Source organism: Coptis chinensis, chromosome 1 (assembly GCF_015680905.1).
Source record: "Coptis chinensis isolate HL-2020 chromosome 1, ASM1568090v1, whole genome shotgun sequence".
NCBI lineage: Eukaryota > Viridiplantae > Streptophyta > Magnoliopsida > Ranunculales > Ranunculaceae > Coptis > Coptis chinensis.
Window position 1 is genome coordinate 31,741,706 of NC_141456.1, and position 72,089 is coordinate 31,813,794.

The 72,089-nt window shown below is 36.4% G+C and overlaps 1 protein-coding gene, 1 long non-coding RNA gene and 1 pseudogene across 5 annotated transcripts; 1 reads left to right on the plus strand and 2 right to left on the minus strand.

Annotated features, from left to right (window-relative positions):
- Positions 1 to 12,624: 12,624 nt before the first annotated feature.
- On the minus strand, positions 12,625 to 14,387 carry LOC147523487 (putative E3 ubiquitin-protein ligase ARI8 pseudogene; annotated as a pseudogene).
- A 330-nt stretch (positions 14,388 to 14,717) lies between these two features.
- Positions 14,718 to 22,102, minus strand: LOC147523488 (uncharacterized). 2 transcript variants are annotated; one of them, XM_086598830.1, is made up of 5 exons: positions 20,584 to 22,102; positions 18,201 to 19,184; positions 16,883 to 17,108; positions 16,036 to 16,143; positions 14,718 to 15,234 (listed from the first exon to the last, which is right to left on the minus strand). In XM_086598830.1, coding segments are annotated over exons 1-5 (2,700 nt in total). In that variant the 5' UTR covers positions 21,964 to 22,102; the 3' UTR covers positions 14,718 to 15,232. The 2 variants fall into 2 exon arrangements, with proteins under 2 accessions (XP_086454956.1, XP_086454951.1); XM_086598825.1 differs by having other exon boundaries at positions 16,001 to 16,143; positions 20,584 to 22,101.
- An 11,075-nt stretch (positions 22,103 to 33,177) lies between these two features.
- On the plus strand, positions 33,178 to 36,759 carry LOC147523489 (uncharacterized). 3 transcript variants are annotated; one of them, XR_015196494.1, is made up of 8 exons: positions 33,178 to 33,595; positions 33,750 to 33,826; positions 33,917 to 34,004; positions 34,981 to 35,023; positions 35,787 to 35,858; positions 36,094 to 36,150; positions 36,232 to 36,383; positions 36,473 to 36,759. It is a non-coding gene; the product is annotated as an uncharacterized LOC147523489 (long non-coding RNA). The 3 variants fall into 3 exon arrangements; XR_015196492.1 differs by lacking the exon at positions 34,981 to 35,023; XR_015196495.1 differs by lacking the exon at positions 34,981 to 35,023 and having other exon boundaries at positions 36,273 to 36,383.
- Positions 36,760 to 72,089: the final 35,330 nt, after the last annotated feature.

Genomic DNA, 72,089 nt, shown 5'->3' on the forward strand with positions numbered 1-72,089 from the left:
AGAAGCTTCCCTCGCTTTGCTTTGAAACAAACGTTTCAATTCGTCGACGCGATTAATCCCAAAGGATTATCGATATTTTCAGGTACAATGCCAGATATTTAGGCCTAGAAATGGATCAATGTAGATCAGGAGATGCTGGTGGTTGAACAGGAGCAACAACTGAAGAAATTCACCCGCAGACGCGGGTCCCACTCGCGCACGCGACTCTACACCCGCGCACGCTTGTCCAATAATTCAGAATACTTTCAAATTTTCTCAGAAGTCTTATAATCGCCTGTATTTATCTTTCCCAGTCCTAACTTTTGGTACCTGGAAGTGGAACGAATTTTTTAGATTACAGGTCTATTTCAAGGCAAAAATACGAAAAAAAAATAAAAAAAACGTAAACGAACGAAAAGGAAAGGAAGGAAGAGAATGGGGGTTCCCCCTTGATGCAACTTCCGATCTTTAGCACAAGTTCTATGGCTTTAGAACAGCAGCGGCGCCATTTTGATATATGCTTGGAGAACACTACTTAGAGTTTTGAACTCTCTAAATTAATGTAAAAGCAATCAAGATTTCTTACTCACGATCTTCGTTTCGTAGAGTTTGAATAAGGATTCGAACTAACCTAAAGCTTAGAACAACTAAAAATTAGATGTTACAATAAAGGGAAATTAAGGAGTAAGGATATAACATAAATGTTAGATTTTTCCTTCCTATACAAACATTAATAAAAACATTAACAATGAAAACATGCACTTAATACCCAAAAATGGAAATTTGAAAGAGAAATTGGAGAGTTAATCCTCCTCATGTGAAACTATCATTAGTGTTGATTTGAAATAGGTTTTGATTCTTCCTAGACTCATAGACAAGTCCCTAACGGAAAAATAGATTTGATCCCTAGCATGCATGGCTCACTAAAGAGCTCATACATGCTAGCAAGTGAAACCAAACAATGACTTATCTCTAAGCTCATTGCTTGATTTCTAACTAAACTCTACACCAACTACCATTTTGGGGTAGGATGTAGAGTTAGTTGTTCTTCCTAAACCTACCAAACCAACAATTGGTTTACCCTCACATGAGTTAGACTAACTCCCTAAAAGGGAAGTTAGCTCATGATCCTTGGGACAAAGACTTATGAACTAATAAAAACACCAAAGAGAAAGAGAGAGAGAGAGAAGAAATATCCACAACCAAACTCACTTCTATATTTTCTAGAAGAACAAGTGTTCCTCCATTAAAACTATTACAAGCTTTTTAATAAAAACCAAAACTAACTTCTCATTTTCACTAAGGAACTAAAATAATGTCATATGAGGAAAATAAGTCAAGGGAGTAAATGGAGTGTCCCCACATTTGTCTAATTTCTTCTCCATTTGAGAGAAATCTCATTTCCTCCCACGTGAATTATCAAACCACATTGATTCATTTTTATCTACCACATTAAAACAAAGTGACACCTTGCCTTTTTTTCACTATTAACACCTAATCTAATTTATTACATGCAAGGTGTCAACTTTGCACCAATAATTTATTATCTTTGTCTTGACATGCTCCATGATTGATGACTCATCCAATCTTGTGGCCCCGCATAGTGGGTCCATGTGCAGTCCAGTGGCGGTCCGGTATTTTGGGCAGTGTTACAATTTCCCGCCTATGGGTAGAGTTCATCACCCTGATTGTCTGAGCATCTCTCGTGTCGCATTCGGAGTCTTGGTTCGAGAGGTAGGAGCTTTGGAAGTTTGATGCTTCTATGTGGATTTGGGAGAATTCGTATATATGCCGCTCCTCGTGCTTTATTTCGTGTTTAACCAATATTTCCATGTTTATCGCAAATACCGCAAAAGTATGAAAACATATTTATTTCATGATTATTAAACACATAATTAACCAAATTTATATGTCTCAATGGGGTTTCATAATACACTTTTGGGTGCTTATCAGCTTGCTATTACATGTTGATGCAGGGCAATATTTTTGGACACTCCTAGGTTTGTAGAAGTGATGCTTTTGTTTCTTAAAGTGTTTCAAAGCCTTCTTGAATAGCTAGATAGATAATTTTTATCAGTGGTTCAATGTATGTAGGGTATAAGTTTGATGGAGGGAAAAACAAGAAAACCAAAAGAACAACTCCCTAATCAGATGATCATGCTCACGTCAAGCTCCTCATCAAGGTAAAAACTTAAAATTCTACCATCCATTTTCTCATTTGTTCAACTTGTTACTTTCTGTAGGTGGATTTTCAAAATTTTAATTAATTACATGAGTTTAATTAGTATTATTGTATTTCTGAGTTCATTATTTGTTTTGTGAATTTTTAGGAATTAGATGAACTTTTTGGAGCCCCACTAGTTAAGATTTATAGTGAGTGAAGCCATCCCTAATGCTTGGTATTGCAAAGATTCAGGATTGCTTGGAAAATCGTATCGAAATTTGGAACTCTTTGTTATTTGTAAATATGAATTTGTAACTCTCATAAAATATTTTGAAGTTATACTATATATATAGTTCAACGAATATCCTACATGTTTCAGCCTTTTACTTGGGCTTGCTATTATTTACTTGTAAGGTAATGGGGATATGGATAAATTCATATATGGAATTGAGATGTTTATTTTAATATAGAACTAGTAGTGTCATTTTTGCAGGTTAAGAGCGTTCCAATATAATGAGAAATATGAGAAATTATTTTTTTTTGTAGGGTTTAGCAAGAGGGGCATTTTGGGTATTTTTGCAGGTTTAGCTGGTTGTTACAAAATATGAGAAATTATTTTTTTTTAATTTGCAACCCATCAGTAACGGTTCATAACCGTTACAAATTAAAAGCGTTGCTAAAATTTTATACAAAAACAGCATAACCAAAAGTTACAAATAATATTTGCAACGGTTTAATAACCGTTGGAAATTTCTGTTTGCAACGCTTATTAATCGTTGCAAATATTTCCAACACTTTATCCACGCCATATTTGCAACGCTTAAAAAGCGTTGCGAAAATTATTAGCAACGCTTTTTTGCCGTTGCAAATAGCTTGTTATGGTGTAGTGTAGAATAGCAACCAACTACACTAAATAATTTTGGATGCTTATTAGGCATTTAAAATAGTTTTGTAGCATAAACAATAGGTTATTTAGTCCCTTTTTAAGAATTCTCCTTGGGCCTCCACAATCTCAGAGCCGGCCCTGGTCTTGACAGGATTAGTGTTGAAGAAGGTTGGTTGCTGCTTGTGGTTTGCGTTAGCGTCTCATTATAGGATATGCTTTGTTTTCCCTTGAGGTGTAATAGATTTTCAGTTGATACAATGTTTTTGTATTTTCAGTTGTAATTATAATTAAAGAGTTGTTGAAAGGAAATTTGTAACTTAATCATATTTGTGAATTTTTGTAACAAAGAGGACTTTTGTTTATTTAAAAATTTTATTGGTTTCAAATCATTAGAATAATTAAATAGATGATGGGTTTTTGGAAGTGGAGGGTGCATTACACCTCAAAAATCGAAGAGTCGGGAACAAATATTGTTTTTCCGATTTTGTCGAAATTTGGGGTGTTACAAAAACCAAATATCAATTTATACAACCAACCAATGCCCACTTCAAAAAACAATACTTCATACTCCAATACACAAAAAAATTCTAACAGAACATGCATCAAACAATATTCACTATAAAGGGTGGAGGGTGGGTCGCGCCTTTTTATGACTGTGAACTTCTGAAACAGTGGAAGATGGAAAAAAATAATTCCTCGTGACATAGAGGTCGTGCGCCCTTATAATACTTCAAACAAACAACTTGATCATGTTCTAGAAACTGAGACAGAAGACGACATCAATACCAACTGCGCAAAAGTTAGAAACCCAAACATCCATAATGGCATACAAACAATACTACCCCTCCAATCCTGTATGAGAGTGCAAACTACCTTCCAAAGGTTTGATACTTCAAAAATCTCGAAAACTGATGTGTGGAGGCATGGGCGCGGGCGCGCCCTCAGTTCTGTTGTTTCATGAAAGTTTTTTTTCCCTTTCACGGCATGGGCGCGTGCGCCCTTTGGGCCTGGCTATACTTGAGCACGTGCACGCCCTCTTCACTGGAAAAACGAATCAGTACATAGAAAACTTATCTTTTTCACCGCGATGGCGCCAGAAAAGATGCTTAGACTTCGCGCAGCACGCCCCTCGGCCCAATACTAACTTCAGAGACTCCGGGATACAGAGAGGTTGTGCTCCTCTTACAATACTAAGACAGAGAGATTCTGGAAGAAGGAGACTGCAGAAGCGAAACAATACTAAGAAACCAATACTGAGAAACTTCAGATCTCTCTCCTAGCTTTATTCAAACAAACTTTAAACACCAGCGGAATCTTGAAAACTTACTTCAAACTATAGAGAATAATGAGATGAGAGATTTCGGAACTTAGAATACTTAAACATGTCGATAAACAGTACTGTGAACAGTGCCGGTGAACAGTGCTTGTGAATAGTGTCGGTGAACAGTAAATCCTTCCAGAGAAAGATTGAAACTTGAATTGAAATATAAGAACTTCTTCTTATGTGAAATCCTTCTTCTTCTTGAAACTTGACTTGAAAACTATACTGAAAAACTTAAATAAACTTGATTTTTTTTTTCTTGGTGAGGGATTCCTCTCCTACCATACCACTGAACCTCGCACTGATACCATGTAGAATTCTATGTTAGTGGTGATGCTAGAAGAGTTGTGACATTGATATATTAAAGAAACCAAAAATAAGAATTGAGAAGACTAGAGATTGATTAGGGTTGGAATATAGAGTCTGAGAGAGATTGTTTTCTACCCAGAGTTACATACTTATACTAACCTAAAACATGATAATAGAAACTACTAGAGAAAATAACCATTTAGTACCACGAACTTTTCGTTTTTTTTTACTAAATGGTACTGGTCTTTGTTTCTTTCGCCTATTTGTACCATTTTAAGTTTCAATTTAGTACATCAGCTAATTTTCCATCCAATTTCACTAACGGCGTTAGCACTATTCACACAACACTATTCACGTGAACAATGTTTTTTCAAAAATTCAAATTTTGAAAAAACAAAAAACACTATTCACATTAATAGTGTTTTACTATTCACGTGAACAATTTTTTTTATAATAATCTAATTTTTAAGATTGATTAAAGATTATTACAACAACAAAAAAAACACTATTCATGTGAACAGTGTTTTTACTATTTTACTATTCATCTGAACAGTGTTTTTTAAAATTATTTTTCATTAAAAATTTAATTTTTAAGATTGATTAAAAATTCTAAAAAAAAAAAAGCACATGAACAGTGAAAACATTGTTCACGTGAATAGTGTTTTTTGTTTTTTTTTTCAAAATTTGAATTTTTGAAAAAAAACACGATTCACGTGAATTTCACTGTTCACGGTGAATAGTGCTATGTGAATAGTACTAACGTGAATAGTGCTAACGCCGTTGGTAAAATTGGACGGAATTGGATGGAAAATTAACTAATGTACTCAATTGAAATAAATTGAAACTTCGTGGTACGAATAAGCGAGAAACAAAATTCGGGTACCATTTAGTAAAAAAAGTGAAAGTTCGTGGTACTAAATAGTTATAAACTCAAACTACTAGATATGGATGTCCATACTTATATAGATGTGTGACTTTCTATATATGACATACACTAATACTGGCATATTCTAACACAAATTAAAGTGGAACGCTTGGCTACAAGGGAAGGAAAATACACAGTTTATTGAGTTATGTGTGCAACAGAGAGAGAAGGTTACACATAATTCTATTGCACAATTCCTAACCTTATGGGAAGGAAACACAGCTTAGTAGTGTTTCCAGAGACCATCTATAGAAATAATTAGATATCAAAGAAGAAGCTAGATGTAGCCGGCCTTCTTGATGCTCGGCCCCGTCCTCCTCAAAAAATTTCTCAAGGAGAGGATTTGGTAAAGGTTATAACAAGAGAGTCGCGGTCCACAAGACCATAATTAGCAATGCATTTTATAAAAAAATTCAGTGGACGCCTCAGCCTTAATATATCCCAATCTTGAAGCATGATACTTCTCTTGACCGGTTTGTGTTCAACTCAAGCACCTTCCAGCCATTGTTGTCTTTCCATCGATTGAGAAAAACACTTGTAGACTTGCAAGAGCCTTTGGCCGAAGTTGACAAAGAAGTGGAGAAGAAATGTAATGTTTGGCTAGAGTCCGACTCTTGTTGGAGTTATCCCTCACATGAGGAGAAAAAAAAGTTCAGTTTATGGAGAAGCCCGAGCACGCGACGCTTCGCTTTGGTCTTACCTTACCTACCATGCCGCGAACAACTTATAGTATTTTGAGGGCGCCATGGCGCCGACATTGGCTTTGCTTTGCGCGCCCATGTCTATTTTCATAGTTTCGGTCGGTTGCTACAAGAACCGCTGATTTGCGGGTTACTATATAAACAGAAACAAGGTTTTGGAAAACCTAAGCAACACGAAAAAGACAACATAAGAGAGAGAAAACCCAATCTTGAAAGCAATCAAGATTGAGAGATAATCTTTATAGAAAGACAAGCATGTAAAGAGAGAGGAGTGATCTAGTAAGGGAAGAGATTGAAATGAGTGATTGTAATATTCCTTCCCACTTTATAAAAGGATTAGCTCTTGTGGAAGTAGGCACCATTGGCCGAACCACGATATATCTTTGTGTTGTGGTATGTTTGCTATTCTCTTTACATTATTATTTGTTGTTGATAGTTGTTTAGAGAGTTGGGCATGCTAGCTAGGTTATAGTGGATATTTATATCTTTGTTTGGAGTTGTTATTGATCCTAGTATGAGTTATCTATGTAGTGGGGATCGATTGGTATTGGTATTAACCCCAACAAGTGGTATCAGAGCCTTGATTAGATTAACCTAGGGTGTTATCCAAATCTTGGTCGGAAGGCGTTTGACAAAATTCCTGAGAGAAGATTTGAGTTTAAAATAATTTGTAGAGATGGACCATTCCGTGAACACTCCCATGACAAATCTGAATAGAGGTAACTACATTGTGAGGACCTCGACACAATCTATCGAGAATGGAGGAGTAAAACCGATAAGATCCGATACCGATTGGAAGACGCTTTGATGAAAAAGCGATAGGGTGCATTAGATAACGGATTGACAACAATGTAATCCGCCTTGTATCCCAAGAGGCTATAACTTACAGCCTGTGGAAGACTTTAGAAGACCTCTACGAGAAGACAAGAAAGGATGCACAAAATATCTTCTATCAATCAGAGATTCTTGTTACAGAAAAGCAAGAGAGAGGCAAAAGTAGAAAACCATCTCATTTTAGAGGTGAGGACAAAAGAAAATCTAGGAACGCGAGCAAACCTCCTAAGAAAGACTTGTCGTGTTCTCATTATGGGGATCCATGGCCACTTCAAGTATGAATGCATAAAATTGAAGAGGGATGAGAAGATTAGTACCGCATAAGAAGACAAGTTAGAGTTGAAAGAAAGCACCGCCAAGAGAGACTCCACAATCATAGCTTTAGAAGGTGAAGTAGGAATTGTGTCAGATGGTGACAAGTTATGCTTGAGCACTTCAGGGCCGTGGTATAGAGTGGGTGGTAGATACAGGTGCTTCTTACCACATCACACCCCATAAGAGTTTCTTCACAACCTATAAAACGAGTGATTTTGGTGAGGTGAAGATGGGCAACAATAAAGTCTCGAAGATTGCAGGCATTGGGGATGTTCATGTAGAAACCAATGTCGGATACACCTTGACACTCAAGGATGTAAGACATGTCCCCGACATTTGGCTAGGTTTCCAATTTCCACTTGAAAGTTAGATGATGATGGCTTTGTAAACTCGCTTGGTAGCGGGTATGGAAACCGAAAGCGAGATTCCATTGTAGAAAGTGTGAGAGAAAAACTTGCTCTCTTTACAAAACACAGGCTAGTTTGTGTAAAAACAGTAAAATGCGCGTATTAGAAGAAGCTTCCTCCTAACTCAGGCATAAAAGACTATGTCATATGGGCTTAAAAAAGGCATGGAAGTTCTTGCCAAGCAAAGGCCTTGCTAGACATCAAAGGTACTTATTTAAATAGATGTACTCACTGTTTGGTAGGAAAGCAACACAGGGTGTCTTTCCAAAGATTCCCGTCTCACAGAAAGAACAATGTCCTTGAACTAGTGCACACAGATTTATGTGGTCCTATAAAAGTAAAATCCCATGGGGGAGCTTTATACTTCGTGACCTTCATTGATGATACGTCGAGAAAGGTATGGGCATATAGTCTGAAGACCAAGGATGAAGTATTTGGCGTGTTTGAGAAATTCCATAGCATGGTGGAAAGAGAGACAGGGAAGCTTTTGAAGTGTATTCGCTCAGATAATGAGAGTGAGTACATTGGGCCGTTTGAAGAGTATTACCAGAGTCATGGGATTCGTCATGAGCAGACCGTTCCTAAAACTCCGCAACAAAATGGTATAGCTAAGAGGATGAATCGTACCATTGCAGAGAGGATGAGATGTATGCTGTCTCACTCTAAGCTACCTAGAAGCTACTGGGTAAAAGCAATGCGCACAGCCGTACATGTGATCAACCTATCGCCATCGAAGTCTCTAAATAGTGATTATCCAGAGAGAGTATGGTCAGGCAGAGATGTTGATTATGGATACTTGAGGGTATTTGGATGTAGGGCTTTTGTGTATATTCCGAGAGATGAGAGATCCAAGCTTGATGACAAAGCCAAGCAGTGCATTTTTCTGGGTTATGGGGATGAGAAGTTTGGCTACAAACTTTATGATCTGATTAACAAGAAGGTAATCCAAAGTCGAGATGTTGTGTTCTTGGAAGACCAAACCATAGCAGATTTCGAGGAGGGTGAGAAGGTACAAGCTTTCACTAATGATATTGTTGATTCAGAACCAGAAATTCCTACTGTGGAATGTGCAGAAGGCATTGAGAATGCAGAGAACCATGGGCTTGAAGCTCATGATGAGAATCATATTGCTCATGATGGGATAGAACCTATTAATATAGAAGATGTAGATGAAGTGCATGAACCACTACCAGAGCAAGCAGAAGTGCATCCTCCTGAGACACCAGCAGATGGAGCAAGGAGGTCAGACAGAGATAGACAAGCTTCAACCAGGTATCCACCACATACGTATGTTCTACTATCAGATGGTGGAGAACATATGTACTATCAAGAGGCTCTTGAAGGTACAGACAAAGAGAAGTGGCTGAAGGTCATGCATGATGAGATGGATTCTTTGCATAAGAATCACACTTATGAGTTAGTTGAGAAACCGAAAGGAAGAAAAATTCTCAAAAATAAATGGATCTACAAAGTCAAGCATGAGGAGAATAATCCACACCCAAGGCACAAAGCTCGCCTTTGTTGTGAAGGATTTAGTCAAAGGAAAGGGATTGACTTTGATTAAATTTTTCTCCCCGTAGTAAAGATGACTTCTATTCGGTGGTATTGGGTATGACCGCAAGTATGAACCTAGAGGTTGAGCAACTAGATGTCAAGACAGCTTTTCTTCATAGAGACCTTGAAGAAGATGTCTACATGGACCAACCAGAGGGGATTGAGGTCAAAGGCAAGGAGCACTTAGTATGCAAGTTGATAAAGAGCTTGTATGGGTTGAAGTAGGCACCAAGACAGTGGTGCATAAAGTTTGATTCCTTTATGGCAAAGCAAGGAAACAAGAAGCCTGCTTCTGATCATTGTGTGTTTGTTGAGAAATTTCCCGACGGGGATTTTATAGTGTTCTTGTTGTATGTGGATGATATGTTAATAGTTGGCCCAAACATCAACAAAATATCCAAGTTGAAGAAAAACTTGAGTAAGTCCTTTGAGATGAAGGATTTGGGTCAAGCAAAGCAGATACTTGGGATGCACTCATGATAGAAAGATTGGAAAGTTGTGGCTTTCTCAAGAAAACTACATTGAGAAGGTGTTAAAGAGATTTAATATGGATTAAGCGAAGCCAGTTAGTTGTCCGCTTCGCTTGGTGGCTAGTTCCACATGACCAAAGAGGTGTGTCCAAAGGGTGAGCATGAGCAGAGTCAGATGGAAAAGATTCCTTATTCATCCGCAGTGAGCAGCTTAATGTATGCAATGGTGTGTACAATACCAGATATTGCTTTCGTCGTTGGTGTTGTAAACTGATTTCTGTCAAATCCGGGTAAGGAGCATTGAGAAGGTGTTAAGTGGATATTGAGATATCTCAAGGGCACTTCAAAATCGTGTTTGTGTTTTGGTGGAAGTAAACCCTTACTTGAAGGCTACACTGATGCAAACATGGCAGGTGATGTTGACTCGATGAAGTCCACCTCCGGTTATCTGGTTATTTTTTAGGGGAACAGTTTCTTGGCAATCTAAGTTGTAAAAGTGGGTTGCCCTCTCCACTACAGAAGCCGAGTATATTGCAACTACTGAGTGTTGCAAAGAGATGTTATGGATGAAGATGTTCTTCGATAAACTAGGGCTAAAGCAGAAACAATTTGTAGTCCTATGTGATAGTCAGAACGCCATCCATTTGAGCAAGAATTCGAGTTTTCATTTTAGATCCAAGCGCATACACGTGTATTATCATTGGATTAGAGAAGTACTCGAAGACAAACATTTGTGTATTGAGAAGATCCATACCGACAAGAACTGGTCGGATATGATGACCAAAGTCTTACCGAAAGGTAAGTTTGATGTTTGCTGTGCTACCGCTAGAATGGTAGTAGACTCCTCCTGTTGATTTGGAAATTGCATGGATGTATCCCCCCTTACTGTTCGGGAGGGGAGATTGTTGGAGTTATCCCTCACATGAGGAGAAAAAGAAGTTCAGTTTGCGTGGAGAAGTTTGGGCATGCACGCGCTCAGTTTGGTCTTGCCCAAGGCGCGCCCACGCCCATGCCATGAATAACTTACAGTACTTTGAGGGCACGCGCGCTCGACATTGGCCTTGCCCAGGGTGCCCCCGCGCCCATGTCTATTTTCATAGTTTCTGGTTGCTATAGTAACCGCGAGATTGCGGGTTACTACATAAACAGAAACAAGGTTTTGAAAACCTAAGCAACATGAAAAAGACAACACAAGAGAGAGAAAACCCAATCTTGAAAGCAATCAAGATTGAGAGATAAACTTTACAGAGATAGGAATGTTCTAGTAAGGTGAGAGACTGAAAAGAGTGATTGTAATCTTCTTTCCCACTTTATAAAAAGATTATTTCCCACTTTATAAAAAGATTAGCTCCTGTAGAAGTAGGCACCATTGGCCGAACCACGTTATATCTTTGTGTTGTGGTATGTTTGTTATTCTCTTTACATTATTATTTGTTGTTGATAGTTGTTTAGAGAGTTGGGCATGCTAGCTAGGTTCTAGTGGATATTTAGATCTTTGTCTGGAGTTGTTATTGATCATAGTACAAGTTATCTGTGTAGTGGGGATCGATTGGTATTGGTATTAACCCCAACAACTCTATGGCCGGAGTCCTTGCTTTCAGTAACGACCAAGTCCCTTGGGAACTGATGAGCAGAAGGAAGGGGGCAAAGACAAGATTACAAGACTGGAAACTCACTCAAGCTACATTTGGTGCTGATGCCAGCAGCGAGAAGAGGTACCAACATAAATGAAGGAGAGTCAATTTTAATTAGAAGCGGTACTAGACCTAAGCAACACAGAAACCCTCAATATGTCAACACAATACGAACAAAGATTTTGTGGAATTTCCATTTGTTGAAAAAATATGTATCCGGCCTGTATTTTTTTTTAATTGTTTTTTGTTTTTCCTAAGGAGAGCTTTTATTGATGGATGAAGCAATGTTGTACATAGTGCACGTATGATCGAGGGAGGTCCTCATATGAAGCCATGAAGGTTACATATCTTAAAATAGCCAAGTGAACAGTGTGTACAAGCTCCACCTACTGATCAGTACTGTCCCTAGTGTCCTAACTAAATCCCAATATCCCAGCACAACTTAAGAAAGCATATATTCCAGTAAAAAACAATCATCATTTCAAATCGATAATTTTTTCTTGCAGAGAACCTTGAGCACCAATATACCACAACGGCACAACAAAGCTTTAATGTCGAGCACAATTCTACCTATTCTTGCACTTCGCTTCCTGTGACATATGAAGGTATAGAGAAATGTGGCAATCATTGAAATAACATACTAACGAGGGTAGTAAAATCTTGTTTGAACTTGAAGATCAAAATGACAAACTTTTCAAGGAGTTACAAGTTTATATCCTTACGTGTAACCAAAGCTTCAACATCTTCGTTCAGTTCATGCTCTCCATTATCATCGTCATTCATTTGTTCAACGTTAACCACTGTTTCACTTGAACTTTCTACTTGTCCTTTGTTACCAAAAAAATTTAGTATATCTCTCCTTTGGGATTGAGTGGCATCGTCTAATCTTTGCTTCTTTTTCCTTTTCTCAGAGCTAGAAGAATACTTTCTAGCCAGAGGATTTGGAGGCATGATTATATACTAATAATTAAAATTCACAAACAATCAAACAATGATATGATTAATTAAAAAATCACCACAATCCCAGCTTAGTGGCTTACACACAAAATACATACAAAACAATAGCTATGAATTGCAGAGACCGAGAGATTGAGAGGAGAAGTGGAGTCGTGGAGAACAAGCTTATGTACAGTTTAGTATCGGATGAGGGCCCCAGCCGGGCTGTCCTCAGGGCCGGCCCTGCACCTTGCAACTCGTAATTCCCTCTTGAGCCAAGTCATTCTCAAGTGCTCGGACCAGGTTCTCAAAGTATTTCTTAGTCACACTAGTCAGATTACTTAACTTTATTTTGAACTCCTTGAAATCTTCCAACGGTTCCTTGGCATCAAGGAACCGTACTAATTCCTTCTCTGCACATTCATGAAGACGTTCTAACCCAGACTCAGCGTCACCTTGAAGGAACTCAAAGAACTGCCTCTTTTCAGGTTCATCCTCAGGTAGGTAAAATCCAGAGGCATAGGTCCACTTGAGCACGCGCCTGCATTCAATTATTTGTTCCCAGGCTTCTGTTATGAACTTGAGCTGTGCATCAGATTCACCCTGTCCGTCACGTAGAATGTTAATTTGCACAGTTTCTACTTGATGTAAATCTGCAACTGCTTTTGTCCTTGATTTATTGTTGGCTTGCCATCTTTCATAGTAGTGAGTATATTTCTCTATCATACTTTTAGCCATCTCCCTTCTCTTCTCCTCTTCGCCGTACAACCCCTTTTGCTTTGCTGCCTCATAACGATTACATGCATAGAAACCACCTGTTTTTTCACCATGAGATGCCCACGAACCAAGACACAACCAACAAAACTCGTTTTTACAAGGAGGTGTGCAGGTCATATGCATGCAACCAGCGTTTTTCTGAATAGGCCGTTTGCATTTGGGACAGGGCTTAGAATTAGCTAAGATCCATGTAACGTTCTCTGATTCCGCACTGTTCTTCAACATCCACTTAACCACAGTATCACATTCCACGGGGCGATGTGTTTCCTCAAGACAGTTCCAGCAAAAGTTGTATTTGCAGTTACATACAACATCAAACATCTCACTGCCCATGACAAACTCCACCGCACTATCACAATCTGGAGCTGGGCACCACTTTACGTTTCTCTTCACTTCAACATACGAACAAAGAAGTAAACGCGAATACTTCCTCTTGATCTCTTCATTAGAAATCAGTGTATTCACCATGTCCTCACCCACAGCCGCAACACATTTGATCTCAGGGCATCGCATTGTTAAACATCCAGGACCATCATTAATTGAAGTAGTAATGTATCCCTTCCAGCATAACTTACAAAACATATGACCACACGAAGCACTAACCATATCTCTAGGAAGAAAGTCATCAAAACAAATTCTACAGTTAATTTCCTTCTTACCAGGAGGATAATTATGAACCGGTTTTTCCATTAACCCAACCTTGTTGCGCACCTTCTCTTCATCCGCGAACCAGTCATCCTTTACCTTGTTAAGGTCCCAATTGTACTGACTCAATAATACGGTAGCTGAATATTTTGTTATATTAAGCACAGACGATACTTCTGTAATAACTTGCTCCTGAAGATTTCTAATATCAGCTTCACATAACGCTGTGTGGTTATGCCCGCAGTCTTTGTTTTCGTCCTCCTCACTAAGATGTCCCCCAACATCACTTCCTCCTTGAGAATCCAGTTCCTCTTCTTCTGCATCCGTGTAACCATCTTCGTCTTCGAAATCCATCTTAAAAGATTTAGAAAACAAACAACAAAAAGCTTGTTTCACTAAACTTTTCATCGTACACACCCTGTTTAAATATAGAGAAAACAATAACTTGTTTCCTATTCAAATATGTTACGGAATTGGAATTAGAATTGGAATTGGAAAGAAACACGACTTACCGTTTTCGGCTCTATATCGGAATTTTTATTAGTATTACGTCCCAGAGTTTTAACCGATTATAAACTCATTAGTGGCCCAATAAGTAAACTCAGTTTTAACCGCAGGGCGCAGGCCCAACGTTTAAGCATTCTCCCCAATTATATAAGTCAACTTCCTAACTTGAATTTTCCTAGAAAAAACATCAAGCCTCCAGAAACCATCCTAATGTATTATAAACTTATGAAGTTTAAACAATGAAAGAGCGGTCTTGAAGATGCAGGTTGAATTGTTAGAGCTGATGAACATTGCTTTTCCAAAAGCTACAAGGACAATAGAATTGCCAAGAAAAATGTATGTAAGTAGGAAGAGAAACAAAAATACTTTGGCATTTATACATATATAACAGTCTGGTTTTACAAAGAATAATGAATAACAATAGGTGATGAATAGACACCCAACACAACTATTCTGCTATTTCAACACTGGTGCAAAAAATGAGCTCATTTTTCTTATACAAGCTTTCTTATTTCTTTCAAAATTATATATTCACACAAGTGTTACATAATGTTACAGTGGCTCAGCGAAACTGCTCGGTAGAGAACCCATGAGGATAACATGGTTGCTGTTTCTACACCCCAAAACCTTCTCCTGCCTTTTCTTTGAAAATAGATGGGAGAGAAACTTCATAGGTGATCCTGAATCAGGCTTCCTTGCTAAGGCATCTAAACCCTCCTCGGATTTATTCAACACGTGCTTTACATCTTGTGCAGGTCCTGCGCCCCCAACCACCTTAAGAGCCCCACCACATGGACAATGTGAGAGGTTACTGAAGCAAGGCTTGTGAAAAACCACTTTACAATATCTGCATCTCTCAACCTCGTCCTCCTGTCAAATATTCTAGTATCATGAGTCACTAATCATGGCTAATTATGAGATAATCCTAGTTCTGAACATTTTGATTCAGTTTCTCAAGCAGCTATGAAACATCCATATGTATAAGATTGTCAGACAGCAGTGTTGAGATAAATAATCCCACATTAGGAATTTAAAGCCATGCATAACAATATATAAGTTCCTGGGGCAGCTCCATTTAGTGCCAATTGCTTTAGTTGGACGCTCCAAGTTTAAGTAGACATGATCAGTTACTAAAGGGGTTATATGAACTCCACTAAAACAAACTCCAGAAAAAATCCCTCTGCTAAAAATAAGGAATTTAGAGGCTAAATTTGGTGCAGATGTTCTCCCCACAATAGAGATCATTCCTCACAAAAAATCAGCCTTCAATATAAAAGTTGTTTTGAATGTTAAGGATTTATCTAATGGTCCAGATTGTTTGAATTTGGAAACAAATTTTTATAATGGAAATGTCTCCATTATAGGAAGACTAACTTCTCCAAAAATCACCCCTCAATTCATCTTGTAAATCCACTTGAGGCAAAGTTAATGGTCCCGTTACTGAAACATTAACAACTTATGGGCCAAACTCACAAATAGGCCTGATTAAATTATCAAATGACAGAGATGGTGAAGAGAGAAAGGGGGGTATATCAATAACATCTAGTTTCTTGCCGCCTTTGGTGAAAATAATATTAAGCCTCCCAAAACTTATACTACGTACTGCACTACTATTGCATCCTTCATAAACACTCACCTGAAAAGGAAAAATTAGGGAAGACGGGTCCTTACAAGCATGTCTAGCGCCACAGGGAATGCCAACATCACAGCACACTAAGCACTGCTGTGTTATGTGCTCAAGGATTTTGGTTGAGACGGTCTCTACCACGATCGGAAGTGCTGCAGTAAAGAGTAAATATAGGGGGAATATGGAAAAGACCATCCATACAAATAGATATATAAATGCATTCAAAACATGAAGAAAGCCAAATGTAAGGCTAATTTTATGAGATATATAGTCCTGATAAAAATTTCCTATCTGAGTATAATACTATTTAGCAATCGTAATGATTTGGATGCAATATAAGCCAAGATATTTGAATAATTGCTAAAGACTGGGAAATCACCTTGAAACGTTACTATATGATTAACAAGAAAAAATATCGGCAACAAGCATAAACACCATCAACCGTCACACTAACGACAGAAAAATGAAACAATGTTGCAATACAAAATGGGCTAGCTTAGTTCTACCGTTCTACCAAGTGGCAGCAACCATAAAACACCACTATTGCCACTTCAAAGGAATTGTCATGCCTAGTGCAATGTGTTACTTACAGTAAAGCACAGTAAATAAGAAAAAAGGCAAAAAAGAAAAACTACAAAATAAAACCCGGGTCCAAATATTCTACAAGCTCTAATAGTTGAATGTTAAGAAAATCTTTACTGAAGTGAAAAGTTTTTGTTGGGCGAAAACATTGTATGGTAGAAACTGGAAAAATAAAGCTGCTATTGCACAATTGAGGTGAGAATGTTTCATGCATACTTAAATTGAACAACGATCTCATGAATTTTTTATTATTATTTTCTTTTTGGGAGAGGAATTGAGCATAGCAATGAGTATGTTTAAAAGAGTTACCAGCAAACGCTCCTTTTGATAGGTCAACAAGGTCGCGTAGTGCAAAAAAATCGTTCCCCTCAAGTAGATATTTGCGAGATCCCACTCCCCTTTGGACGGACTTTCGGAATGGGCAACGAACATATGGAACCATAGCTCCTATTTTCTTTCTGATACCCATGACATGGTGCAGGGCTGGGACTTTGGAAAATAGAAAAGGATTAACAGCACTGACACAAAGCATTGGCTGCATGAAAGAAAACAAAAGAATCTGTAAAGAACTATATAATTCAACAGCCCAAATGAGGATCATGTATTGCCAAAAATTTACAATGATTTGTCATAAGTTTTCTGACACAACGTAGCAGCCAGACTGTAAGCGAAATGGGTGAACGGTCAACATTAATCGATAAGTGCTCTCAAACATTGGTATCTTCATGAGGGCTCAAACTACTATTTAAGATGTCTCCCTAAATTGAACTTCAAATACTCTGTTTAAATAATTGAAATAAAAAACATACGAAATTATTGATTGTGTCGTTGCATTTAATAGCCATCAGTGCATTTTATTAAAACCGTAAAAAAACGTCTAGTTAAGGTACATAAGTGTGACAAAACAGAGAATACTAATTGTATCATATAGTAGGGTTTTAAACTAATGAAAAGAAACATAGAGTAGTTTCAGGAGCTTGGTTTTACATCAATGTTTAAGAATCTTAAAACGTGTGACCAACATCATGACAGGTTGGAATACATAAGAAGTCCAGGCCCAAGTCAAGGAAACAAAAACCAAAAAACATAATTAGAGTAAGAGCTGAGCCAAGACCACATATTGTTAGGTCAATGCTGAGAATAGTCAAATGTAGATCTAAACCAAGTCTAAGGCCATATTAGTACCAAACTAAACTGAGCCAGGTCGGACGCTAAAAAACAAAACTAAAAACTAACGAAAACTAAAAGCAGAAACCATAAACAATACTCAATTTATATATGGGGGGATAGAGCCACTCCACTCCAGCCACATCCTAGCCACTCCCAAGAGAAATAAACAAAAATAATAGTAAACAAAAATATAAAAAATAATAAATAAAGCCTCGTGGCAATACACGGCTAACTCCATTAAGTTAAATTGGATTGTCGGAGATATAATACCATGTCTGAACTGAAAGCGAGGAATAAAAGACACGGCTACTATCAGCATACACATCTATTTGTTGTTTAAATCAAAATATGCATAATTAGTGAAAGGCTAGCTTCTTAGCACAACCAGTAAACAAGAAAACAGAAGTAACTCCACGATGTGATAAACAATGAAAATACTATATCAAACTTTAATTACCTGGTCATATATTGAATCCAGGAATGATTTAGCCAGTTGTGAAACCGGATATTGACTGAAATCCCAAAAATGCAAGACTTTAGCAGGCAGGACTGCAGTTTCGTTTGTATGACATGAAGCACAAAATAACTGACCAGAGTATTCACATAATCGAGGCTTGCCCCACCCTAATGTTTGCACAAATTCTCGCATCAGAGACTTCTCAGTGTCGAGGCATTTGTGGCATCCAGCACAAATATATTGCTGTGCTTCAAGCAACTGTTTCACAGGCTTATGTGGCTGAATATCCACCAAAAGTGAAATGGTCTTCCCAAAAGTGGGAACATCTTCTGCACATATCCCTCCTGTAAAGGCTGAAGTTGACTGAGGCACCCTCGTATTTAACAGAGACGAACTAGAAAGCGCTTTCTGAGGATATAAAAACCAATTAAGGGTGCCCGGAGCAATGTTAGGAGTGCTGGACTGCAAAATGGATTTTAAGCATTCTTGAATAAGAGCACTTCTTTCACTGACAACATTTGGAGAAGCATTCCCAAAAAACTTTCTTGATTCTTGCTCAACCCGTGACCAAGGACTTGGAAGGCTCAATCCATGATTGGCGTATAGTGTTCTCAGCTGACGATAAAGTGTAAAGAAATCACGATACCGGCGTTCAACCTCCCATTGATCCTTGCCACTCCACACTCTTAGCACATATACTGAGTACTCCTTAACACCAACAAGCCTCTCTCCAAGTGAGACATCTCCTTTTTTTTGTTTTGCTCCTACCACTTCGACCCCATCAATTTTAAAAGGGTGTTGAAGTCGGGGGTAGGTATCATTTGCTCCAGAAGTAGAAGCAGTGGAGCTACCATCTCTAAAAGGCTGGGGTGATCTGTTACTCTGAGGGAACCTAGCACCATGTGTTTCGACTGAATCAAGTAAAATTTCTTCCATTTCGAGGACTAACTCATCACATGATTCTTTTGACTTGGAATTTCCAACCTGCATAATTTCATGAAGAGAGATTTAATAGAAGAAGCTCAAAAATTAGCTATGACAACGACGACCCATCATCTACTAAAAATATGGATTCATAATGAGTGATGATGATTCCCACACGCAAACACATGTATCTCAGAATACATTTCATATTTTCATCCCTCGTAACTCCAGCTGCTGATTCCAAAACACAGAAAGATATCAACTTTTGGGCCTTTCTTGCTGGAACTGAACTTATTACAGCTTAGAATAATTGTCAGTTGAAATTCACTCAAGAAATTAGAAAGAACGCTGGAAAAATTTGCAAATAAGCTGAATTAAAGTTTCTAAGACTCCCACCACAACAGTTACACTCGATTGATTGACCTTAGCTTCCTGTTTACTGTGTACTTATCATTAAAGAACAATGTGACTAGCTGAATACATCAGAAATTCAGAACCATTTCTATTTATCTGACAGAACGTACAGACGTGTGTGTCTACAGAACCAACAGATTAAGTCAAACGAGGAACTTAGCTACGTTCCTCCTTAGTTACCCATATAACCCATATAAGACAATTTTAACTTCTGTTTTGTTTTGGAACTCCTAGTTAGTTAACAGACTACTGCAAAACACTAAACTCAGGAGACAAAAGCGTATTGAAGCATATCAAACTGAGCAGGAAAGACAAGGAATACACAATGTCCTAAGCAGTCAACCACCTGCATTATGGTGCTGGCAACTATTTCAACTGCCTTGGGCAACATAAACTTTTATGCAAGCTTTGACAGACATACAAGTTATGGTGCTGCTGGAGCAGTATGCATGGAAGCACATTGAGATATCTTTGGGGCTGCCTAGTGCTTACAGGCGATTTCCATGCAACTAATGCTGAGCATTCCGAATTTCTAGGTGCTGAAGTAGCCACATTGCTGGCTGCCGGCTGTCCAGTTCCACCTTAGGTTAAAGCTTGAAATTTTGGAGGGTGACAAAAGAATGTTATCAATGTTTTGATCTAATGATGCATTTACTGACTGGAATAAATCATCCTTAGTTAGCCATATAAAGACCATTTTAAATTCTGTTTTGATTTGTAATTTTATTTCAGTCAATCGAACAGGGGTTGGGATGGCACATGATTTAGCCAACTGGGAACTCCTTTTGGCCCCCCGACCCCCTTCCAAAAAAAAAAACTCCCACGTTTTGGATTCTGTTAACAACATTATTACACTATAACATATAGATGGATGATGGTTATCATCCACATACAAACACATATACAAAACAAATGGAACTCATTGAAACTATACTAATACTCACAAAAGAAAGTTATCAAGTCATTCATTGTGGAAACGGCTAAGGAAATGGGTAAGGTATTATGCAAACCAATGCTCTTAATACACGTAAAAAATCTTACTGACCTTAATTTGTGCAAGATGATTTTCACTGTTGTCGACTGAAGCTGGAGAACAATATGATATTGCCTTTTCATCCTCGAGAGTGGGTGGTAAATCATGCACTTCTAGGTCTTCGAAAAGTACCGCCTGCTTACCACGTGGTTCTGAGTGCTGAACTTCGGACAAAGAGTCTGATTGTTTGGACTTTCTGACAGACTCATTCTCAGGAGGATTGTTTGCAATGACTTCATCATTACTTATAAATTGAAGCACTGTTTCAGCTGCATTGTCCTTAATGTCAAAGTTTATATTTAATGAAGACTTCTCTGCAAAGAAATCCCTTCCTCGAGCCCAACTATCTCTACTAGAATAGCTCTCTGGATGCTCTTTATGGTTAGCTAGAGAGGTGGTCACAGGTACATTTCTCACAATTTCTGCTTGCTCTGAAATACCACTTACAGGGAACAAGGAAACGGAATTCACAAGTTTTCCTTCAGTTTCTAGATTCTCCCTTTGCCAGTCTGTAGGTTTATCCAACAAAGGAAATAAACTTTTCCCCTCAGCTCCTTGCATGAAATCATCCCAATCATCTGCACCAAAAGCAACAGCTGAATCTATAAAGAGTGGATTCTCATTTCTGCTTTTAGATTCTTGAAGATAGTGCAAGTTTTTAATGTTGTATGCATCCATCCTACGCTCATCATCAGTACCAGAGTTGAACATGGAGCCATCCTCATCAGAATTTTCATATCCAGAGGACATTCCCTCCTCTTCCGGAGACTCAATCTCCGTAGCATGAAATGGATCAAAATAGTTTACTTGTTTACTCGAATCCGACTCACAATCATTTGTACCAATAGGAGAATCACATGACCTGAACAAAGAATGGAATTCAGTCCCCATCTCAGTCGAGAGTCCTTTGTTATCGTCTCTTGAAGCAAAATTGAATGAGTTTGATCCATTCTGAACTCTTGACAACTTCAAAGCTTTACTCTTACTGCCATCAGTGTGGGAAAAATCTATTGTTGAGCTTTGTTGTCGCTCAAATCTGTCTCCACCTTTCAATGAAATAGAACTATCCGAATTATCCTCACAGCTTAACAGTGACTTTGAACAATTTTCATTCCTCATTTTTTCCACACAATTCTCATTTCCAAGATCAACATCCAAACAATCATGCCCACCCGAAGTAGAAACACTCTTATCACCATAACATTTCCCGACACCTAAACTCTTCACAGACCCTAAATCCAAATCCAAGAAATCATTTAAAGTCCCAACAGAACTACACAAACTAGGCGTGCCCATCACAGAATTTGCACTACAATACTTGTCAAACTCACTCTCCCCACAAGACGAGTAATCCAACAAATCATTGCCATCAAATGGATCTCCATCACTCATCTGAAAACTCTTAAAGTTTCTATCTTTCAGCTCAAATTAACACCATTTTATTGATTAATCAATATTCAATTTGAAGATTGACAATGAATTGGAAGGGTTTCTAATTATTATGTACACAAATAGTAAATATCGAATTTGGGGAAAAAATAGTAAATGACTCACCAATTTTGTTGGGTGTCACATCAAATGATCAAAACATATCTAAGGGTGATTTTGTCCAATGTTAGATTAGTCAATACAAAACTTTTAAGTTTTATCCACTAGAGGATGTATTCTCAGTCAATTTTACACCCCAATCTCAAAAACACCCTCACAAAGTGCCAATGGGATTTAATCTCCGCTTCGAATAACTCTTACAATTGGGCCGCCAATTTACGCTGGGGTATTAAAATCTATATAAAATCTAAGGGGTGTTTGGATCCTATTTATTTATTATCAAAAAGAGTTTATTAGTGAAAAAATATTTTTTGAAAAAATAAATGTGTTTGGTTTCTATTTAAAAAAAAAAAAAAATCATCCAAAAAATAATTTTTGGTCTTAAAAACTTGTTTTATGATAATTAAGTAAAACTTGTTTTTCAAGTTAAAAAAAAAATTTTTTTGAAGGAAACACTTTGGGTGCTAAAGACAAATGAACTCTTCGATGTTTTAGACTTTAGTGATTTATCTTACGATATCTTAAAAATATATCGAGAAATATAGTGCGAAATCTGACTTGATAAAATAGCTTTTAAGAAAAATCACAACCAAACATGTTTATTTAAAAACTGTTTTTAGAATAAATACTTTTTCATAAAAATGTTTTTTAAGAAAAAATGATTTTTTGAAAAAATGAGAACCAAACACCCACTAATATTTTTTTCACGAGTGTTTTTTGTCACATTGAGAAGACTCAATGACCCACAATTTGTTGCATTTGATTTGACATATTTTTTTTATTGAGATTTGGGTTTTTGTGAAAATTTTCACTCAAAAAAATTTGTATTTTGTGCAATACATTCTCAACTCTTGGTTTGAGTAGATGAGGAGTATAGATTAGTACACATTGAGTGCATTTGACTTTTGGCGCATTGAAGAAAATGTCTTTTTTCATGTGGAAACTATGGAGTGGTTGCTCTTTATGTGGAGGTGTAACTTTTGCACACGCCATTGGAGATGCCCTCATGCTAAAACTTTCTTCACAAGCCCATTTTGAAGGGCATTTTTAACATAGAACAAACACGTACATGTGTAGCACTTACCCTAAACCCAATATGCACGTGGGTTGACAAAATAAAACTTATTGAAGAGTATCTTCACATAATTTCGGTTTCTAAAATCCTTTTGTGAAATTTTGTAAGCTGTTAGGACACAATGATAACAAAAAATAGATTGGATATACAAAAATTTTAAAATGGAATATCTCTGAAATTTCTTCAATTATATTATATTGATGTTTGATTGAAGGAAAAAAAAAAAAAAATAGTGACCTTATATTGTTCCAACACATTTTTATTTCAAGTGCAATTCTGGCTTCCTTCAAAGTTGGAGAACTATGGGTGAACTTGCAGTAGATGTGTGTACACTTTCCAAAAGCCCAACCTAAAAAATTAAATGACATTGAGAACGTATGTACACACAAATTTGGATACACATCAAGAACACCTTATTCATGAACACAAAAGAGTTTTAATTTACATGTGTACAATAGATCATACATGAACCAAAGAACTATGATCCCAAATAGACATCTACCGTTTCCAGCTAAATAAGGTTCATGTCTACAAATCTGCAACACACATGATGGCTGCCCTGTGAATGAAGTGCCAATCGCCAACAAAGTACTAAATAATATCAACTCCTAAAGTAACAAAAAACAATTTAATTTTCTTGATTCATGATAACATCAGCAGAAGAAAGTAGATAAATGAATTTGATTAATCATGTCTATTACACTTGTACCACAAAAATGTATAAAAGATCATCTATAAGATGCACAATAGACTGCCATTACGAACAAAGATATAAACCCATCTATCTATACTATTAGGAATAGCCCTACTACTCACATGACCTTTCAAACTTTTAGCCTTGTTGATAAGCACCCAAAACTGTATTATAAAACCCCGTAAAGACGTAACATTTCGGTCAATTTTATGCTTAATAATTATGAAATAATCGCATCTTCGTGCTTTTTGCAGGTTGGAACAACTAATGTAAAAATAATGATAAAACCAATATTTAAACACGGAATAGAGAGTATACATAAGCTTTCCAATCAAGTCCATATGAAGCCCAACAAAATCCGGACTAAAGCCCAAATACTCAAACAATACAGAATCCTAGGGGTGTGCAAGTGTCGGTTCGGGTTGGGTTTGGGCTAAAATCGACCACCAAACCGACTCTATCGGTTTATATAATATAATAACCGAACCGACCTGACCCAATGCAATTAACCAACCCGATATTTCTCTCACCTAACTGTTACCCGATCCAATTCGATGGTTTTTCGATTTACCCGACATTAACCGAACTGACCCGACAATTTGGTAGCAGTACCACTATCAGTACCAATTCAAGCTACGAAAATATAAAAGGGATGAAAACCAATACAAACACTGATTCTTTATTCATAGTTTCATACTCACCATTCTTATACTAAAACACTGATTAAGCACATAATAACCAAAAGATCTGGGCTACCACGAGGATATCTCTATAAGGATGAGTGTTTCGAGACCGTTGGATCCGAGATCCCACGGTCCGAAAATCAAAAACAAAAAAGAAGAGAGAGAATATGGGTTTGTTTTTTATTTTCGGACCGTTAGATCTCGGATCCAACGGTCTCGGCTGGCATCCCTATAGGGATATCCTCGTGGTAGACGAACTCTAACCAAAATAACCTACACACGTTTTGAGATGATTTTGATGTCTTAGAGACAGTACACAGACAGAGAGAGAAATAGTTCCATCACACTCACAGGAACACTCATAACAGTACAAAGTTTCCTCATCATATATGTCGTTTGAGGGCAAGGAGATGTTGCTTTGAATTATTGTTAGCAGAAGGCCTCAGGGCTTCTAGAGGACTGAGGGATTTGCCCACCATCATACTTCACATTTCCCTGACACCTATCAAACAAATAATGAAATGTGGTGGAACTTAACCAATGGAACTGTGAAAGTGAAGACTAAACCACCCCCAAACATCTCCCCAAATAAAATATATGCCTACACACTGGTGATTCTAATAGAACATGGTATAATAAACAAATATTCCAAGTCTCTTGCAACAACAAGGGGAAGGTAAGCAAAGCCCTCTTGGCCCTCCACGGCAAATTACACAGTCGCATGAAAGCTTCCAAGTCTCCTTCTAGTGTCATTCAAGACCAATCGCATAGAACTCATCATATTTTCTGGTTCAATTAATGGCACCATTGAACCATTCTCAAGTACCCCCTTCAAAAGAACAAACATTTTACTTAGATAACAATAATGCCAAAAAAACAAAAAGAGTAAACAGTGAAGTATCCTTACATGAACAAATCTCGCATTGTGAATAGTGGCAATAAATCAATAATGGTAAAGAGAAAAAAAAAAAAAAAGGAACCCCCAGAGCTAAACATTACAATTTTGTGAGTTGTGAAACTTGCAAGTAGAGTGTGGGTAAGAAACTATAAAGATTTGAAATGAGGGATCTGAATAGGTTTATTTATTGAATCAAAGAAGAACTTTAAGGTGTGGAGAGGCCAAAAAAAAAATCAAGATGTAGACGTTACTCTGACACAATTTAAGCTATGGGAAAATATAAGAAAATCACAGTTTCGTTGTGGTAGAATGGTAGAGGAATGGTGGTGAGAAAGCAAGAAATGAGACTGGTGGGGGGAGGTGGCGGCTCTGCCCTAGTTTTTTACTAATTGCGATACATAGTAATTGGTATGATACATTGAGATATTGCGGATCAGGTCGGTTATGTTCGGTTATCCCAAATCTAAACCGTGCACTAAACCGACATTGTCGGTTTTGCAATTTTACAAACCGACCCGAACCGTCTTAAATAGATAACCGACCCGTATAGCTCGGGTTGGGTTGGGTCGGTCGGTTTAGTCGGATACATCGGTTTTATGCACACCCCTACAGAATTCAGTCAAAAACGGGATTACGTGCACAAAAGCGTCAAACTTCCGAAGCTCATATCTCTTGAATCAGGACTCCAAATGCGACGAGTGAGCTGCCCAGACGATCAGTGCGATGAACTCTACGCATAAGTGGAAAGTTGTAAAAATGCCAAAAGACCGGACCACCACTGGACACTGGACACTGGACCACCACTGGACACTTAGGTGGGCCTACAAGATTTGATGAGTCGTCATGAAAGTCAAGACAAAGGTGCAAATAATTTGTACAAATTTGACACCTTGCATGAAATTAATGAAGTGGTTGGATTTAGGTGATGATTATCTAAAAAAAAGGAGAGGTGTCAAATGGGGGTTAGTTTTGGATAAGAGGAAAGTAAATAAGGGGGGAGTGTTTCACGTGGGAAAAGAGAAAAAGGCTCTCTTATGTAAAGGGGGGCTGATTTTGGAAGAGCTAGCATTTACTTCCCTGACTTTTATTTCTTTTACATGCCTTGTCTTTACTTTTTGGTTTTTGGGTAGTTTTTGTTGTTTTTTTAGAGAAAAACTTGTAACACTTAATGGTGGAAAACATTTTCTAGTTCTTGAAATAAACTTCTTCCTTAGGTAAAAAAAATAGGTTGTTATATCTTGTTTTTCTTCTCTCATTCTCTCTCATTTTTACTTATCTTACTTGTAGTTTTAATTAAATCCTAGGATCATGAGCTAAAACCCTCCCTTTGTGGAAGGTTAATGATGCTCATGTGAGGAACCCCTTTTGTACTGATTTTCTAGTAGTTGTTTATGAAAAATAAACTAGACTTTATATCCTACCCCAAAATGGTAGTGGTGTAGAGTCTAGTTAGGAATTAAGTTGATGAATTAGAGATAGGTCATTTCCTTGGTTTCTCATGCTAGCAATATAATCTTAGAGATAAGTTATGTTGTTAGGGATCAAAAATACAATCTGATTAGGATTTGTCTACAAATTCTAAAAGAATGTAAGATGCAATAAACTAGAGTCAAACAATAGAGGTTGTTTTTACATGAGGAGAACTAACTCTCCACACCTTTCTATAAATCGATTCTTACTTTGTTTTTAGTGTGCATGTTACGTAACTTTAGAGAATCTAGAAGAAAACTAAATAGTTTTAGTATAACCAACCATAAAGGATAAAAAGAAACTTACTCACTATGTTTCCTAACTTAAAGCATTAGAAATTTGTATGCTGTCCTAGAACTTAGATTGGTTCGAATCCCTTACTTAAACCATACGCACGAATACATGAGTAAGAATTTGAAATCTACACCGAAACGAGTTATACGAGTTATTCGTATCTTATGACCATAGAAGTGTAGAGATCAAATGGAGCCGCTGCCATTCTAAAGACCCAAGGACCTGTGCTTGCAAATTGGAATTGCTCCAAGGGGAAACCCCCCACTCTCATCCTTTCATTTATTTCTTTTTCTTGTGTTTTCTTTGTTTTTTTTTTTTTAAATTTTCCGCGTTTTGCTACTGATTCGCATACTGCTTTTGGTCGCACTTACAGGTTCCAAATGCTAGGACCTGGAAACTAGGCTACAACAAACACTAAGCTTACTGTGAAAAATTTGGCATGCTGTGCATGTTTCTTTTCTTTGGCGGACTTGCGGGACGCTAACAAGTTTCAAATTTTAATAGACTATTGTATGATTCAAATGTATGCAGTTATGTCGTAGTATGGACTATTATTTGCGTATTAGGCTAGAAATATACATGAATCATTTGAATACGTATGTGAATATCTATATATGATTAAGTGACTATGAATTGCATCTAAATATATATGTACATGTCCATGGTACTGTTTTGCATGGTTATATATATAAGTTGCATGATTAGCATATATATCAATATGGATGGAATATAATTGCATATTGGCATATTTAACTTTTGAGTTATACATAGTAATTAGGGTGTGTTTTGGTATTTTGGCCAAAACTTTGGTTACGGTTATCTGAATCACGTGTGTGAGCTCAATTCGAAAAGATCTCGACAGCGCGCATGCTGTCACCATCGTAGCTTAGTGGAGGTCATTTTCGAGGTCAAAATCCACTATTTTTCCCTCCAAAATCATCATTTTAGAAAATTGTCTTGTTTAATAAGTCGATTTTGTCATGAAAAAGAAGAACATTCCAACGAGGGTTAAAATCTGAGTTGGGTAATTTATTTATAAACCCTGCGGGGTGAAGCTGCTCTCTATATGACATTCCCAATCTCAATAAGTATTGACGAAATCGAATTATTATGCAATACAAGAGTCATATTTTAGTTTATGTATAATACGTTGCATGTTTAGTTTACATATTTGCATAGTAATATATATCCGCATATGTATAGCATCTTCGCATGCTACTGTAACTAGATACGTATGAGTGATTACAATTTGCCTGTTAGTGTAGATATATGTATAAGTAATATACATCTACCTATTTGTCTACATATACGTATTACTGATGTGTATTTGCTTGTACGTATCGAAGTATTTATTAATGATACAACCTTGTCTATTCGTATTGCTATACGTATGAGTAGAATATCTTCACATGCTACTGTATCTAGTAATGTATGAGTAGGTCGTATTTGCATGATTATACATTCTCCCTTGCATAAATTTTAATTAAAAAAAAAAAAAAAAATAGAACCTTGCATAAATTTTAATTCCATAAATCTTAATCATATTCCAACAGTGCCTAGGAAACTTGAAAGATTGAGGTTACTTAATAAGAACTGTGCTTGCACGGAAAGCCTCCCTCATATCTCTCTTGTGACCTGGCTTTTGGTTTATGCACACGTATTCCTTGCTTCACTGCCACGTTAGCAGCATCTTAGGCCTATGTTGTTCAACTCTAATGCTTAAAGATAATCATAAAATCCAAATAATAATACGTTCCTTCTGTCAATCTGGTTCAACTAAAGAATTTGAACATACTTATTGTAGGAGAAAATACGATAATCATTTAGGTAATTTCCCAACTCCATAATGTTCTTCATCTATTAATCCAAATCAACAAGATTCCTTGTCATCATTCCCTTCATTCGTTATGGCTGACAAAAATCCACCAGCTGAGAATCCCCTTTCGGACTTCTACACAGCATTACAGGAAGGACCTTCTTCCTGCATCAAACTCGAGGATATTGTAGGTGATTTTCTAATTTCTCCCACCGTTTTTAGTTTGTTACCTGTGTATCATGGTTTGGATCATGAAAAACAGTACAATCACCTTCGTAGGCTTCAACAAGTGGCCACAACATTTCACCATCCAGCCGTCTCTAAGGAACAACTCTTGCTTCGGTTGTTTCCATTCACTTTAGCGGATAAAGCGTCAGTTTGGCTAGCAGGACAACAACCACAATCCATAGACATATGGAATAAACTTGTTCAAGCTTTTATGCTACAATTTTATACTCAGAAGAAAACTACTGAAATGATTCAGAAAATTCAATTCTTTCGTCAAAATCCTTATGAATCCTTTACGGAAGCATGGAGTCGATTTACCGATCTTTTTTTAGAATGTCCTCATCACCAGCTAGACAAAGCTGTCCTTATTTGTTCATTCTTTAATGGACTTTCTGATCATAAAAAAGAAACACGTGATATAATGAACGACGGTTGCTTCATGGACAAAAGAGCTACTGAAGCATATACTTTTCATGAAAAACAAGCGAAAAGAGGTACACATTAGGGTAACATTGATTCTTCTAGGTCATCTAAGGATACTGTTACAAAAGCTACGTCTATTTTTTAGGTAAAACCCGATCCCGAATTGAAGAAACTGATAGAATCCCTCACTAAAAAAGTAAATGCTCTTGCAATTCAAGTAAACGATCAACTTCCACAATAGGTTATGAACGTTAACACTTCCCCATGTGTTCTATCTCTCAGTCCAGACCATCCCGATGCTTATTGTCCCTTGTTACATACTCCTCCTACCCAAACACAGGAGGAGGCATGTGTATTCAACATTCCTAATGCACCTTGGAGACAACATCCAAATTTTGCTTGGTGCCCGAATAATCAACAGATGGCTCCTCCAGGTTTCGCCAATCCACCTGTTCGACCAATCAACAATTTTATTCCATACTGCCAAAGAAATAATCAGCAATACCAACAAAGTCAAAATCTGTTTCAAAGTAATTCCAATGCTAACTATCAAAACAACCGCAGCTTTGTTCCAGCGAATCCAAATTCTGGCTATAATCAACCACTTCTAAGCAATAATCGTGAACTCGTCCCTGTTGCATAACCTATGCCTCTCGCTACCGATAGGACAAATGAGACTTTCTTCGCTTACATGAACCAGCAATCCCAAATCCTAACGTCTATCCAACAATCACTTCAACAATTAGCACAAGAAAAGAGTCAGAAAGGCGTGTTTCCCAGCCAAGTAATTCCAAACCCTAAGCCAGTGAACACTGGCTGTGAAGTCACAAATGCACCTAATACAAATGCTCCAAACCAAGGTGAGGTGAATGCAATAACTACTCTTCGTTCGGGCAAAACCGCTGATCAATCAAATCTGTATGCGATGATCAAACAAAAGTAAACGAAGATTCCAATGAATTTGCTCCCGATAATGAACCAACAGTGGAAACACCTAGTTCATCAAAGTCACCAACTAAAAAATCGGGAAACGAACGAGTGGATCCTTATACCAAATTTCGCCCTAAGGCACCATTTTCTGCCCGTTTGGCAAAGAATAAACCTGATGAAAATTTTGATGAAATTCGAGAAACTTTTAAGAATTTGACAATCAACTTACCCTTTCCCGATGCCCTAAAACAATTGCCAAAATATGCAAAATTTCTAAAAGATATGTGGACCACAAAAAGGAGAACAAATGTTCCTCAACAAGCATTCCTTACTGAACAGTTTCCGTCAATCACCGAATATAATGGTATAGTCAAATACAAGGACCCTGGTAGACCAACAGTTCCATGCACATTAGGTGACAAATATACGACTACTGCATTACTAGACCTAGGAGCGAGTGTGAACTTACTTCCTTATTACTTATTCAAACAACTAGGTCTTCATGAGCTTAAACCTACCACGATGACTCTACAATTAGCCGATCGTTCCATTAAGTATCCAAAAGGCATTATGGAAAACACACTTGTAAAAGTTTAAGACTTTTTCTATCCCATCGATTTTGTCATTTTGGATACAGAAGTTACCTGTGACTTTATTCCTATCATATTAGGGCGTCTGTTCCTAGCAACTGCTAATGCACTTATAAAATGTAGGGATGGTTCTATGACCATGTCCTTCATAAATCTTTCGGTCGAGGTTAATGTGTTCAAGTTGATGAAACAAATTCTAGAGAATGACATTGATGGGGAGGTTAACCTGGTTGACACCCTTGTGCAGGAATATTTCACGAACTCTTTTCCTGGGGGTGAAGTACACCAATTCCTTTCATGTGGCGATTCTGAATTTGATGTGGATGCTTATTCACAGGATGTAAATGAGTTATTAAAGTCAATACCACTAATTGACTCTACTACAGTCCTATCAAGCGACTTGGACGAACATCAATCTGTTTTCTATATGGAAGATGACATTCCTCAAGAATCTTTAATACCCACTTCTCCCACCCCTGACTTAAAGCCTATTCCTTCGGACTTAAAATACGTATATCTAGATCCAGATGGTAGTCACCCAATTATCATATCTTTACAATTGACTGCCGATCAGGAATCACGTTTAATTAAGGTCATCCAAGAACACCGTTCTGCTATTAGATGGTCTCTTGATGACATTAAAGGCATTGACCCTAAAGTATGCACCCATTGCATACATCTTGAAGAAAATGTCAAGACGTCACGTGAGCTGCAATGTCGTCTTAATCCCACCGTGAAGGAGGTGGTACGGGAAGAAATTTTAAGGTTACTCAATGTCGGTATTATTTACCCTCACTACTACAGAATGGCACATTTGCCACGGTAGGGGAGAAGTTTTATACCACTGTTCTACCAAAAACAGTGGCAAAAATGTTTATACCACGGTAGAAATTTATTAGTTATTTGTTTATTAGTGTATGCCACAGTTTCGTGTAAACCGTGGGATCTAGTTTCCCATATGCCACGGTTCCAATTATTCATGTTTTTTAACCTACAATACCCCACTGTTTCCCTCAAACAGTGGTTTATAACCTTTTTATTTTGGGGCGAAAAAATCTTATCTACCGTAGTACTGTGGCCTTTGAAATTTTACTCCAAAAACCCACACTCTCTCAAGAAAAAGGACTCCACGAACTCACTCAAAACGTGGTCGGCGTTATTTGCTCTCCAACTTCTACCCTTCTTTTAAGAACCCTAACAATATTGACGACCATGTGAGCTTGTTCAATTTGTGAGCTTCTCTGTTCGTGTTTTAATTCACTTCATCTGGTAAGCATTTCTTGTTTCCAAATTCTTATTTGTTTTGTTTTTTTTAATTGTGATTATAAGTCTATCTCGCTCTTAAATTTATGAATTTTACTTCAAAATTCACGCTTATTTGCTCTTTGGAGGAAACCTCATGAGGCTTCCTGGCAATTAAATTAACTAGGGTTGGACACTTAGATTGGGGTTTCTCTCTGTTCTTCTTTGTTGTTTTCTAGTGATTTATTTTAGTTGTACCGATCTACAAATTTGATTTTATGTTCTTTAAGTTGCTTGCCTTAAACTGTTTGATTGAACGAGTGTGTTGGTTGGATGGTGCGTTCTTGAAGCATGTAGCAATGACCAAGTAGCAGCTAATCTCTGTCTTTTCGGTTTATCGTCGATCTATAAAGTGTTTGATAAAATGTTGCAGTAATGGGGATTTTATTATGGGTTAAGGTCTTTGATGAATCGTTGCAGCACAAATTTAGAACTAAAATTTATCGATGGTTTATGAAATATCTTTGGATATTGATGTGCTTGCTTTGAAACACCTTTACACAGCCAACCGATGCTCTTGGATTTTTGAAATCCAACAGATGTTGAAAGGCAATCACTATCTAGGCAAGTATTACTGCGTCATTATGTGTTTCTTTTTTTATTAAACACTTCTGTCTATGATGTTCTTAAGATTTCATACTGAGATGACCTTAAACCCTTGACTGAGATATTAAAGTCAAGGATTGTTGTTCAGTCTGATGCCGATGAATGTGCGATTAGAAACTCAGATACTACCAGAGGTGCAGAAGCTATTGATGCTTCATTGAGCCAGAAAAATATAAATATACTTGATGATGAAAAGAAAGTAGTCTACTTAAATAGAGTTACAGGAGAAATTCCAACGCTTTTTCCTCAACCAACTGTAACTAATACATCACTCTTGGTACATTGTTCTATACCTAGGCGCTTTTTGTGCATGCCCACTTGCCCTGTCTGTTCATACATGTCAGACCTGGTACTTAGAAGCATGAGTTCTCATTATTTTGTTTTTCCTGATTTTGTAGTCACTAGATCTAGTTTGTGCTTCACCAATAGATATTGCAAGAGCTTACATGGGTACTTGAACATCAGAGGTAGGCGTTGCTTCCCAAAGTAAAGAGAAATCAACTCCCCTACTTGCTAATGCTTTTCTATCGAAGACATCTATTCTGGAACTTACCCCAAAGTCGTCATTATGTTTGCCTAATGCTACGGTTCAACAAAGTAATTCTTATTTAACACTAACAGATAGAGGCAGAGTTGGGGTTCAAAGTTTCCGTCCAACTCCTTATTCTAGAGCTGTTCATTCAAGATCTACTTCTAAGGTATTGTGAGTTTTAATTATGCCATTTTAGTCATTAAACGTAAGTCACACCTTGTTCAATCTTACATACACATGCTTATTATGCGACCAGTTGGAAGGTGGTGGTGGCAGATCTCGTAACATCTATCTTGTCAACAAATAGGAGGCAATTGCAAACTTCTGTATATGGCGGTAGTCAGGTGAAGTACTCTCGTATAAGTGGTTAACAATTGGTTTTGCTATGACATCATGCAAGGAACAAAATCAATGTGATATTATTCTGCTTCTGAATGTAGTAACCATAGTTAGAAACATTGTTTAGTTGAGCTATTACCTTATATATTTAAAGCCCAATGGATGGACTCAATCATTGGCTAATAAGCTTATTTCTTCTTGAAATACTTCTAATTACAATTTTATTTTTCTGAAGTTATTATTGATCACATTATTTGTCATATGTGTTATGATTATCTTATTGCATATACTCATATTGAAATTATAATAATCAACTCAAGTGGTATTGCTCTATGTTTTCTTCATTGGTGTAAGATGTTTTTTTTACTAATGTTATTGTTTTATATTTCAAGCAATCATAATAAGAAATGTTGCGTAGCTACTAACTGAAATGTTTCCATCTCCAACGGACGGGAAGTAAAACTCATTCATTGGTTTAGCTTATTTATACTTGTACTTATTTCTACTAATTAATTACGAGTATTTTTTCAAATACAGCCAAACCTCATTGCCTTTGGCATACGACCAGACCTCAATGCCTTAGGCATACGAGGATCTCATTTTAAACTCTTATACAACCATGGTTTACTTTGGTCTACCACTCTGCCAAGCCAACTGCAAACTTTCATTTTTGGTGTTATTTAATTTGTAAATATTAGGTGTTTAACTTTATTTATTATGAATGCTTTTTCTTTCTCCCTTTAGAATTCTTTATGACGAATTTGTGAGTTGCCTTGATGTCGTTGGATTTACAAACCTTCACTAGCCTTTAGTTGACGTTTTTATTACTACAATACATGTGTTCTGTTGTCATTTTTCACGTCTATATTTTTTTTACTACCTATGCATGATCTTTCGCGACACCCTAGCACTAAATATTAAATATAAGATTTAGGGTAGCAATGAACTTGATCACCTTCTTTATTTATTTTTCTTTTGCAGTGGACATTGTGTAATAATCTCGATATTCTTTAAGGGCATTTGGGTACCTTTCTATGAGCTTGGAAGTACAATTGTCATTTTTTTTCTTCTAGCTACGATACTTATCAGTTCTAATAAAAGTACACAAGGGATTAGATTTTTTTTTGCTCTATTTAAGTTCTTGTGTTAAATAGTGAATTTCATTTATGATTTAATTCATTAAGGCAGTTTAATTGTATCGTCTTATTTTGGGATGCGTAGGAATAATATGTAAGTAGGTTCATTTTTCTTAAGTTGCTACACGATTCACCTTATTGTGTAATTTTGGTTAACATTAAAAGGTCGTCATGCAGGTGTGTGTAGTAGATAAGTTTTCATGGATACTTGACACCTCTTACTTTTGAGTAATAAGGAGGAGTTGTATCTAATTGAATGTGCATATATGAAACGAGCTCTGGCATAACCAGGAGGGTAATTCAACTGGATGTTAATTCCCAGTCAATGTTTTAGGAGTTGAGTTGATCACCACACCAATGTTGGCTCTTTTGAATTTCAACCAGAGCGTTAGGTATAGAATGATACATCTTATCCATGGTGCAATTAGGTTAGGTGCTTTTACTGGAATTTGGAAACCCCTGAAAAAACCTATTTTGCCACTGAACTCAGATCTGCTACAGTGGTTTTTGCACTGACAATACATAGGCACATCTTAATGTTGATTTGTCTAAGAGCACAAAAGCTTAAGTTTTTTTTCCTAATAATGTAAAGGTTTAAGTGTTTAAACAAGGAAGGGGGTATGTTACACCTGATGCCTCACATTTTAATAGGGAAAGAGTACTAGCTCATCTGAAGAGGGAAGGACTAGCTGATGACTCAAATGCTCCTCATTCTCTAACCCCGTAAGTGAATATTGAGTATGTCATGTATGATGAGTATTGTTATAGTGTTAAGGGATAGGGACCCCTGATGGGCTTAAGGGCATGTGCCTGACTTGATTTTTTGTTGTGTCGTATGAAATAATAGTTCATATACCTATATTTGGCTTCATAATATTTGCTTGACGTGTTTATTTTCATGATTTCCTTTCTAAAAGTTATTATAAACTTGTTTTTACTATTTTGACATGGTCTTGAGGTGCCAATCTGACATGTGAAGCTTGATTTTCAAAATTCTTTACAAGTTACAACACAGGTGAGACCATCATGCTTTACATAGAGTCTTACATCACAAATATTTATTTCTCATATATTTGCATATTCTATGTGGTTTAAGACTGGAGTCCCCATATTTATGGTCAATCCTATCCGTGCCAGCAAATGATTCATGTTACAATGTGTATGGGACTGGTAAGGAGTGGGTATTATGTAATGAAGTTTATGAGAGAAATAATGGAAGCTTGTTCAGATAATTCTTTTGAAAATAAGGTATAAGTCGTCATACACTAGCATTCTCTATTTTGTGTTACTCTTCATTTTTTAGTTATTATATTACTCTATGATATTTGATCGTGCAGATAACAAATCTATCCCTCAAAGATACATACACACAAGAGGAACTTGATGTTGTTCGATTTGAAATTCTTAGATTCATCCAACATAACGTTCGAGCCAAGCGTTGTGTCTTAGCTAGGTTTTGACCCATTCCAGTTAAGGTTTGGTGTTTGGTCTCACCATTTTTTTGATATTTTAGATGGAACAAATAGATTGCTCTTTTGATTGATGGAACAAGTTAGGTCATTATTATTTTGATAGAACAAGTAAATTTGGATGTTTATTTCATTATTGATGACTCGAAAAAGTTCAAAACTCTTTTAGCAATTCAATGTCTTCGTGTTGGATGTTTAAATTTATTTCTTTTGTTCGTGTTACACTATGAATTGTTTATTTGAGCAATGTGTTTTTAAATCCAGTGTGGATATATATGGTAAAAATGGGCAGGTTGCAGGTTGAATGAATATGATTAGAATCTATTTTTTTAAAAAAATTGACTATAAACCACGGTTTGGTAAGAACTGAGGTATAAGCAGTTTATATACCCCACGGTATTTATCCAACCGTCATATTTAGTATCACTATTCCCCACGGTTCACATCGAATAGAGCATACTGTTCAGACTATTAACCACGGTTTGGAAATCCTAATACCACAGTTTTGACTAAAATCGTGGTATATAAGAGGTACTTTTCCCCATGGTTTTACTAGAAGTATTTGTCACGGTGGTTGTTACCATGGTATGAAAACAGTGGTTAAAGGATTTTTACCATTGTAAATAACAGTGGTATATGAGCTTTTCTGTAGTAGTGCATATCTCTGATAGTGTTTGGGTGAGTCCAGTGCACGTTGTTCCCAAGAAGTCTGGCATTACAATTGTGCGAAATGATAAAGATGAATGCATCTCTACTCGTATTCCAGTGAGGTGGCGAATATGCATTGACTATCGCAAACTTAATGCGGTCACTCGTAAATATCATTTCCCACTTCCCTTCATTGACTAGATGCTTGAACGGTTAGCGGGTCATGCATTTTACTGTTTTTTTTTATGGTTATTCAGGATATTTTCAAATAATCATAGATCCTGCTGATCAAGAAAAAACAACGTTCACCTGTCCTTTTGGTATATTTGCATATAAACGAATGCCTTTTGGCTTTTGTAATGCACCTGGTACATTCCAACGTTGTATGCTTCACATTTTCAGTGATATGGTTGAACGCTTTATGGAAGTGTTCATAGACGATTTCTCAATATATGGTAATTCTTTCGATAGCTGTCTATCAAATCTTAAAAAGGTTTTAGTACATTGTGAAGAGAAAAATCTCGTTCTTAATTGGAAAAAATGTCATTTTATGGTTACAAAAGGAATAGTTCTAGGTCATATTGTTTCAAAGGATGGAATCGAAGTCGATAAAGCTAAGATTGAAAAAATTGCTTCACTTCTTATACCAAAATCAGTTCACAACATACGTGCATTTCTAGGACACGCAGGATTCTATAGGAGATTTATTCAAGATTTCTCAAAGGTTGCTCGACCTTTAACAAATCTCCTGCTTAAAGATGTCGTATTTGATTTCACTTTCGATTGCAAACAAGCTTTTAAGACCTTAAAGTCCGCCCTGACTACAGCTCCGATAATTCAACTCCCTGATTGGTCTAAATATTTTGAATTAATGTGTGACCCGAGTGACTACGCTATTGGAGCTGTCCTAGGGCGGCAACACCGAGAGAATAAACCAATTGTCACTTACTACGCTAGTAAAACTCTTAATGAAGCTCAACGTAATTATACCACCACTGAGAAAGAATTTCTCGCAGTTGTCTATTCCCTGGATAAGTTTCATCCTTACCTAGTTGGTTCTTCCACAATAATCTACACTGACCATGCGGCGCTTCGTTATCTCTTAGCAAAGAAAGATGCCAAACAGAGGTTGATCTGCTGGATACTCCTCTTGCAAGAGTTTACTCTAGAAATTAGAGATAAAAAGGTTGCGAGAATGTGGTTGCAGACCATTTATCACGACTCGTCAATGATGTCAATAATGATGCCGAATCCATCTGTGATTCATTCCCAGATGAACACTTGTATTCCGTTTTTTCATCTCCTTGGTACACTGATATAGTAAACTACCTAGTTACCGAGGAAGTCCCTTCATCTTGGACTCGTACAGATCGGAAAAAGTTCTTATCCACAATAAAATTTTATTTCTGGGATGATCCCTATCTCTTCAAGTATTGTTCCGACCAATTGATACGCCGTTGCATTTCCGACTGGGAACACAATGACGTGTTATCATTCTGCCATGAACAATCTTGTGTGGTCATTTCAGTGGTAAGAAAACTGCGGCCAAGGTTCTACAATGTAGATTTTATTGGCCAACACTATTTAAAGATGCACATGAGCATTGCAAAGCATGCAATCACTGCCAGCAGCTAGGACGCATTACTCAACGCAATATGATGCCCTTAAATCCAATTTTAATTGTCGAAATTTTTGATGTGTGGGGCATCAACTTCATGGGTCCATTTCCAAATTCTCATGGTTTTCTCTACATACTGGTAGCTGTTGACTACGTGTCAAAATGGATTGAGGCAATGGCATGCCGTGCTAATGATCACAAAACTGTTGTTTTGTTCGTAAGGGAAAATATTTTCTCTCGATTTGGTGTTCCCAAAGCTATAATTAGTGATGGGGGAAAACATTTCTGTAATAATATTTTTGAATCATTAGTAAAGAAATATGGAGCCACTCACAAAGTGGCAACTCCGTATCATCCTCAGACCAGTGGCTAAGTAGAAGTCTCTAATAGAGAGATTAAATCAATTTTAGAAAAGCCAATTAATCCATCTAGAAAAGACTGGTCTCTTCGATTATCTGATACCTTGTGGGCATATAGAACGGCTTTTAAGACACTTATAGGCATGTCCCCTTACCGTCTCGTTTTTGGTAAACTTTGTTATCTTCCGGTTGAACTTGAGCATCATGCTCTATGGGCCATCAAAAGCCTAAATTATAATACCGATGCGGCAGGCGAGAAGCGAAAATTGCAGTTAAATGAGTTTGAGGAGATTCGGAGTGATGCCTATAATCTATCGAAATCCTATAAAGCCAACATGAAAAGAGTGCATGACAAGTACATATTAAGAAAAGAATTCAAAATTGGTCAAAAAGTTTTGTTGTACAACTCGAGATTACACATTTTTCTAAGAAAATTAAAAACTCGATGGTCTGGTCCTTTCGTTGTCTTTGTTGTCACCCCTTATGGGGTTATCTCTTTGAAAAATTTAAACGATGACAGCGAATTTCAAGTAAATGGCCAACGCCTTAAACATTATTATGAGTTGTGTTCTCCAGATGTCAAAAAGACTCTTCTCAAAGATCCAGTCTACAAAGATTAAAGAATTGATGGTGTACTTCTTTCCAGGTGTTTAAAACAGGGAAAGTACACCATTATGGTAGCCGAGCCCTCTTCTATGAATTGTCAGGTGTGTGGTTGCAAGCGCCGGAACTTGAGTCCACAAAAACTCTATTTCAGAACTGAGTATAAATGTCTTCTGATAATCGAGTAAACGTGCATTCTGGTAAACAATGGGTACCAAAAATTTCCCATCCTTCCTTCTCTTCCCTTTTCTATATATTCTCTTCCTCGCGAACTCTAGCTCATCATTTGGTGTAAATCTCACCCATCTCGAATAGGTAATGGTTGTAGTACTTTTGCTCGAAAGTGACGTGTGCGAAGGATGGGGTGGTGTATGAATTGTCAAACACCTTTCTATCCAGATCTTGAACTACTATCCGATATGAGCTGGTATAAGGTATATTATTGTCTGACACCAGCTCAGTAGGATAAACTTCATCGTTGCCCCGTTGTTCCCACAGGTTGGGATTCGTCTTGAGGATCTGACGTTAAAAGACTCAACATGTATATACTCGTGTCTTTTATTTTCACCTTTGCACTAAGCGTTGTGCACAAAGAAAGTCGTGATGTGCAACATCGGACGGTCCCTCGTTCGCACGGGCAATGGATTTCACTAGGCCAACCCCGAATAGTTTTCTATTTGATGACAGTTCAGGGCGGTTTGAGGCTATACCATATGTACTAAGGGTAATATTATTATTAGACCATTGCACATTGGTCAGGGATGGTAATCACGAACCCTAGGCCCCAAAACATAAAGGTTAAGCCACAGTCACGGGCTGGATTGGGTTAAGCCCGAGCCAACATGACAGTTGCCTGATTTTACTGTAATGGTTTTCTTCTTGAAGTCCGGTGTTGTTGACACGTTCATCTCCCCTTGTAAATTTGTAAAAAGGGGGTTGAATTCAACCCCCCAAAAATAAAAATAAAAATAAAAATAAAAAGGTTTGAATGTGCCTTTGTCATATTCCATTGGATGGCATTTTTAATGCCGATTGTTTTGACATCTCATTCGTTCAATTTGGAGTTAAAACGAATCGAAATTCCACGTTTGAAATTTCGGGACATTTCGAAACATAAAGGGAATTTCCGGAATTCATTTGGGCTTGGGCCAAAAATTAGAACCCGACCTAAATCACGTGTACGGTCAGATACCCAACGGTCATATTTTCCATTATAAAATCCAACTCTCCTCATCCACTTTCACTCATCCCATTCTCTCATTCTCCACAACTTAATCTTCATATCTTTTCATCTTCTTCAACCTAATGGATCCGATCGAGAAATTAAACAAAGAGCAACGTGATGGGGGGGGCATTCACAATCGCACTGATAGTAGTATTTATCGTTGTAATACTGTTAATCATGCATAACATCCTTCAGAATGTCTAGATTTATGTAGCCTACATCTCTCTTTCTCTTTTGTCGTTTTGTAAATTACTATAGTGTGTTAAATAATTCTCAAAACATTTGTACGGGTTACGTATTAAATGGAGAAGTCCCCTATTTAATATTTGTGTGTATTAATCGTATTTTCACTTTATCATAAACATAAATAAAATTATTATCAAATCCATAACAACGAAGGAAAATAAATAACTCAAGAAAATAATTCGATCTAACTCATTGTGTTCATGGAAAATCGCGCACGTTATACGGTATACCTAAACAATTGTGGAGCACACAGCTCGATAATTCTATCCAGCTTCCTTTATCGAGGTATGATCATCAATTTTGAAATTACGTGTAGGTCTAACTATCCTGTGAAGCCTTCCTCCATACTTTCTATCATTTTAATACCTCATTAATTGTTGTTGGACATCTGACATGAAAAGACATACTATGGATACCCATAGTTGCTGTACATAATTGTGTACCACTACAAGAAAAAATGCTTTATATCACTGTTAAAAACAGTGACAAAAAGTCTTTTGTCACTGTTTTTTTTTTCCAAAACCGTGACGGAGTGGGAGTCATTTATTTTTTTCCTAAAACCGTCACAAATATTTGTTCCAGACTAGCCTCTCTCTACCATAAAAAATGGTAACAACTGCTCAAAAACCGTCACAACAAATCATATCATTTGTGACGGTTTTAAATAAACGGTTATGCATTCATCCTTTTTAACAGTCATAAAACCATAAAAAAAAATAGTGACAACTGCTCAAAAACCGTCACAACAAATCATATAATTTGTGACGGTTTTAAATAAACTGTTATGCATTCATCCTTTTGAACGGTCATAAAAAGTACCATTAGTCATGACGATCTGAGTAAAACAGTGATATGTATATTTTTTTATTAAAAAAAAAGAAAAAAAAAACGTGAATATATATGATTTGTATATATGAAAACTCACAAAATTGGGGACCTGCAACTACATACCTAAATATGATCTATTAAAATTTTCAAGTAACACTCATATATATTGCTAATTTCATTGAAACATTCCAATCCCCTTGGATAACCAATATATATTTGTACTTAATTGTAAAACGTAATAAAGTAAATAGCACATTTCCTATCTAATTCATATAAATATAATATGCCTAATCCAAATCCAAATAAAAATATAACCTAATCTCGTCAAAGTCGATCACCCACATATGAACAAATTGGACAAATCCACAGCGCTTTCCCAACTGGTAGCATACATTCTTCCAAGGGAACCCCAAAATCCTAGCTCACATCTTTTAACACACTAGCCCACTTGAATTTTGCAATTGAAAAGAGGTGGTGACACTCAATATAATTAACTTGATATAAAATAGCCAGTAAATACACCGATATACAAGGTAACCAAGTAATCTAGGCATGCACAAATTATATATAAGATATTTCTTAAGGATTTAAAGTAAATCATTAGTACGTATGATAGTTGAATGCAAAATAGTTAACTCAAGATCATAAATACCTATGTGAATAAGCAGAATTGCAAATGTTGATATATTTAAGGGGTAAGTCGACTGAAACTATTTGAAACAAGCTACAAGTCATTATAAGCATCTTATAAGAAACCTTGATATCACAAACAAACAATTTGTCCATTGTTAAGTTAAACCAAGATAGACTTAGGTCTAATACCCATGAATTGTTCTTAGGGAACACATATACAATTCAAACCCTTTGTGAATAACTTAAACACTTACAACCAGGTACTATACAAAGCACCTATATATAAATAAATAAATATACTGCCAATGCTTTAGCCTACCCCCAAAGAGATGAAAAAAAAATGTATATGTATACTTTAATCAATTTTAAGTGCCTAAGAGTCAAAAAGTAAACTACGATAATTCATTATCAATGTAAGTATATGAACAATAAAAATTTCAGTTTGAACATTCTAACCTGTAAGTTTTGTAGCTTTTAACACATACATTGACAAGTAATGAAACTTGGTTCACTTGAATGTAGACTCGACGGGGTTGTAGGAACCGTTATTCAGAATGCAGTATTTATACAAACAGCGAGAACCCACGCGCAACAGAATCAATGGGGTTCTCATGATTTGAATAGAGAACATACCTTTTAGTCCGATTTAGATAACTCTGAGAATCCAAGCTTTATCAAATCCGAAATCAACAATCAACCTCTTGATCTTCTGTTGTATTCCTTTAGAATAGATTGGACGTTGTGTGGACAACGATCTACCAATCCCCTTCTTTTTCTCAAGATCAGAAACGAATTCAAATCTACTTTTCTTGCCTCTTTTTCAGAACCAGTGAATAGTGAATTTCGGCCAGAAAGAGATTATTCTATTTATAGGCTACAACAGGGACCATGAGGAGAAATTAGGGTTGGGCCTCCTGACGGGCTTGGGCTTCCCATGTTCGCCCCGAACACACAGCCCAAGTCCATCAACAAATGGCTTATTCCACTAAAGGCCATTGTTACACTACCGCCCTAATCCCAAATTAAGTGTCAGCGTTTATGGGCTGGCTTCATATTATATGCTCGTTGATCTCCCCGTGTTTAAGATATCGAATGTCCGTTGATTAAGTCAAGTTACTGACAACTACATTAATCAACTTCATATGTCCTTGAGTAGTACCACTCAACCTCATTGTCATGTCGGAATAAATCCACCTGCAGGGTTTACATGACAATCTTTTTGAGCTCCTCAAGGGGACATCATCAACTTGACTTCTTGCGGGACACAGATTCCTTCTATAATCAACAGCACACCTTACATACAATGTCATTACCCAATCCATCGAGTTTGTTGATTCACATATGAATCTCACTCATTGATAATTTAAACTAAAAAAACACCAAACCAAAAAAACACCAAGCAACTTTAGGAGCAACATCAAATTTTCGACATCAAACTACGCGGTTTTGGATAAACCGCGCCATATAGCCCACGCGGTTTTTCCAAAACCGCACCACTAAAGCCCAACTGACAGGCCCAAGCCTACGCGGTTTTGAGAAAACCGCGCCATGTATCGCACATAAACTTTTTCTTTTTTTTTTTCTTTCCCAATCTCTGGGCGCCATATAAGCCTAATTAGAAGCCCAAGCCCACGCGGTGTTGGCAAAACCGTGTGAGTGATTTGATACAGCACCAAACTTGGAACCAAATATTGGCCGATTTGGTGTTTGGTTTGGTGTTTTTTTTGGTGTTTTCATCAACATGTAACTCTCCTGAAGTTGAAAAAACATTGTTGGTGTTTAATGCTAGGTTGATATCACTCCTAAAGATGCTCTTAGACGCTTTAGAAGTATGTCCACGTCAAAAACTAGGCAATAAAAACACTAATAAAGGGAAAAACCATATTAGCAAGCAATAACGTTCCCCATTCTAACATGTAACCAAAAATAGATAATAATCAGACAAGTGAATAATATATAGATCCATAAATAGTTAAGAAAAAGAAAAATAGCACAAAGCCACAAGTGCACTACCAAAAGTCTCAAAACAGGAAAAAAAAATTTAATCTCAGATATCTATACCATGGGGATTAGCTTGTCATTAGTAAATTTTAAATGATAAGTTTGCAGTGACACGAAGTCGTAGGAACCAACAGTTGTTCAGGTTGAAAACAAGTAGTACAAGAGAGGGTAGTGGTACAAATTGGTATGAAATCGTTGGCTATGATCGGAGGGTGCTGGTGCAGCAATGGTGAGAGAGAGAGAGAGAGAGAGAGAGAGGTGGTGGTGCGATCAAGGGAGAGAGCACTAATACCACCAAATCGTGAGAAAAAGGCAGTGGCTGATAGAAAAACAACAAAGAATAAGCTTTAGGTCGCGGGTCTAACTGATACCATGTAATATTAGGAGCTTATTTATATTCTTCTCTCAATAGAGTTGTGTATATATACAAGGAAATATAAATTTATGGCGAGGAAATCAATAAAATAAAAACATGTAAAAGACATGCTAAATCCTATCTATATCATTAACACTGACCCTGATTTAACTTTCTTTCTTTCCTATTTTCATTCAAAATCAAAATTTTCTGAGAAAGTGGACATTACAAAAGTTAGGCTGTGTATATGGGAATATAATCTATTTACAACATCATTATCAACATATAATCTATTTACAATATTATTATCCTTCAATAGGTACCATACTATGCAAATCTTGGAGATATGGAATGAGTGAACGACATCTTATTCTTACTCTTCAGGACTAATTAAAACTTTGGAACAGCTCCAAAATTTGCATGCTAATGAAAAAGGGTCAGCATTCAACAGCCACACGCCACTTTTTAAGAGTACAAAAAGTGGTATTAACTACTTACAATATGTCCACTCAGCAATTAACAAGAATGCTGTTTCTATACTCACCAGAAAGTATGACATCCTCCATGTTCACAGACCTGCGACTTACGTGTTGTGCAAATAACTCTAGGTCCTTTCCTAACTGTTCTGCTATCTCAAAATGTTAGCACTATATTAGATCCATTCTTGCTTCCTAGCATTGTTTTAAGACAAGACAGTAGAGAAACCCAAATCCATGTCCTACATACAAACTAAATCAAAGAGAAAACATAAAGCACCCCTAAAGGCCAAAGTAAAAGCTTCTGTTCAAAAGAGAGCAACAGCAAAATGTTTTCTGTACATTTCAATATTTTGTTCTTTTACAAACATATCATATGACCAACTGCCAATGAAAGGACCAGCTCAAATGGCTTTACAACTTCTCACATGTTCCCAGACATAAAAAGATCTCAAGGACTCCAATATGCATATAAGATCGCCATTGGAAGGAAATCAAACATGTGCTTCGATATCTCTAAAGAACTATTGATATAGGTTTAGTTTACCCTAGTCATCAGAAAGGCATTCCACAATAGTCTGTTATGCAGATGCAGATGCTGAATATCTTTCAAATCCACATAGAGCTAGTTCACAAACAAGGTATATTTACATTTATGGTGATTCAACAATCTCTTGGAGATCTACCAAAAAGAAGATGGTCGTAATGTGTATCCCTAAATTTCAGTATTGAGCATATGGTCGCAATGTGTATCCCTAAAACATGTGGGCTTCATCCAATCAGTAACGTCCTGACAATGATGAATGAGGACAATATGGCGATCAGACAAAGCATATTTTACCAAAGTTCTTTTACACTAATGAGCTAAAAAAAAGAGTTTAAAATTGATATTCAGCGAATTTGTTACGCTGACAGTCTGGCTTATTTGTTTACAAGTCACTACCAACAACAACATTTAAGAAGTTGGTACATGGTATCGGCCTACGGCAACTCAGTGATATTTCACAAAAGAATGCTTTACTAGTTCTTAATCTTATCCAAATCTGGGGGAGTAATTATATGCAAAAAGCGACCTAATGTGAGTTATACTTCTCCTCCCCCCTTCACTATGGTTTTATCCGGGTTTTCCTAACAAGGTTTTAATGAAACAGTATAAGCACATCCCCCAGCAATATACATTGTCGGCAGGCTGTACTATTTTCCTTCGTTCAGGTTTTATCCCACTGGATTTTAGTGACGAGGTTTTTAACGAGGCAGTTACTGACCATATATGGTGATCATTCAAGGGGTTATAAAATGAACCACAATGCTTGATTGACTGCAATGTCTATACATACGGGCGGCAACCGAAAGCATTCATTAAATGACTGGAAGTTGTTAGAATAGTTGTATGAACACAACAACTAAAGTAGAACAGAAGGAACAGTAGCAATAAAGAAACAAGGACAAAGATGGAATCGGAATAACCAAGGCGCGGATTAGAGGCGTCCTTAAGGAAAGATTTCGCCCCTTCCAATGGTGCGAGAAAGGCAACGATGGCGTCTTCCTCCACAGGATTCAATGGTTAACAAAGACTGACTTTGCACTAGAAACGGACTACCCTCTAGAACGGAATATAACTCTCTCTCAAGGCGGACAGAAGAAAGAAGAAGAAAAGGACTGGTTTTAGTTTTCTGTTTCTCTGAGTTGAGTTTCTGATCAAGTCTATTTTCTCTATGGACTCACAGTCCTATTTATAGAGGTTAGGAGAAAGAGAGACCAACTCCTAATAGAACACTGAAACTTGCTGCTCAAGAAAAAGGCAAAACAAGTTTAGGCTATTGGTCAAACCACTACCCACAACAGTAAGCCCAAGCCCAGGCCCGAACCCTACCCGATGTGGTGGATAACCAATGTGGGACTATCTACTATGCACTAAAGTGGCGAGAATACCATTTGTTCATCTCCTCCACTTTGCACACACACACTAGTATTTAGAAATACACAAGAGATTCCAACAATCCCCCACTATTTTGGAATAGGATATTACAAAAGAAATGGGTTAACGAAATGCCAGAGAGAATCGAAAAAACAATGCATAAGATACTGGTGCTTTACGGGCTTGAACCAGTCATAGGGTAACATGTCTTATAATACGTGAAAGTGGTGGATTAAAAAATCTTTGAACCAACATTCCCTTGTAGTAAAATAGAGGACATGCACCCACATTGCTCTTTCATTATATGCCTGTTCTGCGGTGTTGCGCTTTTTGGCCCTTGCGCTGCCTGTGTTATGTGAATGCTCTAGAGTACTTGCCTGAATACTCATAAGAACCGACCCAGTTCTACATTCACGTAGGTGGATATCCATCAAGTGTACATAGCAGTTAGAATACACTATCTCATAAAAAATAATGGACTATGGATTCCATTAAGAGTAAAATAACTCAGCCTTTTCTCATTGCTATTCAAGTTATACAAAGTATACAATAATGTTATCTAGTCATAGGGGGGGCGCCTCAAAGAAAGACAATAGCATACCGGCGGCGAGGTGACTTGTTTTTCCCTTTGAACCTAATTCATGGGATCTCCAATCACATAGGTGGGGTTGCCGTCGATTAATAAGCCCTCTATCTAAAGCAAAAGTCTCATCCCCTCGACGATAACCACTTGCCTCCAAAGAAGTGGTGCGGTTAGACATGTGGCCAAACTAAGTCCAACCTAACATAATCTCTAGCAGCTGCTTGATTAATTTATATCTCAACTTACATGTATTCTTTTCCCATTGCACATAAGATAACATGTCTTAGCTATTGCAATGAGACAGTTACCAAAGCATATACACATCGAGAGGTCATTTTAGAGCCAATGGGAAGATTTGCCAAGAGGTTGCTAACCCACTCAAAGATCATCACATGCCTTTTCTAAGGCGATTAGCTTGGATGATATCCAAGACACTCAATTTCCACCAAAGGTAAACACATAAATATTACTGGATCCACTTTATAACATATTACCCTTCTAACAATGATGGAAATCTACTAAATATCAGTCCATAATCAATGGCTCTGCTATAGTACTTGGATAATCTGACAATATACATCAAAGTTCCTTATAAGGACACAATGGGTTATCATTTCGGATGCCATTAATGTAGGCAATGTCATGTCTCACATACATTATCCATCAAGTACAATTGGCTACCAATGATATTGACATATTTAGTATGAGAAAACACAAGGAGATTATTTTTCATAAGATGGATATTTGCCACAAAATGTGTTAACACATGCTTACTATCATAATACCCATACTTTTCAATGAAAAATATTTCTACTAAGTGCTATAACAATATAATGAGACCAACATGAGTTTTAATTCCTATATTCACCAGTCATTCAATTCTCAGAGTGCCCCAAAATTCCCTTATACCATCCGGCGGTCCGGTTTAAGGTACGTTTGTGGCTTCAACCATATTCAAACGTCAATATCTTGACAACCTAATATAGCAGTTATAGAAATGAGTTTAACAACATAATAAACTATCATTTTCAATGACGGTTTATGGCGTGTTTCAAAATGAATTTCTCTCTCTCATACACATTCTCAATGCTAGCACTCATGATATTAAATCATCTAAACAAAGAGAGATTAACACATATGTCTTGCTTTGCTCTAAAGAAAGTACACATTTTTTTTTTATCAACAACGGTACTTTGACATCCATATGATACTAATATGTTGTTGAATTGCTCATGCCATTTATAGGCGCTTGAATCAACTCATACAAAGATTTAACTAAATTGTATACCTTCAGCTCATCACCTGGTACTACTTGGTATTGTAGTTCCGCACAACTACTCAACTAGAGTCTTTAGAATTCTGTAGAAGAAATTCTAGTTATATGAGCAAGGTTTCAAAATAGTATAAATTTTGTCTCTGATTGAAACCCCTTGGCTATTATTATTAACATTGTATTTTGCAATACAACTATCACGTTTTAGTTTTCTCTTGAAGATCCAATTCAACCTATAGATCCCCCAATAAATCAAGAGTCCAGTTTAGAGGAGTTGTATCCTTCAAAAAAGACACTTCTCATAGACAGACAACTTCCTTATAGGTTAATAAATCTTCCTTAAGAAACATATAAAACATCATCACCAAGTTAATGGTGGAAATACTCATTGATAGTCTTCCAAATTTCTTGTGCAGAAATAATGGGATTATCTTATGTAGTTCATTATGAACATTCAACCACTCTATGCCAATTTCTCAGAAAGCACAACCTCAAATAAAATTAGCATATAAGACATTCAATAATAGTGTGGTATCTACAAAATTGTTATCACTCATGACAACTGAAAACAAACATCACTATTATGAGTTTCACCAATGAACATCTACTTGATAATTCTAGGTCTCAAAAAAAATATATATATATTTCTTTTAGATTCATTCACAATAGCCTTGGCAAGACACCCCCCACATTTTGAAACATTTTTGGATAGGCTCAAGACCTTTCCATACTTTGTAGTTCAGTGCCTTTCCAATTATCTTGTGAGATGAACTATGGTAAAACAGTGTCATGCATATGGGTCACTACCCCCCACAGTTCAATGATTACTCAACCTAATCAAACTTACATGCAAAACACATTATACCGCTACAAACACTAAAAGAAACAACAACAATAAAATGCACTCTTATGACAAGAATATACTTTACTCAAGTCTATGATTCTAGATCATATTAAACATAGTCATATTATGTTCATGTTATCTATATGAAAGGAAATCCACAAGTGATTCAAATGAATTTTAAAGAATAGAAGAATTAGATGAAAAAGGTTTTACCCGAGATAATATCATTATCATCCTTCTTTTCATCATTCCACATTCCAACTGTCATAGGGAGCCAATCCACGCACTTGTACATCACCTTGGCTATTTATTCATAGTCATAGGAGGATAATGCCTAATAAGACAATCTACAAGCGTTACATCTCCTTGTCTAAAATAGTCACTGGAGGATATTGTCTAAGAAGACAAACCATTACCTTACATCTCCTTAACTAAATTAGGTTTAAGAGGATATTGATTGTTTCCCATATTGTTTCCTCTCGTAGACAACGATGCTCATTACTTAATAATATATGACATGGTTAAACTTCATGTCAATGTTAAATAATGCATTCATGCCAAACATGGTAAATATCATATCATAGGTTCAGGAAAAGTAAACTTTAACTGTACCCCTCACAACAAAAAGTATACAATATTTAAGCAAATCTAGCCACTGAATATGCAAAACAACTGAGGACTCCACCTCCTCTTTTTATATGAGCTCAAGTAAGATAGAATACCCTATCAACAAGACCTCAAGTACTACCACAACATCTAATGGCTCAATCCATTAATGTCTTCAACTAGAAAAATTTACCAATAAACTATTATCAAGTTTAAAGTAAATCCACGATGATTAATATCCAAAACTAGCATGCTACACAACTTTAACATATGCTATATTGGATATAAGCTACAAGTTACTTCATCTAACATGTATTTTCACAACAGTACAATTATAACCATCGTCTAACAACACGTTCACTCAATAAAGATAAGCAATTATGCATTAAATACATTATAATTACTATCCAAGATTTGAGTGTGGTTGATATTAACTATCTTAAGGTCTCTCTTAGACCATCTACATACATCTACATATGTACAAAGAAAATTAATATCAAACTACTTCTAGTCAAACCAATTAATTCCTCAGTGATAAACACGTATAATTTGTTGACTAGGTTATTAAAGAAGTTTAAGCTTAGGGATTTCCCTCATAAGAAAACTAGCATACAACTCAAGGCAAGAATATAATCATATAATCAAACCAAAATAATTGCAAAGAGTGAAAGAATACGATACCTAACCGATTGAAAAATCGGATTACCATATTTTCCTCCTAGAAAAAACAGTTCAAAAGAACTGTAATTCTGAACCAGCTCAAGACGAATTGGGTATCAAGCCTTATACCACTGGAAAGCTCTTTGAATAAGCTATCCAACACAAGAAGTGGATTGCAAAACCGAGCTCTGAGCTGAAAGTTATAGCAGTTTCCGTAACGAGTGACGCAGCTGTCAAAAAGACAAACTTTGACGTTTTTCTTGATAGAAATCTCATATTTGACTCCCACAAACGTAGGAGAAAGGTCTACAACCATATAGGGTTTGATAAACCACAAAAGATCAATAAATATTCAATCTTTAATTGGTTTCCCTACCAAAAACGAAATTATTAGAAAATTTCTAAAGTCATAACCCAATAACACAAACAATAACTCAAAGTAAAAGACTTATCTTTTGATTGTCGTATTAAAGCACTCTCCTTTGTTCTACTACAAAAATTCTTTTCTTAAGATTGTTAGAATAGTTGTATGAACACAGCAACTAAAGTAGAACAGAAGGAACAGTAGCAATAAAGAAACAAGGACAAAGATGGCGAATAACCAAGGCGGATTAGGGTCGTCCTTAAGGAAAGATTTCGCCCCTTCCAATGGTGCAGAAAGGCAACAGTGGCGTCTTCCTCACAGGATTCAATGGTTAACAGCAGCCTGACTTTGCACTAGAACAGACTACCCTCTAGAACAGCAATATAACTCTCTCTGGCGGCTGACAGGAAGAAGAGAAGAAGAAAAGGACTGGTTTTAGTTTTCTGTTTCTCTGAGTTGAGTTTCTGATCAAGTCTATTTTCTCTATGGACTCACAGTCCTATTTATAGAGGTTAGGAGAAAGAGAGACCAACTCCTAATAGAACACTGAAACTTGCTGCTCAAGAAAAAGGCAAAACAAGTTTAGGCTATTGGTCAAACCACTACCCACAACAGTAAGCCCAAGCCCAGGCCTGAACCCTACCCGATGTGGTGGATAACCAATGTGGGACTATCTACTATGCACTAAAGTGGCGAGAATACCATTTGTTCATCTCCTCCACTTTGCACACACACACTAGTATTTAGAAATACACGAGAGATTCCAACAGAAGTGAGTTGTACACGAAGGAATTTGATCTCACAAAACGTAAAGGAAAAATAGCACGCGCGATTTGATCACCAACTGGTTTTCCATATAACTCCAAAACAAACCAATGTCGATTGTGTATTATGAAATACAAAGCACAACTTACCTAACTCTATACACACTATAGGGGTAAATTTAATATATTCCAAGAATGAATTAGATGTGCCGATGTGCCGACGAATAGGAAAGAAGAAAGGAGAGAAGAAGGAAATCAAACATGGCCATTAAACTGAAGGCTTAAGCAAGTGAGCAAACATACATTTCGAAAGAAATACGCAGAGATTGGATGCAAATCGTACAATTTAAAAAAAAAAAAAAAAAAATCCTTTTAGAAGCTTTGTCGGTAATATTTAAGAGAATTTTTTTGGGAATAAGTTTGGTTTATTTCGGTGAATATATTTGGTGGGAATGTGTTTGGTTTATTTGTTGAGGGAATCGGTGCGAGGAAAGAGAATAAGAGTCTGTTGGAGAGAAGAAACTATTTAAGGCGGATATATAGGGTGACCGAAATATTGTAAATCTGAGGGCGAATATTTTTTTTATCCAAACTACTTGTTGAACCAAAAAACGGTTAGTACGAAGGGAGTTCGCTTTCTTATTATAAGGCTAAGTCCAATGGTTTGGTGCGCCATCCCGCCAAACCACAATAGCATAGTGTATACAGTTAGCGGCTTAGCGTTTCCCAACCCAATGGTTATTTTTTTTTTGGGACTCTTCAACCGCCATTCCACAGTGTGGAAAAAAAATAAAAAAAAAGTTTTTTTTTTTTAGGACTCTCAACCGCCGATTACCTGCCTATGGCGGGTTTTTTTTTTTTTTTGACTCTCCAACCGCCATTCCAACATGCGTGTGGAAAAAAAAAGGACTCTCAACCGCCAGTGCCTATGGCGGGTAGGATTTTTTTTTTTTTTTTTTTTGAGACTCTCCAACCGCCATTCCCACAGTGGGGGGAAAAAAATTAAAAAAAGATTTTTTTTTTTTTTTTTTTTTGACTCTCTATCCCCTATTCCCAAAGGCGTGTGGTTTAGATTTCTTTTACCCGCCACTTTAAGTGGCGTGTAGACTTGACGCACTGACGCTATATATAAGTAAACTTATACCGATAGCGTTGGCGGGTTAGCGTTTTGACGCACCATTGGATCAAAATGTCCGTGATATTTGGTGTTTTGCCGCACCATTGGACTTAGCCTAATAGATGGGTGAGAGATAACAAAAATTGTCACAGTGAAATTACAAATTCACAACACTTTATGACACAACAAAAGTTTTCAAATCCAATCCAAAGTTAGTGGGAGACAGGGGGAGGTCAGAGTGAACGTGGCTGTGTCGTGTTTCAAATTAGTTGTTTTTTAGTAGAGTTGTGGGCGCGTTGGACCAAAAACTAGTTGGGTCAAACGGTCACTTAAGGTCGGATAATATGTAACTATTTTAGTAAAATAGTCACAAATAGTTCTCCACACATATACACCTTCTTTACAAAAAAAAAAAAAAACAATTTGTAACCGTTTCGAAAACGCACGTCACTAAAAACTTTTTAAAACAGTCACAAAAACCCTTTTCTGATATTTATGACCGTTTCGAACAGAACAGTCACAAATAACATTTTAAAACAATCACAAAAAGCCTTTTTTATACTAGTGTGTACCAACACCACATGGTTCACTTGTGTTTTCATATATTAATTCTTGACCTAACTGCACTTGGCATCCTGATTCGTACAAGATCTTATATTAGCTATAAATCTCTTCGTTTCAGCCATTTTCATTTCACGGATTCTCCACTATCACTACATCAATTACACTTTCAAATGGATCAACCAAGAAAGATAGTGCCTGAGAAGAACTACTTGAAAATTTATGATGATGGCCGATTTTCTTCTTTTTATGACATAGAAATTGTACGTCGAGGATGGATGCCTCTTCTATATCATATAGAAGCAGCTTATTCCAGATATTTGGTCTTGATGTTCTACCAATTTAGCGGACCTGAAAATGGAAAATTCTATTTCCATGCCTATGGACAACGATTTGAATTGACTAGGGAAATTATCCCCGACATACTTCAAATTTCAATGAATAACTCGGAGTTCCATATTTCAGAGTCCACATTTAATTCCTTCAAAAATTTACTACGGGCCACCGTATCTCATGGCGAAGTCGGAAATAAAAATCACGTTGTTCTTCAACGCTCTTTGAAACAGAATCAACGAGCTGTGCTCCACTGGTTGGGACACAATGTGGTAGGTACGTCACACCAATCTGAAGTCACCAAGCCTCAACTCCACCTACTTTGGATTATGCAGAATCAAAGAGATGATTTTTGCATAATCCAACACCTCTGGAACGCGATCACCAGGAAGACAAAAAGGTTAGCACCTCTGCCTACTTTAGTCACGAAAATTATGATGCGTTGGGGTTATCCAGCAGTTTCTCCAGAAATACCTTTTCAAAGTGCGGTTGTTACTGTACTTCACAAAGACTGTGCCGGTGGTTCTTGGACGTCAAATACGCTGCCAGATGAAATGGACGGCCAAAACTCAAACTCTGCACATTTCTTTGATGAAAATGTCATGCAGAACATTTTTAATCCCATGGAAGGTATTCAATTTCTTCATCAAGGTATGAGAGAACTACACGCACGTCAAGAAATTCTCATAAACTCTTTTATGGATTTCCAAGAACGTCAAACAATGCACGATGTTCAACAGGAGGAAATCTTGGAAAATCATTCTCAGTCCTTGCAAAATCACGATCTCCTAATAGAGAATCAAACTTCACTCTTTGTCAACCAAGGCAACATTCAACTGTAGCTAAGCCAACAAATTGATGCACTGACAAATCTTGTGCACGATCTACGTCTCAATCATCATCATTGTGAACCATGATTTTCTACCATTAAAAAAAAAAAAAAAAAAAAAAAAAAAAACGTTTTTTTTTTCACAAAACTCAACTTTCCCCAAAATAAATAAAATAAAATAATTATTATTAAGTGTTTCGTCGTGTGCTCCTTTAATTAAAATTGTTGTTATCTTTGTGTCTTCTTTTGTAAGAAATGCCTACTAGGATTGTCATATTTCAAGTTGTGATAATAACAATTTTGATGTGTTTTTTTAAACTTGATTACAGGAGGTTTTATCTTCTTGCATACTCATTCCTCCATCCAGTCAAATTTTCTTGGACATATTTCTTCTCATATCTTTTCCCATCACTCCACTCCATCAAACATGGCATCTTCATCGAACGTAGCATCTTCATCAAACAAGACACCTCCGAAACTCATCCCTGAGCAATCCTTTCAGGCTATGATGGATTCCAGTACTTATGGCCATCTCTTCCGTGACTACATCACTAACATCGGGTAGTCTTCCCTACTTCTTCAACCTGACCAAACTTATTCTCCAAGTTTGGCTGCATACTTTTATGCTAATATGGAAGACACACCAGCATTCAACCATGCGCATGGCTTCTACTTAGACGGTTTCACAATCCTAGTTGGTGACACACGACATATTTTTTCTGAACAACAGCTTGCCCTAACTTTGGATCTTCCATATCACGAACCAGCCGCATCATGGCATTACATCTATCACAATTCTTACCGTTCCTTTCATTGGCATGTTTTTCGCGAAACTTGCGGAGATGGTCTTGGGATTACACGAGAAGGAGATGGCCATGTGCCATGGCGCGACATCACCATTCCCTTAGCAAGCATGACCATGAACATGGGGACTGCGATGTTGTTTATACTCCTGAACATCATTAGAGATTGGCACTTTTCTACTACCAATGAGGCTACCTGCGTAGTATTTAATGCACTGGCTCAAGGTCATACATTATTTGATATCTTAGGTTGTGTTATCTCCAATCTAAAACGAGCTTGCACTTTTCAAGATCAGTATAAACTTTTACCTGTAACCGCTTGCCGAATTATGAAGACACATTTTCCACAGTTTTCAGCTACTTTTCATGACTAGGTCAAGGTAGATTCTATGTGCCCAACAAACAAGATAATTCGTTCATTAAGGGTTAGGCAATGGAAATGTCCAGCATGGTACTTGAGACATGTTCGTTGTTACCCAAACGATGATAAAATGTTGAAACATTTGAACAAATCCGGTGAACAAGAATGGGCCACCATTTGGGAATACATTATATTTTGGCGTGATGCTAAGGAAATGTATTTCACTAAAGAGACGCCAGACCATCACCACATCCAGGATGGTAAACTTGAGTAGGGAATTTTACATATATCTAACTGTATATAGTTGTATATAGTGTGCTATTGTTTTTTGTTATTTATTTATGCGTAATATATTATGTTACCACAACTTTCTGTTCCAGCAATCTAGCCCTAATTTTGCTCACGGACTCAGGTAATTAATTTCTTTATCTATTTTTATTTCGAAGATTAAGCATCAATCTATTTGGGAGTGATGTAAACCTGTAGCAAAAATTAGGCAACTTGTAGTCTATATATTGTTATATTTTCTTGTTAGTAAATATAATTAGTGACAAAGTCTTGTTTCCTTTTTAATGATGAAAATTGTCTAGAAGTCTCACATTAGCATTCGAATTAGGATTCGTTTTTAAGAAACTTAAGATAATACATATGCAATAGTTTTTACGTCTTTTCATGAGTATTCATGCACTGAGTATCATTGATTGTACATAGTAATAAGTTTCTGGAACCCACAGTTAGTCTACTTAAACTATCAATCCTGTGAGAATCTAACCAAAAGTCTCAACATGAGTGATATGTGTGTGATGACACAGAGGAGTAGTTTTTCCGAATAGAAAAAATCACGCGTCAACTTACTTGATCACCATCTGAACCCTAGGCGAGAATTTAGGCCTTCTTTGGATCGACATAGCTAAAATTCTTACCTGTTACAAATTTTGCCGCTAGTCACTCCACTGAACCTTTCATCAAACCTTTCACTTTCACCAAAAATTTCTTACCAATCTATTAAACCCAAATAAAAGAACTTACCTAAGTGATAAGTATGAGAAATAGGATGAAATATAGAAAAATAAAGAGAAACACTTGTCCCAAATAAAAGTTAGTTACTTGCTTCAAGAAAGGAAAATAGAATCATGTTTTTTAAGCCTTAAAAAAAAATAGTATGTGAAATAAATACAAGGCTTAAGAACAAAGTAGGAAAACTCAGGTAGAAGCAGGAAAAGAAAACAAGGATTTCTCGAGTGTAAATATCTTGAAGACCCTATTCTCTCATACTTATCATTATTTATTATCCATTTCCATTTTCTTCTACACTACCACCTAAGCCCCATAATACATAATAAAGACCTCTAGCTCAATTAGGAGTAGGATGGTGTGATAATAAGTAGTAAATGTGATTGATCGACCTCGGCTCCTCTGACTGTCATTGAGTATGTGAGGAAAAGTGTGCCCACTGCATACTGGAGTTAACGAAACCTGAGTGAAAAAATTATGAGCGAATTTGTGTTTCAACACATACCTGTGAGAACCCATTTAGGTACGCTCTCTAAAGGATCTAGAAACGGCCTACTAGTGCATTTAAATGTAAAGATCAATGTATGCATGTTCATATTTAGATGTTTTAATTATTATATGCATATTAACTTGAGTTTCAAAGGAATTCATCCTCGTTCCCCACTAAGGAGATGTATAGATATCTGAGATTAATTTAGGAAACAAGCTTTTGTTACTGAGTTGTTGTAGTATAAATGAAGTTTGTGAGTATCTTCTTTGAAAAACTCTCACGAGGCTATAACTTGTCCACTAGGGAATTCCTAGTGGTTTAAGGCCTTGACCGCACTCTGCGAAATGAGACTTAGTTTAGAATGCACAGTTTTGGCCACTTATCTATTTTAATGTCTCTTCTTTGCTTGAGGATAAGCAAAATGCTGTTTGGGAGTGGTGTGATAAGCACCCAAAACTGTATTATAAAACCCCATAGAGACGTAACATTTCGGTCAATTTTGTGCTTAATAATTATGAAATAATCGCATCTTCGTACTTTTTGCAGGATGGAGCAACTAATGTAAAAATGATGATAAAGCCAGCATTTAAGCACGGAATAGGGAGTATACATAAGCTTTTCGATCAAGCCCACATGAATCCCAACAAAATCCAGACTAAAGCCCAAAGACTCAAACAAAGATGAATCCAAATCGAAACGGGATTACGTGCCGTAGCGTCAAACTTCCGGCTCATATCTCTTGAACCAGTACTCTGAATGCGACGAGTGAGCTGCCCAGACGATCAGTGTGACGAACTCTACGCATAAGCGGGAAGTTGTAAAAATGCCAAAAGACCGGACCGCCACTGGACACTGTATATGGACCCACTAGGTGGGCCCGCAAGATTTGATGAGTCATCATGAAAGTCAAGATAAAGGTTCAAATAATTGGTGCAAATTTGACATCTTGCATGAAATTAATGAAGTGGTTGGATTTAGGTGATGATTATCTAAAAAAAAGGAGAGGTGTCAAATGGGGTTAGTTTTGGATAAGAGGAAAGTAAATGAGGAGGGAGTGTTTCACGTGGGAAAAAGATAAAAAGGCTCTCTTATAGTCTTATGTAAAGGGGGGCTGATTTCGGAAGAGCTAACATTTACTTCCTTGACTTTTATTTCTTTTACATGCCTTGTCTTTACTTTTTGGTTTTTGGGTAGTTTTTGTTGTTTTTTTTTAGAGAAAAGCTTGTAACACTTTAATGGTGGAAAACATTTTCTAGTTCTTGAAATAAACTTCTTCCTTAGGTAAAAAAATAGGTTATTATATCTTGTTTCTTCTTTCCCTCTCTCTCATTTTTACTTATTTTACTTGTAGTTTTAATTAAACCCTAGGATCATGAGCTAAAACCATCCTTTTGTGGAGGGTTAATGATGCTTATGTGAGGAACCCCTTTTGTACTTATTTTCTAGTAGTTGTTTATGAAAAACAAACTAGACTTTATATCCTATCCCAAAATGGTAGTGGTGTAGAGTCTAGTTAGGAATTAAGTTGATGACTTAGAGATAGGTCATTTCCTTGGTTTCTCATGCTGGCAATATAATCTTAGAGATAAGTTGTGTTGTTAGGGATCAAAAATACAATCTGATTAGGATTTGTCTACGAATTCTAAAAGAATGTAAGATGCAATAAACTAGAGTCAAACAATAGAGGTTGTTTTTACATGAGGAAGAACTAACTCTCCACACCTTTCTATAAATCGATTCTTACTTTGTTTTTAGTGTGCATATGTTATGTAACTTTAGAGAATCTAGAAGAAAACTAAATAGTTTTAGTATAACTAACCATAAAGTATAAAAAGAAACTTACTCACTATGTTTCCCAACTTAGAGCATTAGAAATTTGTATGATGTCCTAGAACTTAGATTGGTTCGAATCCCTTACTTAAACCATACGCATGAATACGTGAGTAAGGATTTGAAATCTACACCAAAACGAGTTATTCGAGTTATTCGTATCTTAAGACCATAGAAGTGTAGAGATCAGCTGTCCCAAATGACAACTTTGCAATCTACTGGCAAAACAAATTTGCTTGATTTATGTAACACCACCTCAACTGTCATTCCTTTTGCATCTTCAGTGGAAAGGATATGGAATCAGGTAGTTGCCAAGATATTGTTGTCTATTTTTGTAAATGCATAGCTCCTGCATTTGTATTAGTAGTGGAAGTCAAAGGCCACTAATTGGTAACAAATAATTTGCTACTTAATGCAACATATATTTATGATGAAAGTCATAGCAAAACACTGAATGGATCCCTTACATGCAAGCAACACTACCACATAAGACACCAGTCCACATCCAACACTCATGGAAGACAACATAAGTACGCACGCTAGATTAGCAACATACAAATGATCCCACTTGACAATAAATTCTAAAATTTTCTAGCCACTTCTTGCAACAAAATCTTAAACCAAAGACATGTCAATCCTTTTGCAATTACGAAAATAAAATATACCGTAGTTCTGGCTACCCATTACTAAATAAAAGTCACCAATATGAAACTCAAAAAGTTGTATCATGAACAATATTAATCCGAAAGTAGTTTTACTGACTATGAAACTTTGAAGCCACGTCTGACGTTTATATGATGACAAAATGACTCAATTCTGAATATATTATACCATGAAACTTAACTCAAGCTATCGAAAGATATACCTACTTGATCAAAGTTAGCAACAATATAAGATCAGGCGTCGTAGTTATATTTGGAATCTAGCGAGCGATTGTCTAAACAACAACAACAATATATATATATATATATATATATATATATATATATATATATATATATATATATATATATAGTTACCTATTGCCTTTTCTACGTGTCTTTTGGTTGTTTGTGAAATTCGACATCTAATGCCCTCAATTTTAACTTCTCCAAGTACTACGAAGCATGGAGCTTAATGGCACTCTACATTATCAACCTACCTAAAATAAAATTAAAAAAAAAATGAAATAAGAATCTTTTTCTTTTGCTAAAAAGAATACTTGTATTAATCGCAAAAGGTAGTTAAATTGTGTGACATATATAGTATGCTCCAAAGAGGGAGCTTTGTTAGACTTCACTCTTTTCTATTAGATCAGAAATTTATAATAAGTGAGACCATCTAGGTCCACCTTGTGTAGGAAGCAAGCTTACCTTCTCACCATTGTGCAGTTAAGCAGTTCCTTTGGCAAGGGATATTCCTAGTATAGCACATAAGTTAATTAGCTCCACAATGAACGTCCCTCGAAGTTGTTGTTAAGTTGATCCACGTTGCTCTCGCTTTGCATACATTACATTATGATCGATTTGTAGGTTGACTTACCTGTACATACATATCATAGTGAACATTTTATGGCGCTGAAGGAAATCAAAAGCAAAAGAACATACAATCTCATATATTTCTGCTTTAACCCCACTTTGATGGTTATTGAAACCAAATTAGCCTAACTTACAGAAACGAACTAATCAATATTAAATCTACTTCTACAACAACAAATCAAATAAAATAAAAGATCGATCATAGTAGATAAAAAGAAATTCATAGCCAATTACATAAGAAATCACCTTGGCTTGAAGGGAAAATTTTCAATGAATGTTAGTCACATGCATTAATGAGTCTTTAATAAATCTGCAAGGATAGTAAAAGTTCGGTTGAAACAAATTGAATGAGAGGCTATCGACACCAAGCAACAAAGTGTTTAGAAACAATTGGCTATGATGATTGTTTAACAGGTGATAACATTGTGACAGATATATATAAACAAAAGATAAAAAATGGCTAGCTAGGCTGAAAAGCAAATTAAGACCCCCACGAAAGTTAGTTAGTTGAGATTAAAATTAAAAAAAATATGTTCTTTAGCTCATTTCATCCTATCTAATTTGAACAGGCAGAACAAAAAATTTCATCTACAAATCTCACCATGACGAAGAAGATCATGATTAGACTATTAGCTCGAAGGAGGTCCTAAACAAATTAAGACGAATAAATTTCAACAGTGGGGACAACATAATTGAAAGTTAACCCCTAGAGTGCATTAACATTTGTTAGCTGAAGTCCATGTCTTACTTGCATTACTTACTTGTAAAAGATGAACTTTCACATATAACTTTTCCCAGGAGTCATAAGAAAAGAAATCTAGGGAATAACTCAGAAAAATATGAGACTAAAATATATGAATTATAAACAAATACCAAGACACCTAGAGCAGGAGTAGTAAGCGACGCAAATAAATGAGACTGAAATCTAAAGAAATACAAACAAATACCTAGACACTTAGTGCATGAGTTGTAAGAAATTTTAAGCTTCTAGTATCTTCAGTTGTCTTACTCCATGTGTGGGAAACCTTATTCTGTCTTAAAACAGTCCTCTAGGGAAAAAAAACAGAAAATAAAAGCCCAATTAGCACACACTTGCATTCCCAATAAATAGCAGCACCTAAATTGTAATAAAATATTTTGCTTTTAAGAGATATTATAACTTATAGTATAGTACACAAGCTTATATGCTATTGATGCGCTAACAACGATAGCCTAAGAGAAGAAACTACATTCTAAAGCTATAGAACATACCGGAGGACTAATAGAGTGGCAGCCTTAGAAAGATACAATTTGAAGAATTCAAATCAAATAACAGGGTTCAAAAGTGAGAATAAAGAACAACAATGCCTACATCAGAAATTCAGGAAAGACCTTGTGATTTCAAAGAGTTAATGAACCAAAAAAACATGAATGACGGAAAAATAAAATAAAAGACCAACAATTGAAATTGTTTACCTTTCTTCTCATAAAATTTCAGATATACGCTTAGAAGAGATTGTGCAATTGAAGCATGAAATTGTCTGGAGCAAGAAATGGTTGAGTATCAGAGTATATAACTATATTTTCATATATAAAGGTCAAGCCTACCATAATTAGACAACGTACTACAGGGACAATATTATAGAGAACACAAACTAAAATAATTATTTGTGAGCATTTCATCAAACATATGTTCATCTATCTGATGAACATGGAAATAAAGGACCCTTAAACAACCTCCATTCTTAAAATTTTAAAAATTGTTGACTTTAACTTATTACCTGGTAGGCATTGACATGTACGTCCCTTGTCTCATTGAACATAGAAAGAGATTTCAATATGATGTTCTATTACTTGAATATAACTAACATCCTCAACTGCTCAATGTGAGCTAATTAAACAAGACTGTCTCTAGCTAAGAAACACCTAGATAAATTAGCATTTTCCAGAAAACCTTCAAATGTTTAGCATGGTTAAAGTCGTTTAAATTTTTTATGTTGGATTTTGTTTTGTAAATTATCAAGGCTTGAACATGACAAATATATAATTTCACACCTCAGTGTGGGCACTTTCCCAAAAAAGAGTTGCACAAAAAGTTTGGAGAACCCAATTAAAATCAAGTTGAGCAACCAAAAAATATTTGAAAATGTTCTTGGTGAAAATTTGGTAGTACCTATTTTCCATCAATACTATGATTGAAATGGATTAATGAATCCTGCATACTCATCTAATCAACCATATTATGAAATTGTAAAAGTGCTTAGCTACTGCTATCTCTTAATTAGTACACCCTCCAAGCAACCAAGAATTATATTTAGAATCAGACTCAATTATTACCTTTGAGCTTACAATATATGTTTCGTTGTAGCCATATTTCAAAAGGGAATGAATAAGTTACTCCTTGTCAAGATGGTCTAATTGTACTGTGATGGTAGCAAACTATCAATCATATTCTACTTACATTACAAACTTTTCTCACTATGCGTAAAATTCTATGCAATATGCATAAAGTAAAGTTAGTTACACTATGAACTCCTCTCACTTGGTTAAGATAATGAGCAACCCTCGTAAAGTGCAATCTAATCACTTAGGGGTTAAGAACTTACACTCCAAACACAACCTGAGAATGGTGTGACCCAACAAAAGTTCACGGTAGCCACAACAACAATCTTAATACTTAAGTATATATGCCATATCCAATCCTATCAGGCAGTATAAAGGTTTATCAATGCAACACATCTACCAAGCTACTTTTGAGAAAAATGGCTTATCTTCTAATTTCTAGAGGAACAAAACACGTAAAGCTCCCAAAAAAATCATTTAACAACACTAACTTGTTAGTCCAAAGTATATAAGTTAAACAAATGCCTATAAACAAAAAGTACCAAAGTTAACAAAAGCCTAGAAAAGAAAAGAACCGTACATATGAGGCTTGGTAACAACCTTGGCTATTAATGATAAAGTTGGATATTAGGGGCAATTACTTTTCTCTTTGGGTATCAATGAGTTTGAGTTTGAGTTTGGGTAGTCCTACACATGTACTAACATCAAAGAAACAAACTCATCACCTTAATACCTATAACAATATAATGCATAGCCTCCAGGTTGTACAGATGCACTCAAACATATTAAGCAATGTAGCAGTCTACCTACGTTCTTCAAATTAAAGTTATTAAGTTAGACATACCTGGTACAACTTTGCTGATTCTTCCTTTTGGTTAGCAGTAAACGCTAACTTCTGCACCTTATACCTCACCATATCCGGCACTTTCGATGTGTACGAATCTCCATCAAGCAAAATAATATAACTTCTAATAACGTCACCTTCCACATATCCTTGAAAAAAAATTATTAAGGATATAAAGAGATTTACATTAGATTACCTTGGTAACTAAATGAGATGGGAATAAAATACCAACAATAAATCCAAATACAACTCCAATATTAGTTGTGATTGCAAGTCTAGTTGATTTCCGGTCCCGAAGTTGATGTATGGATTGTTGGACTAATCCTGTGCATCCTACTTTTGGGGATTCCACTTTTCTTGACAGGTGGGTGTTCTCTAGACTATACCTTTTCACATTCTATATGGTGTTTTTTGACTTGGGAAAGTACAGTTAGCCCCTATAGATTCAATAATCCGTGAGCGTGAGTGAACTCTTGAGGTCACTATTCCACACTCTCACAAAAAACCACTTCATACGTGTAACTCTCCCATGTGTCTGTCCGTACCCCTAAATAACCTTTATTTTGTGTCTGACCGTACCCCCTCTCTTCTCTCATTTTCCCGTCTTTGCCTCCAACCTCTCCCAATCTCTCCTCCAAACTGTTCTCACAATTTAAGAGTGATTTACACAGCCTCAATCTCCCTCTTTCACTCTTCCTCTCCCTCCTTTCTTCTCAACCAAACCTAACTCTCTCTCTCTCCCCACCACAAACTCATCTCTCCCTCTCTCTTCTCCACCTCTGCTCACGCCCCACTGCCTTGCAGTTATCTAGTATATGTTGAAAGGTCCCAATATGGTTATTTATTGAAAACCCCCAATATGTTCAATGCAGGTACTTGCTGTCTGATAAATCCTTCCAACTTAATAGACATTGTAAATAAGGATAGTGTGTATTCGGGTAAAGGACTATGCAATGGTACAAGATTGTTGTATCGAGGTTTCTACTCAAACTTATATTTGTTGAAATCGTCAGTGGAAACTTTTCAGGTTCGACAACTTTCTTGCCACGAATACCTTTAAAATCTTCCGAATATTCTCGAATTCCTTTTGTACTTACGAGAAAGCAATTTCCAACATGTCTGAGTTTCGGTCTTACTATAAACAAATCCCAAGGTCACACAATACTGCACATTATTGGCATTTACCTACCTAATCACGTTTTCACTCATGGGCAACTTTATGTTGCTCTGACGAGCGGTGCCAAAGAGAAACACCAAGATATTGGTGAAAAATGGACATCTGAACGGCAGACAGTGCATTTACACACGCAATGTTGTATACATAAAAGTTCTGCATAGGTGAATGTTTCGAAGCCATCTACATTTTCATGTGCTCCTGGCAGTAACCATCATCTTTCCCATTCGATGATTAGTTGTTATATGTAAGTATGGTCATTATCTTTTCTACTTAATTATTCATGTTTTCTATGTACACATCCACTTCATGCAATAACTTTAATTTGTTTTATATTATTGTATTTATATGCAGAAGTGTAGAAGTGCTATTCTTGGAGAGCAAGGCCATGCCAGCTTACAGAAGTTGTGTGAGAAACATTACAAGATAAGGCGTTTGAGTCTCAATAAATATTAAAGTACCAGGAAAATTCATCTTGCTGCTTATAGTGAATGATTGGACTATGGAGATGCTCCTCTACTTACAGTGTTTAAAATGAGCCTGCAACTTATTCTTGCAAAAGTATCTCCTGCATTGCTGTCAGACCAACTTAAGGTTAGCAGGAAATTTGTCGTAGAAAGATTTTATAAATGGGACCTTTTTTTTTTTTTGACTTTTTACTGCTATCACTCTGTTTGTACCTCAATATCATTTTGTTTTTGGAGAATTGGAGTTGTGCCCTGATATTATTCTTTTTTGACATGTTGTGCTCCTATGTTGTAAGTACCTCCAAGGCTCCAACACCTCTTCATAGAATGCAACTACTATATTATTTAAGATTTATTGTTGTCAGACCAACTTAAGGTTAGCAGGAAATTTGTCGTAGAAAGATTTTATAAATATGACCTTTTTTTTTTTTATCAATCTATTTGTTTGTACCTCAAGATCATTTTGGTTTTAGAGAATTGGAGTTGTTCCCCGATATTATTCTTTTTTTTTTTTTTTTTTGACATGTTGTGCTCCTATGTTGTAAGTACTTCCAAGGCTCCAACACCTCTTCATAGAATGAAAATACTATATTATTTAAGATTTATATCTAAATTAGTAATACAACCTTTCATCTTTTTGCTCATACTTCTTTCTTTCTCATTTGTCAGATATGCGTCTCTTTCGCAACTTTGACTTATGCACTATTAAACAACCAATTCTTTCATTAATAACTATATATCTATCTCTCGGAATCACGATCCTTTTTTCTTTCTTTGTTTTTCTGTACAAAATTTTCATTTTTGTTAGATGGTTGAGTGTCTAAGTGCATAAATAGATTATAGCAGTCTACGTTCCTCTAATGCTTAATATACGTGAAATTTGGTCTAAATAGCTTTGATGTTACTTGAGAATGAAGCTAAGTCGGTTCTCATTTGATATCTCTTGCAGCACAAAAGGAGTTGGTGCAACAGTGCCAGATTCCCCTTGGAAAGCCCAAGGAGCAATGAGGTCCCAAGGTACTGTACTCTTTTGTTATGCATATATAACATGGTAGTGTGGTACATATGACTCATTCTTATACACATCATATATTGAAAATGTCTTGCAGGATAGTTTGCAATACAAAGAGTACAAAGTATACAATGTAGATCATATTCGAATGAGATATGTCATTCAAGTGAAATTCAATTTCAAGAGGTAATAGACAGCAAGTTCGGCCCACAACTTTGTGGCAACCACTTCTGATATGCGGTACAATCTTTGTATGTGAGGTGCGCTTCTATTGAGTTGTTGTCCCCTACCTCAGTCAATTTCCTGACTTTTCCCTCTTGCGTTTTTTAGAGTAAATAGTATTGAACAGTATTAGACATATCTAATTTGAAATAGAACACAAGCATCAACATGAATCCATAGGTGCAAACCAGGCTATTTGGTGAAACAGATATTTATAAGGATTTAGAGTTGTATATTTCCGGTACGGTGGTTGCAATCCCTCTTAAAAGTTGTTGGAATGGAATTCAAAATGAAGATTCTGAAGATCACATACATGTATCTCTTAGTTCTAATGGATGTGAAGTGCATGCAAGCAAAGAGAGGTTTGGGAACTCAGTTTCGAGTATTTCATACGGGTCAAGGATTCTATTGGGAACTATTACTAGACTACGAACCATCCAAGAGGAAGGGTCCTGCTTTGTCTATAATAACAGTGGTGCAAAAACTCATGTGCTTATGAAGCATCGGGCCTTGCTGGTTTGTATATTTGTGACCCTTCAAAACATGCCTTCAATTCTTTTCTTGCATCCTTATTTGAAGCAAAAGGTTAACACAATTACATTATGTTGAAATTTGTTTCAGGCGAAGCACGTGCACTAGTATCGATTTGGAGATGAAGTTTCTGTTTGTGAATGCAGGTGTACTAGAGCCCATTTACCGCCTAGAAAGTAAGCATACTTTTTGGGCCCTTATGTCCATGTACATAAATGAATTCTCATATTCTTAGCTCATCTAAATTAAAGGGTTTTAGAGGGAAAAGGGAAGAGTGCTAAAGATAAATAACCAAAGAAAACTTTCTACCGATACAATGGTTCACAGCCTGTTGAAAATCAGTTTTCTGTTACTTTTATGTAACATAAACTTCCATGCTTATCAACATTTCTTCTCTCCACTTAATAAGGTCTATCCATACTATATATGTTGTTTTAGTTTTGAGATACTTTCCATTTAGTGTTGCAGCAAATATGTAAGGCCATATCTTCATCATGATTTGTCTAAAAAATATTTTGACGGTGTTTTTGACAGGAAAGCATGCAACCAACAGCTACAACTATATTAAGCATTCTGATCCTGTAAATAGATCGAGAGTGAGAAGGTACTTTTGGAGCCAAGTGCGTAAGAGGCTATGAGCAGAGATTGTTGCAGTTCTTTTGAAAAGATGTAGTTAGACAAGGTAATTGTCAGAGGGAGGGATGACAAACAGAACATCAGACAATCACTTCACAAATGTTAAGCCTGTCTTGAAAGTTCTGGATGACCAGTCACTAGGACCTTATATTGGAGTAACGAGGCAAACTTCAAAATCCAGTTTGCCAAATGACGAACCACAATAATGATATTTGTCATTTTGCTGAAGTTAAGAACCGTCCCGATCGATGATTCAGTCACAACATAGGTGTTTCCCTGTTTGTCCCATCATATGCTAAGCCATTTGTTTTCCCATGATACCTAAAGCTCTTGAATTTCTCACCAATGCGATAAGCCTATAATGTGAACAAATGATTACTGTGGTTAAAGCTTTTGAAAGTTGTATGTCTACTTTGATTTATTTTTTATATCAGTTAAATGTTAATTGTTGTGTTCCATTTTTTTTTTCATGTACCAGGTGCGGCAATTTCTCTCTTACTTTTCCCTTTTGTATACACCAAACATCTATGTATGAATTCTGAGGATTGTAACTACCATACCAGTCCAGTAGAGATGAAGGTATATGTGGAACAGATGGAATCTCTTATGCATCTTTCTAAAGTAGGCGAGTTTAATTTAAGTGTTCTACTCGGCATGTGATCATTGTGTTTTTTGCTTGCTTATCATGTTACTGCTCCCCTATGAAATTTGCATGTTTACATATTTACACACCACTATTCAATTGTTCGCGAGTTACGCCTTCACATTAATACCGAATTTATACCGAATTTAATTGCTAGAAACCAGACGTCTTTCTCTTATGCGTCCATTTCTCTCATCTATATATTTAATTCTTTTTTGCAATAGGTATAGCTTCACGAAATCGTCACAAAGGTGACCTTTTCAATTTTCCAAAATGAATAAAATTTTGGAGTGATTGGCCTGATTTTAATGGGGATTGATGTTTTTTTCTTTTTATATGCATTGTTGGTGTTTGTTATTTGACCATCAAAGAAAATTAGAATGCTTACTTGCGTACTTTGAGCCGCTAAATGTTGAAGGTAAGAAAGGGTTCATACATGTGGTGTAGAGAATGGATAAGCAAGGAGTAGGATATATGCATTAACGTCAGATTTCTTTTTCATAATTTAGAAATGGTTGGCAAATTGAGTCTATAACATTCTCAAGAATGGTAATTTCTTATAGAACAACACGTAACAGATATTTAAAATTATTAGTCTGACATTGATTGTCGTAAATTAATTTGTTCATTGTCTAATTACCATCATTGTTTGTCTCGACTGATACTACAATTTAGGTCAGGTTGCGTACTGTAGTTCATATGGTTTGGCTCTCCGTTTTCAGGTGGTTTCATATTCCATTTTTCTGCTTACCTTTTCTGCAGTTCAGATGGTTTTGCTCTCTATATTTTTTTTTTCTTTTATTTTAAGATGAAGATGTGAATACCCTTATGTTGCTAACAAGGTTGTACTGTTTCACATTGGAAGTTAACGGTGAACAGACTAAGGTATATAGAGGTTGTGGTTAGGATAATTAGAGACGAGAACGAGAGGTGAACACCTTTCGGATATGATGACGAAACTAATAATGCATGTGGAACCGGCTTTCGGTGATCAAGAAAATTCCGGGATTAATTTTGATGAGGTTAATACTTTTGCTGAAATTGATTTAGGCAAGCACTTAATCATAATATTATGAGGGATGATGTCAAATCGAAGCCTCTGCAGCGTCATGCACTCATTGTATTCTGATTTCTCTTGGTGGGAGGGATTTGACGGCATGTGCAAGGTATGATTTTGCAGAATCAAGCTCTTAAGTTAACCAATTTGGGTAACTTTCTTTAATTATAACTATACATTTGGTTTCTTCGGTTTCTTGCAATTATTATTTTTTAGTTGAGATTTGGATTTTCTTTGCAAATAGTGTGTGATATATTCTTTGACCTGTGAATGTGACAAATTTCAAATAGTTTGTAGTTAGCAATTTCAAATATCAAGAGATGCATAACGTCCACTAGCAGCAACAACAGCAGCCCAATGTGTGGTAGCAACATCAACAATTCAATCCGCAGCGGCCACGTCAAGTAAATATGTACCAGCAACTGCAAGGTAATGACAATGGGAGAGGCCGAAGTAGGGGAGCAAGAGGAAGAGGGGGTAGGTGGGGGTGGGCAAAATATTTTAGTGAAGAAGAAGGACCGTAACACCAGTGCAATCAAGCCATGCACCTGTCTAAAACCATTCTACGTACAGACAAGACTCAGCTAAGGGTGGTGGATGAATAAGCTGCGTCTCAGTGTTATTTCAAGCATCATGGTGCCTTCATCGAACAGAAGGTGATTTTCTTTTTACTTTTAATTTACGTTTACACTATAACAGTTCAACTATATGTTTTGCAAGTGTGGGAGTAAGAACCTGCTCTTAGTGTTTTTCATGGACTTCCTGTTAAAAACATTGTCAGTTATACATGTCATCTTGGGTTTGGATTCAGCCTGTATAGGTCATTTAGTTTCCAGTAGGAATATCATTCGATCTCAAGTCAGTCATAAAGCTTCAAGATGTTTAAGCTCGGCTCTTTTTTATGTTTAGAATGAGAGCAGCAACATTTTGGTGGTAGCAACAGTGGTTTGTGATGGGGCATAATAAAAGTACCGTGCCTCTAAAGACAAACATTTTTGGCACTACAGAGTGTCAATGTAGCCACCCAAGTTGAATAAAGCAAGCCTAACAATAAAGAGCAGACAATAGTGAAAAAGAAAGCACACATGACATTTGCATTAACACTTGATTAACCACAGTACATTGTTCACATAAGCCTGAAGCTTTAACTATAAATTATACTTGCAACTTTCACAAGTGTCAAGGGAACACCTACACTTTGGATGCACAGGAACACTTACACTTTGGATGTAACTTTGCTCAAACTCAGTGGAAACAACTCAGTCATTGCTTTCAGCTGCAAGGCTCCATTAATACACTACATGATGCACTGAACGCATGCAAAGCCAGAAGTGCTCTTATAAAAGGCCTCAGGGGCGGCTCAAGATAATCGGGGGCCCTAAGCAAAGTTCGAATAGGGAATCTTCTATGATTAATATATACTAATAAAAATTGTTACATTTTTTTTTCTCACAACATCTTATTGATTTGTTTACGTTATTTCATATGATCCCAACTTTTTCTTTTTGTCTTTCTTGAATAGTCTTCACACAAACTTGAAACTTCAATTGATTTATTTAACAAAAAATTGCAAATAGAAAGAGAGAATGTAGAATAATTATATACCAAATAAAACAAATATAGAAAGAAAGAGAGATTATAGGGAAAAACCATAAAAGACAAAAATATGATATAGATAAGATTGAATTGTTGGCGTTATATATACTTGATTATTTGTT

Coding starts and splice junctions, on each gene's coding strand:
- LOC147523488 (XM_086598825.1), bottom strand. CDS start 21,963: ATGAGTGATGGAGATCCATTTGATGGCAATGATTTGTTGGATTACTCG. Junction 17,109..18,200: donor TGGATTCAATATATGACCAG/GTAATTAAAGTT, acceptor TCTTTCATGCAG/CCAATGCTTTGTGTCAGTGC. Junction 16,144..16,882: donor ATCAAAAGGAGCGTTTGCTG/GTAACTCTTTTA, acceptor TCTTTACTGCAG/CACTTCCGATCGTGGTAGAG.